Source organism: Bombyx mandarina, chromosome 24, assembly GCF_030267445.1.
Source record: "Bombyx mandarina strain Sakado chromosome 24, ASM3026744v2".
Taxonomy (NCBI): domain Eukaryota; kingdom Metazoa; phylum Arthropoda; class Insecta; order Lepidoptera; family Bombycidae; genus Bombyx; species Bombyx mandarina.
In genome coordinates this window covers 8,541,218-8,613,306 of record NC_143230.1, presented here as the reverse complement: position 1 = coordinate 8,613,306, position 72,089 = coordinate 8,541,218, and the positions used below count along the sequence as shown (strand labels likewise).

General features: G+C 40.5%; 4 protein-coding genes across 4 annotated transcripts; 2 read left to right on the top strand and 2 right to left on the bottom strand.

Annotated features, from left to right (window-relative positions):
- Positions 1-16,310: 16,310 nt before the first annotated feature.
- On the top strand, positions 16,311-32,246 carry Kpc2 (Kip1 ubiquitination-promoting complex subunit 2). The gene is made up of 4 exons (XM_089737965.1): positions 16,311-18,145; positions 28,231-28,358; positions 29,037-29,143; positions 32,062-32,246. The coding sequence occupies exons 1-4, from the start codon at positions 17,025-17,027 to the stop codon at positions 32,206-32,208; spliced, it is 1,503 nt and encodes a 500-aa protein (XP_089594091.1). The 5' UTR covers positions 16,311-17,024; the 3' UTR covers positions 32,209-32,246.
- A 1,149-nt stretch (positions 32,247-33,395) lies between these two features.
- On the bottom strand, positions 33,396-44,637 carry LOC114241687 (uncharacterized). Its single transcript, XM_028172605.2, has 7 exons — positions 44,418-44,637; positions 43,293-43,430; positions 38,083-42,888; positions 37,018-37,193; positions 36,187-36,404; positions 35,183-35,379; positions 33,396-34,135 (listed from the first exon to the last, which is right to left on the bottom strand). Exons 1-7 carry the CDS (start codon positions 44,471-44,473, stop codon positions 34,078-34,080), a joined length of 5,649 nt encoding a protein of 1,882 aa, XP_028028406.2. The 5' UTR covers positions 44,474-44,637; the 3' UTR covers positions 33,396-34,077.
- A 4,652-nt stretch (positions 44,638-49,289) lies between these two features.
- LOC114241595 (uncharacterized) lies at positions 49,290-54,690 on the bottom strand. Its single transcript, XM_028172456.2, has 3 exons — positions 54,323-54,690; positions 52,691-52,905; positions 49,290-49,589 (listed from the first exon to the last, which is right to left on the bottom strand). Exons 1-3 carry the CDS (start codon positions 54,437-54,439, stop codon positions 49,508-49,510), a joined length of 414 nt encoding a protein of 137 aa, XP_028028257.2. The 5' UTR covers positions 54,440-54,690; the 3' UTR covers positions 49,290-49,507.
- A 183-nt stretch (positions 54,691-54,873) lies between these two features.
- LOC114241681 (V-type proton ATPase subunit e 2) lies at positions 54,874-62,349 on the top strand. The gene is made up of 4 exons (XM_028172596.2): positions 54,874-55,014; positions 55,098-55,145; positions 56,472-56,559; positions 61,533-62,349. The coding sequence occupies exons 1-4, from the start codon at positions 54,917-54,919 to the stop codon at positions 61,560-61,562; spliced, it is 264 nt and encodes an 87-aa protein (XP_028028397.1). The 5' UTR covers positions 54,874-54,916; the 3' UTR covers positions 61,563-62,349.
- Positions 62,350-72,089: the final 9,740 nt, after the last annotated feature.

Here is a 72,089-nt window from a genome sequence, read left to right as displayed (position 1 = left end):
AAGAAGCAAGATTAGGTGTAGAGACTGTTAAATCTGGACAACTTGGGCCCTCGTCAGGAAGAGAACGTCGAGTAGGGCGACCATCATTTAATATACACAAATTCACTGAATCAAATATATCTATTAATGTGTTACCATAGCTATTAGAAGATAAGTAACCCCAGGATTCATGGCGACAGTTAAAATCGCCAAGGATCATAAAAGGCTTTGGAAGAATGTAAATGATATCTTTAATTTCATTCAAGATTGCAGAAGAAGGATGAGGTATATAAATAGATACATAACAGATATTTTCGACTAAAGCAGCAATAATAGAAAAATTATTACTGTGAGAAGGAATAGAGAAGAGAGAAAAAGAAAGGGGGTGTTTCACAAGCATGGCTACTCCGCCATGCCCATCCACACGATCTTCCCTGAGACATGAATAACCACGAATCTTAAATAAAGATCCTGGTTTCAACCATGTCTCTTGAAGAGCACAGATATAAGGTTTATATTTATTTAATAAATAAATAAGATCACTTTTTTTAGGAGTGATGCTTTGACAATTCCATTGAAGAACTTTGTCCATTATTTGGTTTATAAATTTGAGTAATTGCAGAAACTAATAAGGCAGCGTTGGACGGTGTAAATTCATTCGATTGACTAAGAGATTTTATAAGAGAGATAATTAAATTAAGTACTGGGGTTTCCAATGGGTTTTCATTGTCTTTGTCAGTTAATGCACATCCATTGGAGGGTTGGGGAATATTAAAATCCCTTAAAATTTCTTGGTGAGCTGATTTGTCATACCCTTTGCTAAGTGTAGGTGGAGGCTTTGGTTTAACAAAAACAGTTTTTTTATATGAAGTACTACTGTTCATAGCTTTAGATGTAGGATGTTGATGCTGGGTTGGAAAAGTATTAGGAGTGATGTTAGGTGATGAGAGCAATGCATCTGCATAAGAAATTTGAGAGACAAATGGATGTAGTTTTGAAGCTTCTGAATAGGAAATACAGCTCTTAGCCATTGATTCCTTTATAGCTCTTTGTCTTTCATATTCTAAGCATTTTTTATCGGTTGCAATATGGGACCCCTTACATAGACAACAAGATATAAAATCTTCTTGAATGGAGCAGTTATCACCACTATGTCCTTGACCACATCTAAAACATCTTGGTTTAGATCTGCATTGAGATTTGACATGCCCAAACCGACAACAATTGTAGCATTGAATAGTAGGATATATATACAAGTCTACAGTAAGAGCAGTGTAGCACATATAAACACGTTTAGGCAAAATTTGACCATCAAAAGTAAATACTACAGACTCAGTACATTTAAGATGGTTTTGTCCATCAATCATCATCTTCCGTTTTATTCTCCTAATTTTTATGATTGGACCGCACCCAATAGGAACAGAAACATTATCTTTTATTTCCTCTTCGGACCACTCAGCTGGAACTCCTCTTACTATTCCTATTCTGCTCACAGAAAATGATGGAATAAAAGCCTTATATTTTTCACATTCTAAATTTTTGTTTTCAACAAAGTCATTTGCATCTTGATGCTTAGAAAAAGAAATAGATAGTCTATTCCGGCCTATCCTTTTTAAACTTCCATTCACAATATTTTTAATAGAATTTCTTTTGAGAAAGCGTCCAAATGTAACTGGATGTAAAGTAATATTATCGTCGGGAGATGAAAATTGTTTTTGAATGTGAACAACATAAGGAGCAGCATCGGATGAGTTATATAACAGCCTTGCAACAGGGGGCTGTGGTTGTGGTGGAGAGTCTGTGTTATTGTTTTGTGTGGTCTCTACTACTATAGAAGAATTATTGCCGGAATCGACTTTGGAAAGTATTTGTTTACTAATTTCTACACATTGGCAATCACTTTCCTTAACATCTTTCTTATCACCACGGTGTTTTCGTCGTCTTTTATTACAGTGCCTGCAGATTCTGGGCAGAGCTGACACTCTTTTACGACCACAAGATATTTGGGAAACTGAACCATCTGTATCCATGGTACTACCATCGTCATTATTTGAAATTGTCACTACATGACCTATATCGGGGGCTGTCCCCCCAGGATCACCCGGGGGGTCCATCATGTCATGAAGGAAAAGAGAAGAAAATAAAGCTTACCAATAGTATGAAATTTACACAGAATAAATCAAATTTAAACTTTAATACTAACTAACTACTAAAATATATACAAACTACAACTTATCTGATCTAAATATTTAAAAAAGAAACAAAAGAAAAAAAGAAAATTAACATGAAAATCAAAATAAAATGGAAAATTAACAAAAAGCACGTCCGACCGATTTGAGGTTTCCCAATCTACCCCGTTAAAAGTTGAAGGCTGTATCTATTTTCCCCCAAGAGATGGCGCTTCTGCTAAGTTTTCTCAATCAAACTAAACTACTCTACGCTAGATGTCACTGACTGACCAAATCTGTTTTACAGTGGAACATAAATATACATAATTTATTTGATTTTATAGTTGTTCGTATGTAAATAATCATTAAAATTATAAATTAATACTATTTATATTTAGAATATGAGGTACTAATAATTCTTAAATATAATTTGAACCGTGTATCTTGTAACGAATGGCATTCCCACATAGATTCGAGTTTTAGAAAGTTTGACAAATAGTCTTTTTTAGTAAAAAATTTAAAGTGCAATAATTTAAACAAATAATTTATAACATGACTTTATTAAATGCAATATTGAAAAAAGTGAGTTCAAGTGAGTCCTTGAACAGAAAGTATCCATCACCGCCGCCTGAAATTGAAATCATTAAAACCATAAAACAGAGGAAACGGAAACATACACATAAAGTAAGACAATGTTTTCTATTAATCACGCAAACGAATCCAGAATTTTAATATCTGCTCATTATCATTTGAAATAAGCGTGAGTGGTATCAGGTGTATTTGATTTAAGAGATATTTCCCTTAACAAGCGACATTTATCTTTGTAATTAAAGGTCCATTTTATTCGGCTGCTAGCTGACCCGGCAGACTCCGTAGTGCCTCAATCGATAAACAAAAGACCTAAACTTTTGTATAAAATAAACTTAAAACAAAAAAAAAGGAAAAACAAAATTGCTATTTTTATTTAATTCCGAGCAATTTCATATTTATCTAACCTTTTAAACCTTCTGTGGACTTCCACAAATACCTAATTCAAGACCAAAATTAGCCAAATCGGTCCAGCCGTTCTCAAGTTTTAGCGAGACTAACGAACAGCAATTCATTTTTATATAATATATAGATTAGTATCAACAATTCGATATTTTTAATTGAGCTTCAAAAGTTTACTCCATTCATATAGATGAAGAAGTTTGTTATGTTGTTTAAATAACTGCCTGTAAAGTTGCAAAAATATCGCTTAAACCAAAAAGTCTTTCGCCCCTCGATATGTTATCTTGTGTACACCCTGCAATATTTATTGTTTGTCTTTTTATATTATTGTATCCTATATTTCCTATATCCTATATTTATTATTGTCCGAACCTCGCATGAGACAGAACTCGTGAAAAGGCAAAGGGGGGAAAGTGAAGGTGAGCGCCACGACCACGAGCCCTCTTGGTCGGCAGGCTATCCGGAGCCCGCCTAGATGGCGCCAGTTAGAATGGGTTATACTACGGAATACTCCGCTGGGTCAGAACCAGCGTGGGTCGAGGATAGCAACTTGCACGTCGTCTTCTTAGGCCCCCTTCGCCGGTTCCCAGACCGACATGTGAGGGGGACCCGAAACACTTAGAGGGCCAGGGCTTGGGTGAGATCCGCCTCCCTGGCCCCCGCTCGACAGCGGCGGGCCTGTGCGTCTCTCACGCACCCCGCCGCCTCCTTCTACGAGATGGTGCACTCGCAGAAGTCGAGCATCGCCTTCCACGACTCGTCGTCGCCGAGCATCGATGCCACAACACTCGGCAACCCTGTACTTATGCTAGCGCCATTCTGGAGTATTATTGAACTGTTATTTAGGACTGAAAGTGGGACACTTTTCCAAGTTTTCCAAGTTTAAATTTGAGTTAACTTTTCACGATCGAAAACGTTTAATAACTCGCACTAGGCACACAGTAGGTAGCTTAGAAACGGAAGCGACCAAATAATTTCATTTGATAAACATTTCCAGTACTCCAGCATCACGGCTGTGGTGGACACGTCGCCTCCTAGATTCAGTTCGGCGCCTATGTATCGTAACTTCGAACAGTGGACGCAAAAAAATCGGCAAATTTACGCGAATAACATCAACCTGTTGTTTAATATAAGGAGACAACATTTTTTACGTGTAAGCGTTTTAATGATATTATCGGAATTTTAAAGGCTGCTCTCAAAATGCTAACGTCGGTGACGTGGTCCAGTTAGGGCTCCCTTAAGGGGGACAGCCGACTTTTTGAAGATCGCGGTGACCCACTGATTGCAAACACCGCGGGACTTGTCTTAGGGAAGACCTACGCCCAGCGGTGGACTTCAGCCAACAAAGTTTCTCGCTAAATCTTCTCATAAGGCAGATATTGGCAGGCCTCCTGAGCCCTGTGAGTTCGCCTAACAGCCTGGCCACGGGACATTCGCGGATACGAATATTCGCGCGGTGCGAACGGCGAAGCGTCTAGCGACTAAAACAAGCGCATAGAAATGTACCTAACAAGCCACGCGCACCGGCGACCGGCGAAGCGACCGGCGGAATGTACCGAGCGAATCGCGCGGGCGACTTACGATGCGGCGGGCGAGCAAAACAAATGCATGAATAAGGACGGCGCAAGCCACGGAGTCGAGCGGTAGTCGCGGCGAATAGTGCAGTGATTAAATGAGTTTAGTTGTTTTCGCCGCGAAAAATGAACGCCGAAATTTTTATATTTTATATTTTTTTTTATATTTTTAAACTCGTCGTGGCCGAACGGATAAGACGTCCGGTGTTGAGCGATGCACCGGTAGTCGAATATCAGGCGGGTACCAATTTTTGTAATGAAATACGTACTCAACAAATTTTAATGTTCACGATTGATTTCCACGGTGAAGGAATAACATCGTGTAATAAAAATGAAACCCTCAAAATTATAATTTGCGTAATTACTGGGGTATGACCTCTTGTGAGTCCGCGCGGGTGGGTACCACCACCCTGCCTGTTTCTGCCGTGAAGTAGTAATGCGTTTCGGTTTGAAGGGTGGGGCAGCCATTGTAACTATACTTGAGACCTTAGAACTTATATCTCAAGGTGGGTGGCGCATTTACGTTGTGGATGTCTATGGGCTTCAGTAACCACTTAACACAAGGTGGACTGTGAGCTCATCCACCCATCTAAGCAATAAAAAAAATATATAGCTGAAATACTAGCTAGACCAGCTATTTGGAAGTCTAGCCACTCAAAGTATTTCTCGTACTTCTTGTGGAATTCTCCATCTATAGGTATACTCCGATTCTTATTCAAATCATGTACTTCACAATCTTTTCCAAATAATAGGTCCTGAACCAAAAAACTATTAATTTGTAAGCAATATCGAGATAATTTCAATATAGACATTTCGCTGTCGGACTTCCTTACTAGTCGCGGCGGCGAACGTGAGTACCCGTGGCCTGCAAACGGTGCTGCGCGAATGGTCGCCTCGCCCACCGCTTCGCTGTTCGCACCGCCGATCCCCGTGGCCAGGCCGTAACACGTCCGGTGAAGCGAACCTAACTTCTCAAGTTTCATAAGCCCACTGGGTTTTTCGCCGGATCTTCTCAGTGGGTCGCGTTTCCGATCCGGTGGTAGATTCTGCGAAGCACGGCTCTAGCTGGGGTTAATGTTAGCAACCTCGTCAGGTTTGAGCCCCGTGAGTTCACCTACTAGCCCGGCGACGCTGATATGGTCTCTCTAAACCATCAGCTGAGGTAACTTCTCTGATAGTATTAAACATCTTGTAACATATTGTAGGTATAATTAATAAGATTTCAAATAATTATAGTAGATAACTCTAAAAATAACACTAATTTCGTTACCATTTCCAGGGTAAAGTTGATTGCAACTGGTTGAAATTACCGGTCAGTCCTAAAAGACACGATGCCCGGTCACATTATTTTAAGGAATTACGTAAAGGGAACTTGCAGCTTTACAAACGTATCGTCAAAGCGGTAAAATATCATTCATTCTTGAAACGGGGACCGGTTGTCCCCCTCAAGGGGGATCGACGATTTGTTGGAGGTCCGTTGAGTAGAGGTAGCGTGGAACCGGTCGTTATGGGCCTTGGGGGGAGCTAACTCCAGTAGACCGTCACTGGTTTGATTATGAACCGAAAGGGGATGGCCCATTTTAGGCCCAAAGCGGACAATAGATTATAGAAAAAATACTTAGTGCATTAATTTTGTCATAAATAAATATGCATTTACTTTCTTGCAAATAAGCGCCACTATAGTTTACAATAAGTAGTTTAAAAAAAGTATCTCTATTGAAAAAACAAGGATTTTTATTTTTGCGGGAAAAATATTGCCAGCTTCAAATCCTTTTACGTATGAAGTAAATATTTTGAGTATATAAATAAAACATATAAAGAAATCATTTTGAGTATTATCATTAATCAAACGATTTTAATGGATTTTATGCACATAAAATAACATCGAAGACATACCCATTGGACTTTAACTTGTAACTATACTTGAGACCTTAGAACTTATATCTCAAGGTGGGTAGCGCATTTACGTTGTAGATGTATGTGGGCTCGAGTAACCACTTAGCAACACCAGGGTGGCTGTGAGCTCGCCCACCCATCTAAGCAATAAAAAAAACTTTACTAGTATTGTTATTTAAATATGAACAACTAAAACAAAAACATAAAAAATAATGTGTATTCGTAAAAAAAAGATTAAGATATAAATCAATTATCGGTTATTTAAAAAAATAATCGATATATGAATTTCTTGTAATTATTTTTCTTTATACTGACAACACTGAATTTAATCTGACTGACTTCGCTTGCTGCTTGTGGTGTTGTGCTTGCGTACAAAATGGATGTGTTTTGATTTTTCTTCGATTTATTTTACTTTTATCAATAACGTTGCATACTACGACTAAAAAACATTGTGTGAATTGTGGTTTTACCCTGACCGAGATTTAAAACCGTGTATATGCTCTCCTTTGCTATTTTTAGATGATACTAATTGTGTATGAAGATGAAGAAAATATAGATATTTAATGAATTAAGTGTGTTTTTATACCCTATTGGATAAAAATACATTAGGAACATCTTAAACATTAAGAAAAGAAAAGTTCTTGAAGTATCTCACAATCCGACACTTATTTATATAGAAAATTAACCTCAAAACGAGTTTTTATTTTTATTATATTTTTTATAATAGTGGCGGCAATTTCAATATATTTTTTAGATATCCAATACATTTAAGAATTTGAATCAGTACATTTTTATAGTAATATTTGATGTCCATCTTGGGCCTAGCACACTATGGAGAGTGGGCAATCCCCTTTAATTATGTTTGCATTTTTTCTCTGAAGTGGTTACTGGAGCCTATACTTAGTCTGGCCATAAATTCTGTCACAATTAAAAATAAACAAAATATTACATTTGAATTTGGAATCTGTCATTTTTATATGATTGCTCATGGAGTTTTCTCATTTTGGCGCCAATACATTAATATTTTGCGATATTAAAATGGAGTGGGGTGATAAAGAGAACCGAATCGCTGTGATTGCATTACACAAAGTAGGTATGGACACAATGGCAATTTTTAAAACTCTCCATACGCTTGGTATTAGTAAAATGTTTGTGTACCGGGCTATTAATAGGTGCAATGAGACCTCCTCTGTTTGTGACAGAAAAAGATCTGGTCGTCCACGTAGTGTTCGTACGAAAAAGGTGGTCGAAGCAGAAAGGATTCGAAGAAATACTGTCTGAAAGCAAAATATCTCGGGAGATGAATAATAATATATTATCTCGGGAGATGAAGATAGCAACTAGAACCATGTCGCGTATTTTAAAAGATGCCTTAGGACTTGCAGCCTATAAGAGACGTACTGGTCATTTCTTAACTGATAATTCAAAAGAGAATAAGGTGGTAAAATCGAAACAACTATAGTCGGATTTTTTATTAGACGAAGTAAACTGACGTTTACTGTGTTGTCAGTTTTTGATGAAATAAAAATAGTGTTGTGACAAAGTGAACGATTGAAAAAACTCCTGAATTAATGAAATTGCCTCGATTGTCTAGTGAATAGTTAGTGTGCCGAACTGCCGATATCGGGCACGGGGTTCGAATTTTAGCCGTGTTTTGTACATACCAACGAGTTTTCGACGAAACATTATGTTCCTATGGTATCTACCTGTACTAAATACCGAGTGTTTTAAACATTAAGAAAAACATTGCGAGGAAGTTTGTAAGACTGTCCTATTTCCAATGCATCATATAGTTGAAACTATAGATGTATAAAATATAACAATTATAGGTACATAGGTAATGAAAATAAAAAAAACTGATTGTAGTTACATACTACTAGTAACATATTATTATATTGGATCACTTTAATACAATTTTATTGTAAAATATAAATAATATTCTTTTATAGTTTGAAATTAATGATTAACTCTTCACACTCATTGTTCATTTATGTGATTGAACGAGAACTGAACGCATCACTATTACTTTAAATATAGCAACATTATTTCACAAAGTGACATTAGCTACTGTCAGCTGGCTTCGTCTAATTAAAAATCCGACTATACTAAAGCGGTACGCAAAGGGAGGTCATAGAAAATTTTTGTTTACGGATGAGAAATTTTTTTCAAATTGAGCAACATTTTAACAGACAAAATGACCGTATTTATGCTCAAAGCTCTAAGGAAGCTTCCCAATTAGTCGACAGAGTGCAACGTGGGCACTATGCGACTTCAGTGATGGTTTGGTGGGATATTAGCTATGAAGGAGTGACTGAGCCATACTTTTGTGAAAAAGGTATCAAAACATCGGCACAAGTGTATCAAGATACCATTCGTGAGAAGGTAGTGAAGCCCCTTAACAACACCATCTTCAATAATCAAGAATGGTCCTTCCAGCAAGACTCGGTGCCAGGTCATAAAGCTCGGTCTACGCAGTCTTGGTTGGAAACGAACGTTTCGGACTTCATCAAAGCTGAAGACTGGCCGTCGTCTAGTCCCGATATTAATCCGCTGGATTATGATTTATGGTCAGTTTTAGAGAGTACGGCTTGCTCTAAACGCCATGATAATTTGGAGTCCCTTAAACAATCCGTACGATTGGCAGTGAAAAATTTTCCCATGGAAAGAGTGCGTGCTTCTATTGATAACTGGCCTCAACCTTTAAAGGATTGTATTGCAGCCAATGGAGACCACTTCGAATAAGCTTTTATACTTTAAATTGTTTTATATTTATGTATTAAACTAACACACTGTAAAAGTAATAAATGTTATTTGCAATAGAATTTTTTTTTCCTTTGTAACAGTATAGTTATTTATGGCCAGACTAAGTATATACCCACCTTGAGATATGAGTTTTTTTATATTTTTTTTATTGCTTAGATGGATGGACGAGCTCACAGGCCACCTGGTGTTAAGTGGTTACTGGAGCCCATAGACATCCACAACGTAAATGCGCCACCCACCTTGAGATATAAGTTCTAAGGTCTCAGTATAGTTACAACGCCTGCCCCGCCCTTCAAACCGAAACGCATTACTGCTTCACGACAGAAATAGTCAGGGTGGTGATACCTACCCGCGCGGACTCGCAAGAGGTCCTCCTACCACCAGCAATTACTCAAATTATAATTTTGCGGGTTTGATTTTTATTACACGATGTTATTTCCTTCCTTCACCGTGGACAGTGGCGGATTTGAAGTCTCGGCCGCCCCAGGCCCCAAGCCATCAGCCGCCCCTTTCTCAGTATCCACCATATAGACTATATAATGAAGTTACTTTATTGCCAACTTTTATCTAAATCGATTAAGAAATTTAGGAAAAAAAAAATTGTTTTATTTCGCAACAATATGGTACTTAGGTTGTTACAACTAGTTATTTGGTCTAACATAGTCCGCCAACTTGACATAACTACTTGGTTATGATAACTTTTACACGAGTGTTATCAATTTTCAACACTTAATTGCAATATTTGATAGATTGCGCCATGCAGTGCAGTCCGCCCGCCATACGTTATAATAAGTTTTTTGACACGATTAGGGCCTCCCCTAAATCTGGTCGCTCTAGGCCCGGGCCTACCGGGCCTTAGGGTAAATCCGCCACTGACCGTGAAGTCAATCGTGAACTTTTGCTGAGTAAGTACGTATTTCATTAGAAAAATTGGTACCCGCCAGCGGGATTCGAACACCGGTGCATCGCTAGATACGAATGCACCAGACGTCTTATCCCTTAGGCCACGACGACTTCAAATTGTTTTCTTAGTTTGTCGCTGGGCTTCCTCAGTTTGTCGCGATCCCGTTTGCAGAATCGGCAAAGCACTGCTCTTGCGTTTCTCTGTTAGCGAAGTCACTCAGGCTGAGCCCCGTGAGCTCCAGTAAAGATGAAGCCAGAATATCCCCCTCAAGACCACTGGCAGATAGATAGAAAATAAGTTAACAGATTAAATAATTAAAAATTTGCTTAGCGACTTCAAAAAAGGAGGAGGTTCTCAATTGGACAGTATGTTTTTTTAAGTTTGTTACCTCATAGCTTTTGACTGGGTGAATCGATTTTGATGATTCTTTTTTTATTAGAAAGCTGACGCTTCCCTGTGTGGGAAATTTAGTCTAGTTCTGATAATGGTATCCACGAGAAAACCATATAAGTCTTAAATTTGCATTAAGTACGTGCGCGGGAAATAAGTAGATGAATAACTCAATATCACGCCAACCGATTTCGATGATTATTGTTTTTAGTGTATATTAATTTGTTTTGGAATATCTTTTTTTTACTGTTTGAAGTCGGTTTTTGGTAAAGCATGTCTATTCAAAATTATTATTTTCTCTATAGAAATCTCGGGTACAGACCACGGCTGAACTTATTGAGGACTGGAAGACTAAGCATCGTGAAATTGAAAAGGATACGACAATGCTGTATCCTTACGGGTCCCTTACTGAGGACCACGCTTATCTTTCTACACAACGAACTGAAGCTACCAAGTAAAGAAGCTATTGTTATTAACGCGACTTGTTTGGTAGGAATCGTCACGTAACGAAAAATCGTCATATGCCCTTTTATTCTCGCTCTCTTTCTCTCCCGCTGTGTCTTTATTGCACACGAGTTGAACGAAGTCGGTTGTATTAATGATAAAACAGGAAAGCCGGTGTGTTTGTACACTGAAGAAAATTACCATAAAAAAAGAAGGGGTAACTAACTAAGCTTAATAGATTTTAAACCGGCGATTTTTTGAATTATTTTCTGTGCGTCTTGGAGTCGGTGAGAATGACGTTCAAATATTTTATTACACACAAACAAACACACAGTTAGCGCGCTATATATATTTCCTAACATTAATCTTGTTTAACTGACAACGTTGCTTAGCAAACTTAGCTACAAGACTTACTTAATTGTACTAGAGGTCCCACAGTTGTCGAAATTCGACTATAATTAATTGGAATTGTAAGTTTGTACACTATTATGATTGTATTTTCAACGCCAAGACTATACTATAGAAAAATATTAATAAAGACAAACATTATTTAACCTATTCTCAATTTGACAACAGACGTCAAGAACAAAAGTTTGACAATAAATAAATAGTATGCATGCGTGTGTGTGTGTGTGTCAAATACATGGTAGTGTGTGTAATGTGTGCTTTAATGATTTAATGTATCTTTTATGCATTATTTTAAAAAAAATTTTGCATTGTGCACTTCTTCTCTATATTCTCTATAAGTGTGGAAAATTTCATAGTCCTCCGTCCGCGCAATATTCGTAAAAAGGGATACAAAGTTTTTGCTTCACGTATTAATGTATAGATTTGATGTTGTGCGGTGTGTCTTCTTCTGTTTTTTAACCTTTAAGACAAAGTTAGGCAATCCAGGCGCCTTAGTAATTTTATTTATTATTTAGTTTCTTTTATTATTATTAATAATTTTCTTTATTACTTATTAAGTAATTAAGCTCTAGTGGCCCATGGACATCAGAAACTGAACACCGCGACTCGTATTGAGACATAATATCGAAGTCTCGAGGCGGTACGAGCTTATGATACGTCCTAATATACCTTTTTTGGTAATAGGTAGACGAGGTTTCGGAATATTAGGTGCGCAAGCTCTAGCTCTTTGTTAATAGATGATTACAGTAATAAGTTCCTATCGACTATGACAAATCTATATCTCTATATATAAAAATGAATTGCTGTTCGTTAGTCTCGCTAAAACTCGAGAACGGCTGGACCGATTTGGCTAATTTTGGTCTTGAATTATTTGTGGAAGTCCAGAGAAGGTTTAAAAGGTAGATAAATATGAAAATGCTCGGAATTAAATAAAAATAACAATTTTTATTTTCCTTTTAAGTGTCCCCCATCAGACGGATTTCTTTTATTGGTTTTAAGTTTATTTTATACAAAAGTTTAGGTCTTTTATTTATCGATTGAGGCACTACGAAGTCTGCCGGGTCAGCTAGTCTATTATAATCATAATTCATAATTCATAATTATGAAATATATTTTAGGGAACGTTTATGGAAGCTTCGATGAGACATCAGATCGAAATTTCAACCGTATTGACCGATAATTCTTCTGGAAAATAGGTTTTTTTTGCTTCAGACACACGCTGTGGGATTCCAACCAATTCGAATACAAAATCGATTTAATACAACATGGACATCTCTTTTCGTCTTTAGCACTAATGTAAACGAGCGAGAGCGCGGGAAAATAGGTCAATCTACCTCATGTCGTCCCTTACTGAATCACATAAAACAGAGTACGCGCGAAAAGGACGCCAAATAGTTCGATATGATTGATGCCAATACCGTCGTCTCTCTCTAGGGTGTACATAACGCTGCGGGTGCGAGAGGGAGCGGTGCTGGGAGTGCTCCCAGTGGTTTTGTTCGTGGAGTGCTGTCCTCAAACTTGCAAACTGTTTATTGATTTACTCCAAGGAGATGGGTTAGGTCATGGATACGTTGGGACGAAATTTTTCACGTGAGAATTTTAATAAAAAAATATATTTAAATATCCAGGAGTAAAAGGCTATTTCGTTTTACGCGACATTTTTACAGAATACTCATTTATAGTTTAATATTTGGAAAAAATATTATGACAAAAAAAAACTTCAAGTTCAATTAAAAACATAAAACTGTCGATGCTAATCTATATATATAAAAGAAAGTCGTGTTAGTTACACTATTTATAACTCAAGAACGACTGAACTGATTTGGCTGAAAATTGGTGAGGAGGTAGCTTAGAACCAGGAGAAGAACATAGGATACTTTTTATCACATTCCCGTGGGACTTGACATAAAATGTGGTAACTATAAAGTAGAATTTTGATTGATGGTTGATGTGTTTGAAACAGTGCTGCCAGATGACCGTGTGAATTTCCCCCCAACTTTTTTCGAAAACCCCCCGAAAATAGGCTTTTTGAAGAAACAAACCCCCAAAACAGTCTTTACTTATTTTAAAGAAAAAATAAAAAACCAAAAGGATTCTTATAGTAGACTATTATTATTCTAGTATAATATAATAGTAATTGCGAACTGTGTTTGTGGATGAATTATTGATACTTAAAAAACCTCCGAAATTTCTAACTAACTTTTTCCCCCCGAATGTCCCCCCAAAGAATCTTTCCCCACGAATTTCCCCCCCAAGGTCGAAAAACCCCACGAATTTGCAGGGAATCCCGCCCATCTGGCAACTGTGGTTTGAAACCAACCGTGTGGCGGAACAAAGTTCACCGGGTCCGCTAGTGCCAAATAAAACGCACCTTTAATTACAAAGATAAATGTTGCGTATTAAACGAATTATCGCTTAGCCTTTCACCCCGCCATTTGTAATATCGTAATGTTGCCAAACGTTCGCACACAAATTGACAGTACATAGTTATTATGCTTTTTATGAGAATTAAAACGACTTCTACGGCTTAATGTCGCATATTTTATTAGCGTTACAAATTATTTCAGATATTTCGATTATAGTAAGTATAGTAATAGTTTTCCCGCACGCCGACGTCTGAGGTATTAATTAGTTCGTCGATATTTGATTAACGCACTAACTATCGTTTATTTATTTATCTATGGAGTTTCTTTTGTAAAATGTACTAGCTCAACAATCTAATAAAATATTCACTCGCCTGTAATTAAATAAGAAAGCAACATTTACGGCCTGGCCACGGGGATCGGCGGTGCGAACAGCGAAGCGGTGGGCGAGGCGACCATTCGCGCAGCACCGTTTGCAGGCCACGGGTACTCACGTTCGCCGCCGCGACTAGTAAGGAAGTCCGACAGCGAAATGTCTATATTGAAATTATCTCGATATTGCTTACAAATTAATAGTTTTTTGGTTCAGGACCTATTATTTGGAAAAGATTGTGAAGTACATGATTTGAATAAGAATCGGAGTATACCTATAGATGGAGAATTCCACAAGAAGTACGAGAAATACTTTGAGTGGCTAGACTTCCAAATAGCTGGTCTAGCTAGTATTTCAGCTATATATTTTTTTTATTGCTTAGATGGGTGGATGAGCTCACAGTCCACCTTGTGTTAAGTGGTTACTGAAGCCCATAGACATCCACAACGTAAATGCGCCACCCACCTTGAGATATAAGTTCTAAGGTCTCAAGTATAGTTACAATGGCTGCCCCACCCTTCAAACCGAAACGCATTACTACTTCACGGCAGAAACAGGCAGGGTGGTGGTACCCACCCGCGCGGACTCACAAGAGGTCATACCCCAGTAATTACGCAAATTATAATTTTGAGGGTTTCATTTTTATTACACGATGTTATTCCTTCACCGTGGAAATCAATCGTGAACATTAAAATTTGTTGAGTACGTATTTCATTACAAAAATTGGTACCCGCCTGATATTCGACTACCGGTGCATCGCTCAACACCGGACGTCTTATCCGTTCGGCCACGACGAGTTTAAAAATATAAAAAAAAATATAAAATATAAAAATTTCGGCGTTCATTTTTCGCGGCGAAAACAACTAAACTCATTTAATCACTGCACTATTCGCCGCGACTACCGCTCGACTCCGTGGCTTGCGCCGTCCTTATTCATGCATTTGTTTTGCTCGCCCGCCGCATCGTAAGTCGCCCGCGCGATTCGCTCGGTACATTCCGCCGGTCGCTTCGCCGGTCGCCGGTGCGCGTGGCTTGTTAGGTACATTTCTATGCGCTTGTTTTAGTCGCTAGACGCTTCGCCGTTCGCACCGCGCGAATATTCGTATCCGCGAATGTCCCGTGGCCAGGCTGTTAAAGCTCTTAATCTATATTTAAATTAATATTTTAGACAGTCTTCTTAAACGATGCAAAGCTGAACTAATCTCCACTTAATGGACTCAAAAACTACTAAAACTTATTTTTATAACTGGAAAGGCAAGGGCGTTGCATCACACAGCTTAATCTTTTATATATGAAAAATGATAATATGAAATGAAATAAAATGAAGTTGATTAATATGAAACATGGCATAAAATGAAATATTATAATCTCAGTAAAATGGTGGTCATTTACTGAGACTTTTTGGAGCATCCCGAGAAGTCACGTCCAACGGCTTTGTTTCATTTTCCCATATTTGTGCACTTTCACAGACACTAAACAGTTAATAAACCACCGTTATTACTCATTTAAACCTGAAGAAACACTAAATATAACAAATCGCACAAATTCACTCCTCGCATTCCCGCCAAAAAGTCCTTTCTTCACTAAATGACAGACAGGTGAGTGAATAATTCCGTTTATGAAAAAACTTTTTAAAAACTAAAAAGTTTTAAGGGTTTTAAACGTTTTAAATAACTACTAGAAGTTTTTCTTTATTTTGGTATAATACATTTTGTATGTCAGAATAAGTTTAGATATAGGATAAGTTAAGATATATGTACGTTATATAGATTAATTATTACATAATTTTGCTGAGCATTGGTAAAGGAGGTTATAATATTTAATTCTAATGCGACTATATTTCTTGACGGATTGTGTGCGACTGTATTATTTGACGAGTTATATTCGACTGAATTCGTAATGGCTTATTACATTGTAATACTACATGCATGATCAGGGTGCTTAGTGCGAGCTTCTTAACTATCTCGATAGAGTAATAGTTAACTCAAATTTGTATGAAGTAGGAACGTTAGCCGCTTGGGGTTTTTTTTTTTTTTGTCCTTGTAGGCAGACGAGCATACGGCCCACCTGATGGTGAGTGGTTACCGTCGCCCATGGACTTCAGCAATGCCAGGGGCAGAGCCAAGCCGCTGCCTACCGCTTAACACTCTCCACAAGCCTCGTTTGAAGAAGGACATGTCATAGCGCTCGGGAAACACCGTGGGAGCTCATTCCATAGCCGGATGGTACGTGGCAAAAAAGCTTTTTCCAGCTCCATACAAATTTGAGTAACTTTTACGCTATCGAGAATGTTAAAAAACTCGCATTAAGCACGGAGATGACTTTTGCGGGCGCACTAATTATAAACAGGCGTAGCAAAATTTGGTGTTTCGTATTTTTCAAAATGACAAATTGTCCCATAATTTCCCCCTTAATTGTGTAGTGATGAGGTTTCCAAAAGTTCTTCTTTACCGAAAGCGTTCGAGGCATCACTATCAATTATTACATATCGTTCAATCTTCTCATCGTATTTTAACACCCAAATATCCTATCGGAAAACGTAAATGTTAACAAAAAATACAAAATTTTCCCCGACAAAGATTATATACGCAAACTCTTTTGGCATTTTGCGAATCGTTATTATCAAACGTCAAACAGGACTTCAAAATCAAAATGTCGCTATACTAATACTCATATTGTGTTCAAAATATATTATTTTCGAGCTTGTGGGTGTTCCTAAGGTTATCCATATGGTAATATCTGATCAAGAGGTCTCAGACTGATCATCACGCGATGCTAGTCCCCGATATCGGTCTGAGTAACGAGATCCTAGTCAAGGTCATCAGTCCCGAAGGGCAGACGTACGTGGCGAACTTCCAAGAGAACACCCTTATAGAAGAGGTGAAGTTGAAAGCCATCGGTCATTTCTATCCCGACGGAGAAACCAGTTTGGGGCGATACAAAATAATTCGCGTACTCGACGCTAAGACCCTACATGAGTTTCTGACGCTTTTCCAAGAAGAAATCACTACACAGGAGGAACTAATGCTTGTTGAGAGGCGGATACCGGACGCGGGAGCGCTGTGGGATCTTGGGGCGGTCAGGGCGCCACAACAGAGCACTATAGCCGCCGTCACAGCCTCATTACCAACCCCACAGAGCACGGTGAGGCAACCTAACCTACAATCATTGTTATCGACAAACGAACTATCCTTCGAGCTACGAAAGATCCTGATATCCCTCATCGAAGCCGGCGCAAGACTGGCGGCGGCCGGCCGTAATTACGAGTCGTCTTTGGCTCAACTCTGCGCGGCTCTGGACCAGCCGAGGAGAGCTCAACAGACCCTGATTCAAGTGATAACTCCAGAAGAAATAGCGGCCCGACTCAGCGAACAACAATCGCGCGAGGAAGAACCCTCGACCTCCGACAAATCGAACGCGAACGATCTATACGAGCGCGCCGGACATTTGCAACGGTTTTTGGAGAAGTTTCGAGAGTGGAGGGTCAAGATCGCCGATCCTCCTACTCCGGAGGCGATGGCCGCGTTGATGGACCTGGGTTTTTCACACGATGACGCAGATAGAGCGTTGAGGAATACGGGCGGTAATGTGGCCGCCGCTGCTTCTTGGCTGGTCGGGGATAGGGGGTCAAGTGTCTTTGAGTTAGTGGACGGTCTGCCCGATGGTCCTATACTGCAGTCTTTACTGAAGCAGCCTCAGATCCAACGAGGTCTGCTCAATACGAGGATGCTGATAGCTTTCATAGCTATGGTCGGTCAAAGCGGAAGTGCGACGCTGTGGCTGAACTCTCCTCACGGGAGTCCGCTGCTGTCTCAAATCTCGAGAACATATCATTCCGAGAAGTACTGCTCGGCCGTGAATCAGTTCTCGAACGAGATGGAGCAGATTAATCCGTCGACTTCTAGAATGTGACGTTTTTTGTTTTTTTTTAAATTGTGATTGCATTGTATCAATAAAAACTTAATAATATTAGTTTTTTGTTCATTTTATTGTTAAGTTGGGTGAACAAGCTCACGGCCCGCCTGGTGTTAAGTGGTAACCCACCTTGAGACATGAACCCTAATCTCTAGTACGACGCCTGCCCCAGCCTTCGAACTGAAACGCATTACTGCTTCACGGCAAAAATAGGCAGGGTGGTGGTACCTACCCGCGTGGACTCACAAGGCACTCTACTATCAGTGAATTATTTGACTAAGTCAATTGTTGGTGACAATGTAACAATAAATTACATAAGATAAAGTGGCACAACTATAGAATGACAAAGCTAGCATAATGCCACGGTCCCCCCGGCAAGCCGAGGACGCCGGATGGGTGACCGCGAACTCGGCCTGACGTAGCTTTCTTAATAAAATTTAGTAAAACTTTTCAATTTCATGTAACTACAATCTATCTTTCATGTATTATCGGTTAAAGATAGAATAGACACAGTCCACTGAGTTTCTCGCCAGAGCCAAATATATGAAATTATTCTTTTTAATGACAAACTAAAACTTTTTATTTATTGTTAAGATGGGTGCTCGAGCTCACGGCCCACCTGGTGTTAAGTGGTTGAGATATGGGTTCTAATGTCTTAGTTTTTAAAGTACCACGGCTGCCCTTCGAACAGATACATATTACTGCCTCACGGCAGAAATAAGCAGGGTGGAGGCAGTTTCTTTAAGACAATTCCCGGTCATCGTTCTCGTCGCACCGTCGCTTGCGACGAAGGGCTCGGCGAGTAAATTAACCCACAGACACAGCCCACTGAGTTTCTCGCCGGATCTTCTCAGTGGGTCACAATTCCGATCCGGTAGTAGATTCAGTGAAGCACTGCTCTTGCTAGGGCTAGTGTTAGCAATTCTCTCAGGTCGAGCCCGTGAGCTCACCAATAGCCCCGCTACCAACGATTAGGTAGGGATATAATATGTGTTACCTCAGAAATGTTTTGTAGATGAATCGATTTTTTGGAGTATTTTTTACGAAAGCTGTTGTCAGGTCCCTAAAACTGCGATACTTTAAGACAAAAAATTTTTGTGTGTGGAAACTATTGACATCTTGTAGCAGATGCCTCTAAACTTATATGTTGTTAAAGTTAAGGCATTTAATTATTGTATAACTAAACAAAGAACATAAGAAATCATACAAGTCTTTATTTGTTATAGATAAATTGATAAAATTTAATCAGTTTGCGGTTTCTGAAAATTTAAAACATCCTTCATTGAAAATAAAATATAGGATAGTTAATATATTAGTGCCATCTACAAGAGGAATGGAAACTAATCGTGTTGGAAAGCCAACAAATTGGTATAAAACCTTTTTATTGTTGTGGTTGTGGTTTCTGACATTATATTTGAATTTTGAATTTTGGAATGTCTTAGTTTGGTCATTCTCTTTTCATCCGTGCTATTGTACGCGATTTATAAAATTGTAAAAATATACAAATTTTATACGTGCAATCCTCGCGAGTTTATTTATCAAGTTCCCTGCCAATCCTAATCATACAGTCCAATACATAAATTGGTCCGTTACGGCCGAAGAAAAAGGAATTCTATAAAGATAGTAAACACGCCGAGGCGAAGCTGGCGAGCAATATTGAAAGAGCGAAAACCTAATAAATAAATAAAATATATCGGCAAGCCAGGAAGCAATGTAAACTGCAGCGAAGAGGAGCAAGCTAAATTAGGGATTATAACGAGAAGACAAGAGGGCGATACCATTCGCATCCGAAGCCGATCGTCTTTTCTTTATCCCGCGTGTGGTTCACATTTACCATTCCAACGTTCCATTCCAACGAAGACATTTTTGGACGACGCGCCGCAGTGTCGCTACCTACCGGCAAGTCGCGAGTAACCTAGAGACTTTATTTTTTACTATGGAGAATGCTGGACAATCTGCAGCGAAGCTATTTACCACCAAAGTAGTCAACGCAGTGACCGCTAAGGAGAAGCGAGGATGTTACTTCTGCACTGTTACCGGCGACGACCAGCTCGACGTGCGCGACGCGACGCCAGCCTCTAGTCAACCCGTCCAGCCAGAGTAAAGGAACGCCACAGATTATCAACACTAAATTTGGTCACATAATCGCGGGTGGTCTGCCACCTCAACATGAGGTAACGAAAATTGTTTCACTTTTATGTACGTGTGAGTCTGACATTGCTACTACCATAACGAAGTCCAGGGATACCGAGAAGGTTCCAGAAACATTCCTAGAAAAGGATACTGAACATTACATAAGTCGAGGGCTGGGTCCGCGAGAACTTTATTCCTGCTCTATGTGGTGGGATGGGCCTGAGTTCCTGCATAAAAGGGAGTATACATTTAGTCAAAACATAGTAAAAGAAAATTACAGATTTCAGCTACCTCACTCCAGGTCACTTCTTAGTGGGAGCTCCGCTCACTAGCTTCCTTGAACCAGATAGAAACGCCAGTTAATAGACTTAGGTTTTGGCGGCTAGTTGAGAGTATGAAACAGTCATTTTGGAAAACTTGGCATAGGCAATACTTAAATATTTTACAAGCGAGACCGAAATGGCGCGATACCTTACGAGATATTAGTGTAGGTAAGATGGTATTATTGAAGAAACCAAATTCACCTCCTCTTTATTGGCCGTTAGCTAGAATTTGCAAGGTTTTCCCAGGTGGGGATGGTAAAGTACGAGCCTTTGACGTTACTAACCCTAATTCTCGCTCACGACGCGGTCGTGCGCGGACGTGCTTTCCGATCCGTGGCCCGCTTGCGAGCTGCGTCTCTGAACTCACAGCTGTGCTCGACAGTGTAGTGACCGTGAATACATCGTGCTTACAATTCGGTAGTGCGGACGTGCCGATCCGTTGGTCGCTTGCGATTTGCGTCTCGGAGTCCATTTTTGTGCGCTAAAGTTTTGTAACCGCGAACCCACCCTTTACCAACTGCCTTTTTCAAGGCAAAACCAATCGCTACGTTCAGGCTTCCTGTGGCACTCACAGGCTAGCGATTTCCTAACCCTTCCCAAAACAACAGTCTTTTTCAAGACTAGACCCCCCGCTCGCGATTCTGCCTGCTGTAGCACTATACAGCCCGAGCGGGTTCCTTTCCTTTTCCCCGCCGATTGCCGTTTTGACGGCATAGGCATTCCCCCCCCTGCTCCTTGCTGTCCTGCAGCACAGGGGGGTTACAAATCCTATCCGGGGCCTCGCCTTTCGGCGAGTTCAACAAAAGTCCCGGGGCCGCCCCCACCGGGCAAGAAGACCGAAAAAAAAAAAAAAAAAAAAAAAAAAAAAAAAAAAAAAAAAAAAAAAAAAGAAAAAGAAAAAAAAAATGGAAGAAGATTGTGCTAGTGACATTGTCGGGTTCCTCCGGGATAGGTACCCGTCAATTAGGGCCGAGTACCTAGAGTTTAGGGCCGCCCGTGGCAATCCCTCCCCCCCCGCGTCCGTCGCCGCGTACTTCAAACGTGCCTCGGAGGCACGCCGCGCGCCCCCCGCCGCCGCGTCAAGTTCGAGCGCACGTTCCGACGTAGCGACTCACGAAGCGCCTAACGCTACCCCCACCCCCGCGCCCGCGTCGACTACGTCATCGCGCGTTTCGTCCGTCGCGACCTCGATCGTTTCGAGTTCAGGCTCCGATACCGAATCGGAGATGGATTTCGAATCCGCGTCAAGCCCTCAGCCTGGAACTTCGGATGGGTTCCAAACCGTAACGCGCGGTAAAAAGCGTACTCGCGCCGTGGAGTCCCGGAGCTCCACGACGAAGCAGACTAAATCCGCGACCGCCTCCCGCCCGCAGGTAGTCGTGACACCGGAGTCGGACTCCGCTCGCCGTGTAACCCCACCGCCGCGTCCTAAACCCGCGCCCGCTCCTAAAGTAGCTGCCCCGCCCCCGCTGATTCTCCAGGAAAAAACTGCGTGGAACCGCGTTTCCCAGGCCCTTCAGGCAAATAAAATTAATTATACCCATGCGCGTAACGTCGCGCATGGGATTTAGATAAAGGTCGCAACGCCGGGTGACCATAGGGCCCTCTCTTCATACCTCCGAAAGGAGAACATAGGTTTTCACACCTATGCTCTTCAGGAGGACCGCGAGCTCCGCGTAGTAATACGCGGAGTCCCAAAAGAGCTAGATATCGAGTACATTAAGGAGGATCTGACCGCTCAGTCCCTCCCGCTAGTTAGTGTGCACCGGATGCACAGTGGGCGGGGCAAACAGCCCTACAACATGATTCTAGTAGCGCTAGAACCCACCCCGGAGGTCAAAAAGAAGATCGCATGTCTCACGACAATTTGCGGCCTATCCGGGATCTCAATTGAAGCCCCCCATAGACGTGGCACTCCCGGGCAGTGCTACAGATGCCAGCTTTACGGCCACTCGGCTCGTAATTGCCACGCGCGCCCCCGCTGCGTAAAGTGCCTCGGCGACCACGCCACACTAGATTGCTCGCGTGTTAGGGAAACCGCGACCGAACCTCCAAGCTGTGTCCTATGCCTTAAGCAAGGGCACCCCGCGAACTACCGTGGATGTCCTAGGGCTCCGCGAAAACGTCCGACCCACCCAGCCCCCCGAACCGTCGGCCCAAAGACTTCGGCGCCTTCAGTGCCGAAACCCGCCTTCGTGCCGGCTGCAGTTCCCACGGTGTCGGCGTGGAAAAAACCGCTGCCGTATACGAAGGCGGGAACGGAAACCGCACCCCCGCCCCCGCTCGTGACACGCCCCGCGCCCCAGCCCCTGCTCGCACCTCGCCCCGCGCCCGCGTTCCGTCCCCCGCAACCCTCTGCCGTCAACGACTTCGCGCTCGTGCGTGACTTCGTCACCGCAGTCAACTTCGACCGTCTGCGATCGTTCGCAGACGCGATACGTAGGTCGGTAACCCCCGAACAGCGGCTCGCGGCCGCTTTCGATCACATGGACGTCTACGAGTCCGTATCGCGTACGTTATAAAATCTTTACCGATAATCAATGGCGCAAAAAGGTAGAGAAAAACCGTATTCCCTTACGTTAGCATTCTATAATGCTAACGGACTCGCGCGGAAACGCGATCAAATTTTTGAATTCCTCCGCGATAATCTTGTAGATATTCTATTAGTGCAGGAAACCTGTCTGAAGCCCTCGCGTCGCGACCCGAAAGTCGCGAACTACGTCATGGTTAGGAATGACAGACTCACCGCCTCCAAAGGCGGGACTGCCATTTACTATAGACGGGCCCTGCACGTTGTCCCTCTCGATACTCCCTCGCTCTTACATATCGAGGCGTCAGTGTGCCGTATCTCGCTGACGGGACACCAGCCGATCGTCATCGCATCCGTTTATCTCCCCCCGGACAAGCCCCTTCTGAGCAGTGACATCGAGTCACTGTTCGGCATGGGAGACTCTGTCATCCTGGCAGGCGATCTAAATTGCCACCACACTAGGTGGAACTGCCATCGTACAAACGTCAACGGTAGGCGTCTCGACGCGTTTATAGACGACCTCACCTTTGAAATAGTCGGTCCCCCAACTCCAACATGTTATCCGTATAACATCGCGCTCCGTCCGAGCACTATAGACCTGGCATTGCTTAGGAACGTAACTCTGCGCTTGCGTTCCATCGAAGCAATGTCAGAGCTCGACTCAGACCACCGACCTGTCGTTATGCAGCTCGGTCGCCCTCACAACCCAGTCACTGTTACGAGGACCATGGTGGATTGGAATAAGCTGGGCACGTGCCTAGCCGACACCGCTCCGCCAATCCTCCCTTGCGGCCCGGATTCGAATCCATCCCCCGAGGACACCGTCGAATCCATAAACATCATTACCGATCACATCTCTTCCGCGATCATTAGATCTTCAAAAGAAGTCGACGTGGAGGACAGCTTCCACCGCATCAGACTCTCCCCCGATCTTAGGAATCTCTTAAGAGTTAGGAACGCGGCAATCCGGGCCTACGATCGTCTTCCCACGCATTCAAACCGGATTCGGATGCGTCGTCTACAACGCGAAGTCCACTCCCGCTTAAGCGACGCGCGTAACGATAATTGGCATAGTTATCTAGAACAACTCGCGCCCTCCCACCAAGCATACTGGCGACTAGCTAGGACTCTCAAATCCGAAACTACCGCTACTATGCCTCCCCTCATACGCCCTTCAGGCCAACCACCGGCATTCGATGACGATGACAAGGCTGAGCTGCTGGCCGATGCACTGCAAGAGCAGTGCACCACCAGCACTCAACACGCGGACCCCGAACACACCGAGTTAGTCGACAGGGAGGTCGAGCGCAGAGCTTCCCTGCCGCCCTCGGACGCGTTACCCCCCATTACCACTGACGAAGTTAGAGACGCGATCCACAACCTCCAACCTAGGAAGGCACCCGGCTCCGACGGCATCCACAACCGCGCGCTAAAATTTTTGCCAGTCCAACTGATAGCAATGTTGGCTACAATTTTAAATGCCGCTATGACGCACTGCATCTTTCCCGCGGTGTGGAAAGAAGCGGACGTTATCGGTATACATAAGCCGGGCAAACCGACAAACGAAACTTCTAGTTACCGTCCGATTAGTCTCCTCTCGACGATAGGAAAAATTTACGAACGGCTCCTTAGGAAACGCCTCTGGGATTTTGTTACCGCGAACAAAATTCTCATTGACGAACAGTTCGGATTCCGCTCTAAACACTCGTGCGTACAACAAGTGCACCGCCTCACGGAGCACATTCTGATAGGACTAAATAGGCGTAAACAAATCCCGACCGGCGCCCTCTTCTTCGACATCGCGAAGGCGTTCGACAAAGTCTGGCACAACGGTTTAATTTATAAACTGTACAACATGGGAGTGCCAGACAGACTCGTGCTCATCATACGAGACTTCTTGTCGAACCGTTCGTTTCGATATCGAGTAGAGGGAACTCGTTCTCGTCCCCGTCAACTGACCGCCGGAGTCCCGCAAGGCTCCGCGCTCTCCCCGTTATTATTTAGTTTGTATATCAATGATATACCCCGGTCTCCGGAGACCCATCTAGCGCTCTTCGCCGATGACACGGCTATCTACTACTCGTGTAGGAAGATGTCGCTGCTTCATCGGCGACTCCAGATCGCAGTAGCCACCATGGGACAGTGGTTCCGGAAGTGGCGAATAGACATCAACCCCACGAAAAGCGCAGCGGTGCTCTTCAAAAGGGGTCGCCCTCCGAACATCACTTCGAGCATCCCACTCCGTAGTAGGCGCGCAAACACCTCCGCCGTTAGTCCCATCACTCTCTTTGGCCAGCCCATTCCGTGGGTCTCGAAGGTCAAATATCTAGGCGTCACCCTCGACAGAGGGATGACATTCCGTCCCCATATAAAAACGGTACGCGACCGCGCCGCGTTTATTCTAGGACGACTCTATCCAATGCTTTGTAGTCGAAGCAAACTGTCCCTCCGCAATAAGTTAACTCTCTACAAAACTTGTATACGCCCCGTCATGACGTATGCAAGCGTAGTGTTCGCTCACGCAGCCCGCACCAACTTGAAATCCCTTCAGGTTATTCAATCACGATTCTGCAGGATAGCCGTCGGAGCGCCTTGGTTCCTTAGGAATGTGGATCTCCACGACGACCTGGAGCTCGACTCTTTTAGTAAGTATCTACAGTCGGCATCGCTGCGCCATTTTGAGAAGGCGGCACGACATGAGAACCCTCTCATCGTAGCCGCTGGAAATTACATACCCGACCCAGTAGACCGAATGGTAAACCGTCGACGTCGCCCAAAGCACGTCATTACGGATCCTCCTGATCCATTAACGGTGCTTTTAGGCACCACAAGCACCGGTCACCGTCCTCGTCGAACCCGTCGCTTGCGACGAAGGGCTCGACGAGTGAACTAACCCATAGACACAGCCCACTGAGTTTCTCGCCGGATCTTCTCAGTGGGTCGCGTTTCCGATCCGGTGGTAGATTCTGCGAAGCACTGCTCTTGCTAGGGTCAGTGTTAGCAACACTCCGGTTGAGCCCCGCGAGCTCACCTACAAACGTTAGGGCGAAGCTGAAATAGCCTCTCAAGGCTATCAGAATAGGTAGGAAAAAAAAAAAAAAAAAAAAATACTAACCCTAGCGGCAAAGCTTATAGAAGGTCACTGTCAGGTGTATGTTTGTTACCTTTTGATAATAATTGTGTTATTAATGTCTAGCTAAAAAGATGTCTAAGTTCTGTTAATTAATTTAATTTAATACATTGTTTTACACAAAAGCTTTTCAATTTAAATGTTGAAGTCAATTTATATAGTGTTACCCTTCTGAAATATGTGTTATTGTTTTAAATATAATTAAATTCTTATTGGAGTTTTTAAAAAAGAACTTGATCTTAAAAAAATGCTTTTAATGTATTTTATATTTTATTTATAAGGTCACAGAACATGCGAATGTAGCTATATATATGTCTAGGTATACAGATTCCTTAATGTATTTTTTGAGCTCACATTTGTATTTTTAATATGATGTACTGATAAAAGGCTATCTTTGCATTTCTCATTTTGTGTCTAAAGTGAATTCTTAAATGTTAAATTTTATCATAGATGATTTAAAAAATTGTCTTTATCCCATAAACAAATGGTGAGTGTAAGTTATTACATTAATGTAGTATTGTATAACTTGAAAATATATCATTTCTGAGGTCGCAGCATGTTGGAAACCCAACAAATTGGTATAAAACCTTTTTATTGTTGTGGTTAAATTAAAATTCAACATTACATTTGAATTTTGAATTTTGGAATGTCTTAGTTTGGTCATTCTCTTTTCATCCGTGCTATTGTACGCGATTTATAACATTTCTAAAATATACAAATTTTATACGTGCAATCCTCGCGAGTTTATTTATCAAGTTCCCTGCCAATCCTAATCATACAGTCCACTACAATCGAAGTGAAGCCATCTAGTGACCGGCGCCAGTAAACATGTTGGTTGAGTGCTTGAGTTGCTTATCTATTACTAGTTTATGTCTATTATCTATGGCTGTTGTTTCCCATGCGTGTCTTGTTTGTTTCATCAAGATATGACCAGTTGTTTTCGAATTATACTTAATAATGCATATTGAAATGACTTTCGACTACATTGATGATATTGTTCTGTTACGTCGGTAAGAGTAACGCCATCTATCGCCTAGCCGAAATCAAAGGTACTCGAAAGGTCGAGAAAGATCGAGAAGTACAACGCCATCTATTGTCAGATAGCGGAAACACAATACTCGACTCGTGGAATAATCTCGATACTTCTAGGGATGTCATATCGACTATAAAAGCGTTGCAGAGATGGTACGTGTCAGCTAGTAATCGGAACTACTCGAAGCGAAACAGCGAACGGATCACCTGAAGCGAAGCGGAAGAAGCGAATTGAGAATTTTAAAGTGTTTGTGAAATAATTTAAGTGTTTTAAGTGATAAATACAGTTTTAAGTTGTACTTTGGTGGAACATTTGTATATATTATTGTATGTATATATTATTATGTATGTATGTATATACTTTTTGTAACTTAATATAAATTTCATTGCACCTACCACTATCCACTCTGCATTACCTTTGGTTGACTGGTAGAGAATGCCTTAGGCATTAAGTCCGCCAATGTAAATTTTACATGAAGTGTAATAAATAGATAAACAAACATTTAATTTTATTTATCCCGAACCCCAGCGCGTAACAGCTCTTTTTGTTTCGTGGAAGTATTTTTACACGCTTTGTATTAGCTTCACTTGTATGTATGTTTGTATGTTTGTAACTGACTCCTTTAGACGCGTATTTGACCCACTTTAAACGCCCAGATTTCATTCAAACTTTGTAGATTTATCGAGCACCGATGACAATACACGAATTTGATAAGATTATTTCGTTGTTATTCTTGTCAAAATGTTTCATTATTATGTAGTTGTGTTATTACCGCTTTGACCGCCGCGTAGGTCACCGATGCCCTACGCGGCGCACTGAAGTAATAATATCGATTTATGTTACTAAGCGCCTGCATTGTCTAACATTCGCTTCGGTTCACCCTCGCAGGCACAGTATGCTTACGTAAATTACAGGAAGGTCCCAGGTCTGTACTGGAGTGGAGGGGACGTGATACACGACAATGGCTTCGGCTGTTACGCCCAAAGGGGAAGACGGACGCCCATCGGAGCCGAGAACTATCACTACTCACATTCTCTTCCCGGTTAGATGCTGCAGTGGAGTTTTTTTTATATGTATATTTAAATATATACTTTTTTATTTTTTACATGGTTGGACGATCTCACAGCCCACCTGGTGTTAAGTGGTTAATGGAGCCCATAGACATTTACAACGTAAATGCGCCACCCAACTTGAGATATAAGTTCTAAGATCTCAGTATAGTTACAACGGCTGCCCCACCCTTCAAACCGAAACGCATTACTGCTTCACGGCAGAAATAGGCAGGGCGGTGTACCTACCCGTGCGGACTCACGAGAGGTCCACCAGTAATTACGCAAATTATAATTTTGCGTATGCGTTGTTTGATTTTTATTACACGATGTTATTCCTTCACCGTGGAAGTCAATCGTGAACATTTGTTGAGTACGTATTTCATTAGAAAAAATTGGTACCTGCCTGCGGGATTCGAACACCGGTGCATCGCTTCAACACGAATGCACCGGACGTCTTATCCTTTAGGCCACCACTGAGATTCATCATCTCATCTCATTTAATTTATTTCATTTCATGCCATGTTTCATATTAATCAACTTCATTCCACTTAATATTATCATTTTTCATATAGTGCAGTTTTCATTAAAATTAAAATAAGACTTGACTAAAGGTCTTAGTTACCAGATCATAAAATTCATTTAAAAAAAGTGTTCTTCTGTTGTTGTAGGTCTTCTGTCGATGCGCGTGACAAAAGACGATGAAATGTGCGGCATATTTAATATAACCTTCAAACCGCTGCCTCAATTCGATCTACGGAACGTTGTCTTTGGAAGAGTGAGTGTTTGTTTTTTTTTATTTCGAAGGGCAACGGTATTTATAACTTAACAGTCACTCTGATCATGCCTTTAGAGTATTTAGTGTTTTTTTTTCCATAACTTAATTCGTGAATAGAACTTTTGGAATTCGCGTTTTCGATGGAGCACACTGCGTTATTTCGCCACGGGTCTGGAGAGAAAAATGTGCTTATTTAAATATTCGCGTTTACCGTGGTATGCAGTCGACGTCGCCCTAAGCACATCATATCGGATCCTCCCGATCCACTAACGGTGTCTTTAGGTACCTCAAACACCGGTCACCGTCCTCGTCGAACCCGTCGCTTGCGACGAAAGGCTCGGCGAGTAAATTAACCCACAGACACAGCTCTCTGAGTTTCTCGCCGGATCTTTTCAGGGGGTTGCGTTTCCGATCCGGTGGTAGATTCTGCGAAGCACTGCTCTTGCTAGGGTTAGTGTTAGCAACGTCCTCAGGTTTGAGCCCCGTGAACTCATCACCTACTCGTCAGGTTACCAGCTTAGGTAGTTAAAAAAAAAAAAAAAACGGGCTCGCTCTACTCTTTACTAAAAAGATAAGTATCTATGTTGAATTAACAAAGTAAACATTGTTTTTAGCTAACAAATACATGGGAGGTTTACCTTATTCTAAGTAATATAATATGTCGGAGGAGAAACGCCGAAGGAATGTTTTTAAAAAGTGTGACGTCACCATTGCTGACGTCACGGTCATTAAGTTCTCGACGATGACTCATGTTTGGGCTTCCAAAACAAAACTTCACCAGAACTTCACAATAACTGCGTATATTTCACGAGAAGCGTGACAACGTTCAGAGAGATCCGTACTGTACTACGGCTCGGACACGAATGAATCAACGCTTTTTTTTTTTTTTTTTTTTTTTTTTTCCTACCTAAGCTGAGAGCCTTGAGAGGCTATATCAGCGTAACCCTAACTTTAGTAGGTGAGCTCACGGGGCTCAAACCTGACGATGTTGCTAACACGAACCCTAGCAAGAGTCGTGCTTCGCAGAATCTACCACCGGATCGGAAACGCGACCCACTGAGAAGATCCGGCGAGAAACTCAGTGGGCTGTGTCTGAGAGTTAATTTACTCGTCGAGCCCTTCGTCGCAAGCGACGGGTTCGACGAGAACGGTGACCGGTGCTTGAAGTACCTAAAAGCACCGTTAGTGGATCGGGAGGATCCGAGATGACGTGTTTTGGGCGACGTCGACTGCTTTCCATTCTGTCCGCAGGATCGGGAATGTAGTTACCGGCGGCCACGATGAGAGGGTTCTCGTGTCGTGCCGCTTTATCGAAGTGGCGCATGGACGCCGACTGAAGATACTTACTGATGGACTCTAAGTCCAGGTCGTCATGGAGGTCGACGTTCCTGACGAACCACGGGGCTCCGACGGCTATCCTGCAAAAACGGGATTGAATAATTTGAAATGTTTTTAGGTGTATGCGGGCCGCGTGAGCGAACACTACACTTGCATAGGTCATGACGGGGCGTATGCAAGTTTTGTAGAGTGTCACCTTATTTCTAAGGGACATTTTACTTCGCCTACATATCATCGGGTAGAGACGTCCTAGAATGAAGGCGGCACGGTCGCGTACCGTCTTAATGTGGGGGCGGAATGTCATCCTACTGTCGAGGGTGACGCCTAAATATTTGACCTTCGGGGCCCACGGTATGGGCTGGTCGAACATCATGATTGGGCGAACGGCGGGGGCGGGGGTGTTGACGCGCCTAGTCGGGAGAGGGATGCTCAGCGTGGTGTTCGGAGGGCGACCCCTTTTGAAGAGCACCGCTGTGCTTTTCGTGGGGTTGATGTCGATGCGCCACTTCCGGAACCACTGTCCCATGGTGGTAGCTGCGGTCTGAAGTCGTCGATGAAGCAACGCCTTCTTCCTACACGAGTAGTAGATGGCGGTGTCATCGGCGAAGAGCGCCAGATGGGTCTCCGGAGACCGGGGTATATCGTTGATATACAAACTGAATAGTAACGGGGAGAGGGCGGAGCCTTGCGGGACTCCGGCTGTGACGTGGCGGGGCCGGGAACGCGTTCCCTCGACTCGATATCGGAACGAACGGTTCGACAAGTAGTCTCGTATGATGAGCACGAGTCTGTCTGGCACTCCCATGTTATACAGTTTGTATATCAAACCGTTGTGCCAGACTTTGTCGAACGCCTTCGCTATATCGAAGAAGAGGGCTCCTGTCGGAATGGGAATCAACGCTAGACAGCACGGCCGTATTTATAGGACTTTACACGTCAGCGTGTTGACAAGTATTAAACACGTGAGCGTGTTTACAAGATTTTAAAGTATTGAAATTACAATAAAAGGGACTGTTTAACATCAATTTCTTATCACAGAGTAATTAGTTGATGATCAGTAGGTAAATAGTCATATTTGCGCCGACATATATTATGTCTAAAAGTCGATGTGTATGAGCTCCCTGCATACTCCGAAACGGCTGGTCATATTTCGATGACATTTTCAGGACATCCTTAGATTGACCTTAGCCCGTGATTGTCTGAAGTAGTAGCGAGCGAAACAGAGCTTAGTATAAGATCAGAGCAAAACGAGCCGGGTTTTGCTTTTGAAAATTGTACCCTAAGATCATTACATCGAGAGGTGAAAGGCTATTTGGTTTAAGAGACATTTACCTTTGTAATTAAAGGTCCGTTTTATTTTGTATTAGCATCAACAATTCGACGATTTTTAATCGAACTTCAGTAATATTTATCACATTCAGTTAGTTAAAAAGAGTTGTTTTGTCATTATATTTTTTCGTATTAAACTTTAAATGGCTCTCATGTAAACTTGCAAAAATGTCGCTTAAACCAAATAGCCTTTAATCCGTTAACATGTATGAAAATTATTTCTGATCATTTTTACATAAAAAAATTTTCAGGTAATTCTGCCGTGCGAGACTTTTGAAGTGATTCGTGGCTTAGGCGCCCCGCTCAGTTCGCGTCCGGTGGTGGAGATATCGGCGGCAAAACACCGCGTCGACAACCGCTGGCTGTACGGAAAGCCTAATAGTAGAATTAAAAACTGATGTACGATTTATTTTCCAATAATAAAGATATGTTTGTCTTCGTGGATTTTTTTTTATCAAAATCGAAATTAGCTTTACAATAAGGTTATTGTATTTTTTTAGGTTATAAAAAGAACAGGTGCAAAAATATTTCGCATCTGTAACGTTAATCTCAAAAACTAAAATACGTATTCTTTTGAAAATAACTCACATGTGCCATATAGGTACACCAATATACCAGCTTTGACGAGTTAGCTATGTCTATGGAAGATAAAGGCCCACTGAGTGTCTCGCCGGATCTTCTCAGTGGGTCGCGATTCCGATCCGGTGGTAGATTCTGCGAAGCACGGCTCTTGCTAGGGTCAGTGTTAGCAACTCTCCGGTTTGAGCCCCGTGAGCTCACCTACACACGTTAGGGTGAAGCTGAAATAGCCTCTCAAGGCTATCAGCATAGGTAAGAGAAAAAAAGACGTCGGAATAATTTAAAATTTGAATACGCATCAAGGAAGGATGAAAGTGCAAAAATGTTATACTCTAACCAGAGTGCTTAGTGCGAGTTTTTTAACGCTCTCGATAGCGTAAAAGTTAACCCAATTTTGTATGCAGTTGGAACAGCGCCCCTAGCGGCAAACGTACGCAAACGATCCCATTCCATACAAATATGAGCTAACTTTTACGCTATCGAGAACGTTAAAAAGCTCGCACTAAGCACACGGAATTACAAAGATAAAAAAACGTAAAAATGTAAATGGGAATAAAACGACTGAATTTTTTATTGCTTAGATGTGTGGACGAGCTCACAGCCCACCTGGTGTTAAGTGGTTACTGGAGCCCATAGAAATCTGCAGCTTAAATGCGCCACCCACCTTGAGATATAAGTTCTAAGGTCTCAGTATAGTTACAACGGCTGCCCCACCCTTCAAACCGAAACGCATTACTGCTTCACGGCAGAAATAGGCAGGGTGGTGATACCTACCCGTGCGGACTCACAACGGGTCTTACCACCAGTAAACAGACTACAAACAGCACACATTACTACTTCACGGCAAAATTAGGTAAGAGTGAATTGAGTGTGTCGTGATCTCTTTCAGCTGGTTCCGCAATGAACAAAACCCCCACTCTCAAGTGTAGTGATCTTTCGGCCATTTAACTTCGTGACTGGCCATAGAGCTCAAATAAGCATGAAGGCATTAAAAATAATACACAAATACAGTTATAATTATTTTAATACCACATAAAAACAATTGTAAACGAAATCTGAAGCATCATTTCAGTCTTTTAATATGTTCTCTGAAAGGGCTATTTTCGGTTTTGAAAATGTCACACGACATACGACTTTTCGATTCTGAATGTCTAAAATTTAATGATTCTTCTTCTTTATTTAAATATGACAAGGGACTTGCGACGCCATTTTTGCCAGTGTCGAGTTTTTTCAAAATCTTTACAGTATTTTAAATATAGTTTTTTAACTTTTAAAATTTATTCACTTCAAATAAAAAAAAATATAGAATATGACGTTCTTAAACTTAAAGCACTACATCATTAGGTTGAATTTTCGTTGTGTAGTTTTTAGTACGAAAAAAAAGTCAAAAATGGAGCCAAACATAAATCGCCAAGTGGTTACCGTCGCTTGAGCCATTGTCAATGCCACGAAGCTCGAACAGACCCTGAACTACAATCAGACGAGCTCACAGTCCGGCGAGTGTTAAGCAGTCACCGGAACTTATAGTCTCAGATTCCGTAGCCATCGTCTTTAAAAAAAAAAAAAAACTAACAACATTCAACTTTCTATATAAAGCTAAAAATGTTTCTCGTTCAGAATCAAAACGATCAAAGGCCATATTTGTTTATTGACTTTTTAATATCACAAACATAATTTTTTTTTAATCTTCATATACCAAGGAGTTCAGAGTCACGGGTCTTGTTCTTAAGATACTTGAATATTCTCCTGTAAGAAAAATAATTACATCAATAATGGCATGTTTAAAACCAAAAGTGGTAGGATCTCTTGTGAGTCCGCACGGGTAGGTACCACCGCCCTGCCTATTTCTACTGTGAAGCAGTAATGCGTTTCGGTTTGAAGGGTGGGGCAGCCGTTGTAACTATACTGAGACCTTAGAACTTATACCTCAAGGTGGGTGGCGCATTTACGTTGTAGATGTCTATGGGCTCCAGTAACCACTTAACATCAGGTTGGCTGTGAGCTCGCCCACCCATCTAAGCAATAAAAAAATAAAAAAGGGTATGTGGAAAAAATAATTTGTTCAGTTTAGTCTCTGCTCATCAGATCGTTCTCATGTCGCTCTAAGTTTTGACAAAATTTTTAGGACAGGCCGTCTGCTTGACCTCGACCCTCCTTAGGAATGCTTTTGTTGACCTTGGATCTAAGGCTTTTGTATCAGCTTTAGTCACACTTTGGTTCTCAAAATCACACAATGAGATTGTTAAGAGAGTTTTACCTATGACCGTGGAAGGCTTTAGAGGAAGAAGTTAGATCTAAGAAAAAATGTATGGATTGCGTGAAAGACGATATGTGTAAGTTTTTTTTATTGCCTTTGTAAGCAGACGAGCATACGGCCTACCTGATGGTAAGTGGTCACCGTCGCTTATGAACGTCAGCAATGCCAGGGGCAGAGCCAAGCCGTTACCTACCATAAGTAAAGCGGAGGGGAGTGAGCGAAGATATTGTTTATGATAGAGGAGTATGGAAGGAGAATTGAAAAATAGACCGCCTTCCACCATTTTTTACAACTTCGTGGGTAGTGTTCTTACGTGTAGCTTCTGTTTGCGCACGTTTAAGAACAACATAGGCTACCGTAGCCATATTAGGGCGCATGAGAGGCGCGGACATTAGCTTTTAAGTTATTGAACTGAAAATTTTGGTCGCCGTTGCCGAAACCGGCTTGGCACCATGATCATGGGAGGAGAAAACATGTAGCACAGACCACAAGTGACTGGACGAAGGGCAGGGGAATGATTGATAAGTATCGCTCACCAGATCGTCCTGGGCACGTGTCCCCAGTCGGGCGTGAGTCTGGCGACGACACGTGTCAGGTCGGGGCACGTGTCGGCCAGCACGGCGCGCACGTGCACGTCGGCGGCGCGCGGCCACGGCACCTCGCGCGCGTCCCCCACCACCAGCTCCATGCGGAGCGACACCTCCCACACCGAGCGGAGGGGCACGTTCGCCACCTGGATAATAAACATTTTAACTCAGATAAATGAACGAGCTCACAGCTCAAGACGAGGATCCTAATAGCTTTCATAGCTTGAAATGTTGTTACCGGTGGTAAGACGTCTTGTGAGTCGGCACGGGTAGGTACCATTACCTGCATTACCAAGCAGTAATGCGTTTCGGTTTGGAGGGCGGAGCAGCCGATGTAACTACACTGAGACCTTAGAACTTATCTCTTACTCTACTTATTATCTCAGGGTGGGTGGCGCATTTACATTGTATACGTCTATGGGCTCCAGTAACCACTTAACAATAGGTGGGCTGTGAGCTCATCCACCCATTTAAGCAATAAAAAAGTGTGTGTGTGCAAGTCACTCACGGTAGAAGTGAAACTTCAAGCCAATCGCGGCACACTTATTTTTTCGTTTCGTTTCATTTCGTTTCATCGAGTTTGAAATCACAACGATTCTAAAGAAATTTCACTTCAAAAAAAACCTCAGCATCTTCGTTCATCAGCAACTTTTACGCTATCGAGAACGCTAAAAAAAAACTCGCGCTGCGACTGCGCTACTCACCTTCAACGTGAGTCGTCCGTCTCTTGATAACAAACTAAATAGAAATAATTGTAAACTGTCTTTTATAGTATGAGGTAGCCGCCCTCTGTGAATTGATATTTTAACTTCACGTTTAATGTGTTCTATATCATTTTCGTTTCATCGAGTTTGAAATCACAACGATACTAAAGAAGTTTCACTTCACGTCAAAAAAGTCAGCATCTTCGTTTAATCAGCAACTTTTACGCTATCGAGTACGTTAAGTCTCACCTTCAACGTGAGTCGTCCGTCGTCGGCGAGCGCGTACGCCAGCCTCGCCCGCGCGTCCTGCATGGCGCGGCCCCACTTGAGCGCGACGCGGGCGACGCCGCAGCAGCGCCGCAACAACGCCGGCACCCCGCCCGCCGCGCCGCACCCGCGGTTCGTGAAGTACCGCATCGTCTCGGCCGCGAACCGGACGCACGTCGCCGCCACCGGATTCCTCTTGTCTGTGGAAGAGAAAACAAAAATCGAATATATAAAAAAAAAAGTTTGAAGTGTAACTTCTAATGCGACTTCACACAAAATTGCTTTTTGACGTGACAACGAGGCCAACGAACAACGAGCGACAAAGAGGCGCAATCGGCCTCCGCGTTCGGCAGCGTTCGACATCTGTCTCTCTCCTACTTGAGTGAGCGATGCATCCGCGTGGACAGCTGCTATACAATAATACATTTACATGTTTTCGTCAAGTATGAAGTTCAGTTGCTAACACGAACCCTAGCAAGAGCCGTGCTTCGAGCCGTGTTTCGAAGAATCTACCACAGGATCGGAAACGCGACCCACTGAGAAGATCCGGCAAGAAACTCAGTGGGCTGTGTCTGTGGGTTAATTCGCTCGTCGAGCCCTTCGTCGCAAGCGACGGGTTCGACTAGGACGGTGACCGGAATAATATGTATGTGTTAGCGATAATTATATTGCAGTGATGCTACGTCAGTCTCGGGATTGTCGGGCTGTCGATAGCACGTTAGGTTGTAATCCCAATATACGTTACGTCACTTAACTGAGCACGTGTCTTATTAATCCTTGCCCGATATAGAGACTCAACACGTTATTACGTACCGTGATGAATCACATCCACGGCGAGTGCTTCAACGGGAGTGTCAGCCCTCACCCTGGTCCGGGTCGAGTTGTGTACGGTGTGACGCAGCTTCACCGTGAGCCTCACCCGGGAGTACAGCAGGAGGAATGTCCACACGTCCGAACCGGACGTTTCCCATATGCACTCCGAAGCGTTGCTGAAATGAATAACAAATTATAAAATAATAAGCATTTATCGCGGGCTTAGAGAGCGGCGACCGAAACAAGAAATTCTGTAACGAAAATAAAACCTAACACTCCGCCTACCATGTAGCTCGCGTTCAACACATTCACACGTTGCGCTTGTGTAGTGTTTGTGAATAAGCGCGCGGCGTGACGTCGCACTGCATGCGCGTCATGAAAAGTCTGCCCATCTCTCTCTCCCGCGCGCTCTAGCATATGAGTGAGAAGGGGACAGTTAAAAGCAAAATAATAATGCTTTTGTTAATGTTTATAAATATAGCGTGGACTTATTTTATTAATATTTTAATATTAATAAAACGCTTTTTTACAATAAAATAATTTTTTCTTACACTATTTTTAATTTAAATTTATTTTCTATTGTTTAGTTGGATTTTCTATAAAAGCGTATTTTGTTAGTTTTTTTAAACTATTCTTTATTTTTCTTTTTTTAGTTGAATTTAAATTTTTTTAAACATTTTTTTTTCAATTATTTTTTTTAATATCGAATTGTCATCGGTCCTTAATAAGTAATACCAAATTTCGAGTTAATCCGACGTTTTGAAGGGGGTCAAAATCATGTTCAAAGATTCCGTTACAAACATATATACGTCTGAAGCTAATAAAAGCGTATTAAAAATTAGAAAAAAAGCGAATATTCTTCGTCGTCAGGTTTGAGCCTCGTGAGCCACTTGTTAAGACTACGCTGAAATGGTCTCTTAAGACCAACAACTTATTTCTATTCTATATTATTTATATATTATTATTTCATACATTTCTCAGAAATTGATAAAGGATTTTTATCAAAAAAAAAGTACCTTGTATAACTTTAACTTAAAAAAAAAAAGATAAATCGAATTTTCTTACCCGATGAAGGGCAGCATTTCAATCTTTGTCACAACGTTGTGACTGGACTCGCATTCCGCTACCAAATTCTTGCTGCTCGCGTCGCTCAAAAGCTCCGGGGACAAGTCGACCCTGAGGCAGCTACTCCTCGAGCTTCCGTCGAATGGCTCGCTGCTTTTACCACCATCATCACTGTTCACCATCGACTTGCAAGTCTTCGCCGAACTGCATACGGAATCTACGGAGAAACATTCCGAAGCATCGCCATTCAACTGTTTCCTTGGAGACGCCTTCTTGGCTTTACTCCTTTCGTGTGTTTTATTCTCAATTGGGGACACTTTTTGCAATTTCGTGGCACGTTTCGGAGTCACGTCCGGACTAGGTCTGCCCTTGTCACGTCCAATCGGACTGTATATACGTTTTTTCGGTTTAACTTTCCCGTCCGCCGTGACGACGGACTCAGTGTGACAAGTCTCTCCGCTGCTCTTATCCACTAAAGTCAGGGAGGAGCTGGCATTGAGCAAATCTTTGTTATCCTTCATAGCTATGACGGTGTTCGCTTCTGTTGTTTTCATTGCTGTCTTTATAGTGTCCGTAGATTGGTTCACCGATGGCCGGCTAGCGTTGGACACTGTTTCCTCGACTATCTTCGCGCAAGCGTCGCCGGAATGTTTCACCGTGTGAATCAATTTCTCAACGTTGTATTGTATGGATACGCGTTCGACTTCAAAATCCTTCTCGTGTAGCGAAATCTGCGCGGAATTCGTTCGTTCCGAGACGCATAAAGATACCTCAGATTTGATAGGATCGTATTTGTGGGCTTTCGTATCAGCAACGGGCATAAGTAGCACATTGTTCAGAGGATTGGCGTGGTCAAACAATAACACCTTTCCTGGAACCGTTTGGTCTTTGGCACGCTGCTTTTGTACAATCATTTCCTTTTCCGAGGGAACCGTCGTAAAACTTTTAATCGGATTCTTTAGTATCCGAGATATCGATTGGTTAGCAACTTCCGATACATCGATTATGGGTTTCGGTGAATTACAAATCGACATGGGCCCCGAATACAGCTCAGCATTAACGTCATTAACGTCAACTTGACTTGTTGTTGTTAGATTGACTTGTATCTGAGCGCTGCAGGTCGATTCCGAAGTTGCTGGGAGCTTATCTTTCGCTGCTATTGGTATCATATCAGCTGCGGGCTTAACTAAATCGTCCATGAGCTCTTTTATATCATCAGAAACGTCGTTCAAGTAGCCCGGTATGACTTTGACTTTAGCGTCTCTAGCTAGAGTCGTTTCGCCTAAAAGACTTTTCTTTAACGGCGACAACTGATCAAATTTCATATTAACTTCACTGAAAGTGTCGTCTTCTTCGAAGTTCAGCGTCTTCACGACCTCCCCGCTGACCCTGGTCGGCTTCTTTTCTGGCGATATTGTCGGCTCGTTTGTCGCATCTCTCGTCTCGTCGTCCAGATATTCGCTGTCGTCATCTATTTCATATCTGGATTGTTGCAGAGCGGCCTGTGCCATTGAGATGTTGCTCAGAAAATTCTCTCGGCTGAGAGCAATCGATTGCCGTTTAGGCAAAAGACTGAGGCGTCTCATTTCGTTTATTTCTATCTTCTCTTTGACCGCTTGTGCTGGTTTCGCTTCGCCCTCATCACACGTGTAATCAGACAATATGCGTATTAAATCGTTTGTATCGTCAGCTGTTCTAACGCTCTTTCGGTTGTCAGTTTTGTTTAAATCGGACGTAGCTTCAGTTAATTTTGTTTCAATATCGTTTTCGTCTTTGACCGGCAATCGTTTGCGTTCCATTGCGGGGCTGTGTTCATCGATCTGCCGCAGTTTCGCTTTAATTAAATCTTCTTCTATTGTTTCTGCCTTCTCGACATCGATGACTTGATTGTCTCTTGTTATGTAGAAGAGGCTACTAGTGGACATGTTTTCGAGTTCATTTTTCGTGGCAAGTTCCAAATTCGAGTCGACCGCTATGACTACTTCTTCCTCTTCATCGAATTTCGGATCGATCTTATGAGTGACGCGCACGGCGTCTGTTGACGATGCGGACATATCCAATAATTCGTGGAGTATCGACTTTTCAGATTTTCTAATCGATGTCCGCTTTAAAACTTTACTCTCCGATTCTAAAGTCGAATTTTTGTGAACAAGATCACAAGCCAGGTCGTCTTTCGGGACAAAAGATTCTTTATCATCAGAATATTTTATGTCAACACTTTGTCCCGCTACTCGATCGCTTCTAGCGTCGCCCTGTTCAATTTTATTCTGTAGCTCGTCACCAGCAGTTACGGCTTGGTAGAGGTTCACATCACGAACGATCGGAAGTATATCATCGAAATTTTCAAAATCTTTAATCGGTTTATCTGAGTCTTTATCCATATTATCTTTGTGCAGCGCGAGCATCATCGCTGGTATTGGCTTCGTAGCTTTAGCTTCATCTTTAGTTGATTCTGCAAGGCTATTAGAAAATTTCCTTATAGGCGCTTTTTCGTCTTGTTCTATTAGAATTTCACGTTTATCATCATTTTCAAATTCGTCATATGGCTCAAGCGGATTTTCACAATCGGCTAGTGCATCATTTTCCTTCATTCCTTCGCTATCAATTGCATTAAGTGCAACTCCTGTTTTCGAAATATTTTCAGTACAATTTTTGGAAGGTATATCTTGTATCAATATAATGTTATTCGGTATCGCTTGGGTAACTGATAAGTTTCGAGAGTCATCGTCGAAAACTATTGTCTTTCTCTTTGCGTGCACTATAGTTCCACGAGCCGCCTGAGTTATTGACATGTTAAACGAATCGTCAATAGTCTTTGCATCTTCGTAATCCAAACTTCTGTCATTATTTTCAACATCTTTACGTAGACAACCAACAGGAGAAGTATTTTCGTTAGGTTTTGAGCGATTTCGGTTCAATATTTCACTAACAATTGTACTGGGTACAACTTCTGTTATTGAAATATCTTCAGTGGATGCTGCTTTGTCGGGTTTTTCTTGTGTAATAATCAAGTTATTCGATATGGCTTGGGTCACGGACAAATTCCACGAATCATCAAACACTACCGTCCTCCTGTCCGGGTTAAATATTTTCCCTCGAGTCGCTTTCGTTATGGACATACTAAATGAATCATTGGTCACGATTTCGCCTCCATCTTCCGGCAATATCGTTTTACGTTTTCCCAAATCTTCATCTTGTTTCATTACGGTTTTACGCTTTTCACTGTTACCAAAATCATTACACGCACTTCCGAAATCATTTTCTTCAGAAACAATAAAACTTTTGTTCTTTCCGTCCTCATCAATGGTACTAGACACAATTCTATTTTTTGAAATATCTTCAGTGCATAGTTTGGCAGGTTTTTTTTCAATCACAATCGCATTGTTTCTTATAGCTTCAGTGGCTACTGAATTCTCAGTCCTGGCATCGCACATTGCTGTCTCCTCTGCAGTGAGTATTATGCCTGGTGCTGCTCTGGTTATTGACATATTAAAAGAGTCAGATGTAGGTCCTTCGAATATTATTGTTTTACGTTTTTCTGATATTGTTCGCTCTATAAGCGCAGTGGGTAATGCTTGGGTTACTGACATGTTCCCAATATCAGCATCAAAGTGGATAGTCTTCCTTTTTTCTTGATTGTTGTCCAAAGTCACAAGACTGGGCAGTTTTTGGGCGCTGGGCTCGTCACAATAAATAACTTCATCGTCAAAACGTCGTAAGATTGATTCCTTATCAATTTCATGAGCATATATTATGTTATCAGGTATGGCTTCAGTTACAGACATGTTCCCTGATTCATCATTACATAAAATAGATCTTTTTTCTATTTCACTGCTTTTTATAGCAAATGTGTCTTTGTCTTTAGTTCTGTTTAGATTAGAGATGATCTGTATGTCATCCGTGAAGTTAGGAAGAGCATCATTAACATTCAATAGTATTGATTTTCTTTGAGGCATTCCCTCCGTCGGCATGTTAGGTGGTTGAGTTTGTCTGTAGTCACACTCAGCTCTGTCTGATTGTAAAGTAAGCCTTTTTCCGTCAAATACTAAAACACCTTCACTTTCCTCGTTAACAGCTAAATTGGTTGATGCCTGTAGAGATTGTGGCACTACATAAGGATTTACAACTATATTCTCTTTGTCAACTAGCCAATCGTTATCTACTGTGATTTTCCTTTCACTTTCTATAGCTTTTTGAACTTTTGGCTTCTGCAAATTATCTCTAGTCGTCTCATTGGATTGAACTTTACCTACTGCACGTGTCGTATTTAAATCAATTTCAATATATTCCGAAACAGATCTGCTGTCAAATGGACCCTGACAGAGGGCATTCGACTGTACCCTCGCCAAATCTTTCTCGATTTCACTCAAATCATCATCCTCCCTCAACGGTTGGACCATAGAAAAATTAACGTCAATCCGACCGGACATTATTCCCATTGTGGGGACGCTAACCTCATCTTTGAACAGTTTGCTGTTGTGATCTGTGAAAGCGCTCAATTCGAAATTACTGACAGGAACTTTTAAATTTCTGTCGTCACTCGTACATTCCAGTGACGCAATTTGCTGCGTGAAGTTCCCGTTCAGTGACTGATCAACGAAGATTCCTGATGGATTATTTATGGCCCCCGTAAAGCCCACAGCTTCAACTTCCTCAAACTGCTGATCAAATATACGTTTGCCAATATGTCCGATAGACTGTCTAGGTGGATTCAATTCAAATTCGTTTCCAGATGATTCCAATGATTTGTTTTGTTGCTCATAAAAGTTCTCCCAGGTTGTGGTGGCTTCGTTCCTTACAAACTCACTGTAATCAAATATAATTTATTACTACATTTTTTTTAATAATTAATTTTGATCTTGCTTGACTGGATCACTTGTTACGGTTTGACCAGTAGAGAAATAGGCAGAACAATTTTAATGAATAGGCAGGAGAACATCTTTTGTGTAGGCATCATGTCTACAGATATGATCCTGCGTCTACTGCACATTAGGCAGACTGTGAGCTTATTCATACTTACTTAATGTTAATTGGTAGAAAGAATTTTCCATATCATTTTAATATGTCTATTTTTTTTAATCCCAAATTTTTCTACAGGAATTTCAAACACTATTGAGTTTACCTTGCAAACATTATCGGCATTGTATAGAATTCTATCAATGACCTAAAAATTAACACTACAGCAATAAAGCATTTTCTACAGTACTTACGCAACTCCGGTGCGACGCGAGAAACTGACACGTCTACTTTTAGTTGTATCAGTGGGAGTGGCTACGTTGAACTCGAGCTCAGAGAATGGAGTGCGAGGTGGACGCTGGCTCTTCAGGATGGAAGAACGTCGTTTCCTCCTGTAATTAAACAGGATTGATAGAGAATAATAATTTGTCAAAACAAACATTACTGGTGGTAGGACGTCTTTTGAATCGGCACGGGTAGGTACCACCACCCTGCTTATTTCTGCTGTGAAGCAGTAATGCATTTCGGTTTGAAGGGTGGGGCAGCCGTTATAACTGTACTGAGACCTTAGAACTTATATCTCAAAGTGGGTGGCGCATTTACATTGTAGATGTCTATGGGCTCCAGTAACTTAACACCAGGTGGGCTGTGAGCTCGTCCACCTATGTAAGCATAAAAAAAAGGAAAGAAATAGCATTTAAGAGTTTTACATTTAATGACAGGATCAAACAATGCACAAAATTGGCTGTTTTAACAGAGATAGAAATTTTTTGGGGATGTCAGGTGGCTGTTTTCCAATTCAAAAATCACAATCAGCTTAAATCTCTATTACTAGTGCATAATATAAGCATGTGGTTATATCAAAATTAGCTCTAAAGAACAATCTTCTTATTCCTGTATTATGGTGTAATTTTTAATTAGACTCTTGGGATATCATTGATTAAAACCATAATTTTTAATTAGACTCTTGGGATATCATTGATTAAAACCAATATAATTTATGTTCTTATTGTATCAAGTAGAAACACTACCTAGTCCGGCGTATAATTTGATAGAACGGAGACAGCCTCACAATGGTCACTCGTGAACAATAGCAACAATGCTTTATAAACATACAACACGATAACGCGACCTCACAAACCTAACTTGAGACATGAGGCCACAATCTCAATTGTATTGTAACTCACAGCACTCATCGCGGCAGAAATGGTCAAGATGACTGCAGAATTAACTAAATCTTGTAATTAAAAGAAAGGAAGTAAGCACGTCTCAGAAATTTTGATGATATAAAATTGTTTCTTTTTCTATTTATATTTAAATTGAAAAAATATTTTATTTAATTTATTATTTTATTAATTTATTATTAATATTTTACTTACGTTGCAGCCTCGTCGGAGGCACGACATTTCTGAGTCTCATCCATACTTAAAACCATAAATAAATTCAGAATAAAAAATTAAAAATCACTACTGCATTTAAATCATTTTTAAATGTTTCATTAAAATATCATGATGCACTGCACGGCACTGATTTACTGCACGACAAACAATATTTTGTTTCAAAATGTGAAACGGTCAAATACCTACACAACAAATTCAAATTATTTTTGTTTTTTTTTTATTTGAATCGTCCATCGTCTAAAGAAGCATAGTGCATACTGCCAAATAATTTGTGGCAAAAGGTTAAAAGCCTGTGTCAATTTTACGGAAAATGAAATGGAGATAATAATATAGATTCAAATAGAGATTGAATCAAATAAAAGCAATTAAACTGGATTACATTAGACACCACCCGTTGGATGTTCCATGAGATGAATTACGAAGCAAAAAAACAACAAAAAAATGTAAGTAGTTCGATGGACCTTTGGAAAGAACCCCAAAAGCCAGGTCCAATTAATTGTTTAATTTTCCAACACTATCATACTCATCGATAAAAGTGCCATTAAGCTAACATGAGAAGAAACATTGAATCTGTTAAATTAAACTAACAGAGGTCAACTGCTGTGCGCATATCACGAAAAGAATTCTAGATAGACTACAATAGAATAATAGTTTTGAATTCTAGTACAAGTCTCTCATGTAAAAAAAAGTCTTAGGTTGTGATCCTAAATTAATCATCCGATTGAAATGAAATTTAGCTCAGCTCTAGGGTGTCTGTCATAGTAGGTTCCATCAAGGTACAATAGGTAAGACGCGCATAGTATCGGAAATCAATGTTTTCACACAATCAGCGATAGTGTTGAGCGTGACTTGGTTTCACTAGTTTTATCATGTTTCCAGAAACTGCGCGCATTTACAACTGTACTCAATAGATGGCGTTGTTAGCTTTCTGAATGAATAGCACTATGATTTTATCACCTCCTTTGATATAAAATATATTTCCAAGCGTTTGTCCGTGTGAATAAACTCGCGGGTGCACCTGGTTCACGTAAAAAACAAATGAATTATCAAACTATTAACGATACTGCAGACATCGCCAAGAAGTGCAATAATTACCAAACTCTATTTTCACGTGTCTATGACTGTTTTGTCGATTCACAAGTTATAATACTTTTGCTCTTACATTGAAGCTCAATTTTGTTAAAGTTATTTCGTAATACACAAAATATTTAAAAAAAAGGTTCACATAAAACCAACACAGCGCCATCTATCGTCCGATAGTGCTGGTACATTTCCTAATAGCTAAAATGCCTTAATTTAAATTTCCATTAAGTAAATGGTAATATATGGCCAATAACAATTGTATAGGGGTTCCTGTCCGTCTAGACTACTTCAAAATGCTTATGTCCTCCATGTCATTGTAAATCCAGTATTAAATCAAATTCTTTAACCAGAGACATTAAAATACATACAAATTCGACACTGACAAAAACTTCATCGCAAGAGGTCGATTGCCGTACTTCTCAAATATATTAAGTGTATAATCTATGGCCGTACTAAAAAAAAGAACAATTGATATGACCGGAAGCCATGTATTGTAGTGTCGTATACCAAAGTGTTACGTTTACGGAACGCAACCTTTCCCCTAGAACTATGGAAGCTAAGGAAGACCGTCTTGTCTATGGGACAAGTCGAAAAAATGACCACCTGTAAACAGTAAGTTAATGTTGATGTTGGCAGACTCACTGAAATAGCGCTAGTGTAGCAAGTGGAAATGATATGACTATAGTAGTTTTAAACAGAGTGAAGTGTTTTGGATTGACGTGAAGTGTAATAGTTTATGGTGCTGTTTTTGAAATCCTTCCACTTGCCACTGTGGCGCCACCTTAATTAGCTCCATTTCATCGGACACTTTTTAATACACTGATCTAGTCCTCCTTACTTATACCCTTCATACATAAAACTAAAGACTTGACTCTTTTTTTAAGGCACAAGGATACGTTTTCAACGCCCATTTTTTTTTATTGCTTAGATGGGTGGACGAGCTTACATCACCCACCTGGTGTTAAGTGGTTACTGGACCCCATAGACATCTACAAGGTAAATGCGCCACCCACCACCAGATATAAGTTCTAAGGTCTCAAGCATGGTTACAACGCCTGCCTCACCCTTCAAACAGAAACGCATTACTGCTTCACGGCAGAAATATACAAGGTGGTAGTACCGTACCTCTCTACCCGCGCGGACTCACAAGATATCCTACCACCAGTAGTTACGCAAATTATAATTTTGCGGGTTTGATTTTGATACACGATGTTATTCCGCCACCGCGGAAGTCATTCATGAACATTTGTTGAGTACGTATTTCATTAGAAAAATTGGTACCCGCCTGAGATTCGAACACCCGTTGGGTGATACACCGGAGGTCTTATCCTTTAGGCCACGACGACTACCTACATTTGACTTGAAATAGCTGTAACTTACAGAATGCAGACAATACAAAGCGCGGTGACAGCCAGCAGTGCTGTGTATATCCAGCAAATGTAAATCCAGACGAGTACAGCATTATATTCCTCCACGCCCACGGGCCCAGACATTACATGGGTTACACTAAAATTTTCACTCCACTACATGTCCAATAATTAAATTTGAAAAAAAAAAAACGTTACATTACACTCAACAATTTTGATGGCATGATAAAATATTTTGACATTTGCTGTCAAAACAAGATAATTTTTTGATAGAAGATTTAATTGTCTGTGACTGAAAGATTTCTGGCTTATGAAGTTGTAACGGGCCTTCTTGGCAGGAACGCAAGCATCGTAGTTGTGTGAATTATTTTATTCTATTAATTATTGTTAATAATTGTTGCTTATTGACCATTTAGCATCTATGAAACTAAACACACCTGTGGGAAAATGAAACAAAACCACAGGACTTGACTTCTCGGATTCTTTCAAAAAGTCCACTGAAGTCATAAGATTAGTCGTAGTTAACCACCACAGCTTTTGTCTATAATCTTATCCCATCTTATCTCGTTAAACTGAATTATCGTCAGAATTGATTACAGTCTCAAAATAAATCTACTTCATCTCTAGCTATTTAAGGTACCAAAATCACGCTTTTGCAAGACCTGATGATGGGATTCTGGAGAAATCTACAAAAATCTATGATTGTCAAAGCCTATCTTAAAGTGATTTGGGTGTTTCAATGTTATAATAAATAACGTATTTATTTGGATAAGGATTGATATCATCTATATATTAATACGTGAAGCAAAAACTTTGTATCCCTTTTTACGAAAATTGCGCGGACGGAGGAGTATGAAATTTCCCACACTTACAGAGAATATAGAGAAGAAGTGCACAATGCTAATATTTTTTTAAAATAATGCATAAAAGATACATTAAATCAATAAAGAAAACATTACACACACTACATACCATGTATTTGACGCACACACGCATGCATACTATTTATTGTCAAACTTTTGTTCTTGGCGTCTGTTGTTAAATTGAGAATAGATTAAACATTGTTTGTCTTTGTTAATATTTTTATAGTGCAGTCTTGGCGAAATTTGTGATTATAGAAGTATAAAATACAATCATAATAGTGTACAAACTTACAATTCCAATTAATTATAGTCGAATTTCGACTACTGCGGGACTTTATAAAAACACCTTCACAAACAATGCTTTATTTTAGAACAAATTTCCGCAGCGCACGCAGTGGAAGCTCTCAAACGGGAAAAATACTCCCGATTTTGAAACATTCTATATTGGTGCGCCGCTTGCATTTGTCTTAGCGTGATGTTAAATAGCCTTCCTCGATAAATGAACTATCTGACACTGCAAGAACTTTTCAAATCGGACCATTCGTTCCGGAGATTAGCGCGTTCAAACAAACAAACTCTTCAGCTTTATAATATTAGAATAGATTAAGTAGTATTAACAATCCGATGTTTTTTACTGGTGGTAGGACCTCTTGTGAGTCCGCACGGGTAGGTACCATCACCCTGTCTATTTCTACCGTGAAGCAGTAATGCGTTTCGGTTTGAAGGGTGGGGCAGCCGTTGTAACTATACTGAGACCTTAGAGCTTAAATCTCAAGGTGTGTGGCGCATTTCCGTTGTAGATGTCTATGGGTTCCAGTAACCACTTAACACCAGGTGGGCTGTGAGCTCGTCCACACATCTAGGCAATAAAGAAATAATAAAAAAATGTTTTTAATTGAACTTCAATTAAACTTACCCACACAAATTGCTGTAGTAGTAAGTAGTAGTATAGTAAGCTGAAGTGGCAATGGGCTGGTCACATATGTCGCAGAACCGATAACCGTTGGGGTAGACGTGTTCTAGAGTGGAGACCGCGAACCGGCAAACATAGTGTAGGACGCCCTCCTTCTAGATGGAGCGACGACCTGCGCAAGGCAGCTGGCAGTAACTGGATGCGTAGAACCGAAGATCGGGTTCAGTGGTGAGCTTTGGGGGAGGCCTATGTCCAGCAGTGGACAGCTGCAGGCTGATGATGATAATGATGACTCAAATTGCTTAAGATTTTTTTTGTTATAATATTTTATACAATTTTAAACTTTAAATGCCTCTCCTGTTAGGTTTTAAAAATGTCGCCTAAACCATATAGCCTTTTACCCCGTGACATATAGCTAATAATCAGCTTGTCCTACTATTGAAAGACATAGATATATGACTTAATATTAGATGTATTTTATCTAATTCAGAATTAATTTCGTTAATAAAATAAGAGATTAAGGTTAATATTATTTCATTTATTACTACGGTGGATTTTAAAAAACTAAAAACGTAATTTCCATTCGTACGTACGTTTATTTTTGCGTAAAAAATCATGTTGTAGGTTTATAATTTTTTTGTTTCCGTTGCCTATAGTTTCTTTTTTGTTGTTGCCAGCTTTCCTCTAACTTCAATTCCGTCACCGCGAGCGCATTTCCAAGTTACGTCGGCTTTAATGATCTCATAACATTTATCCTTTTATCGACGTTAACTTCTATTATTTACATTAGCTTCAAACGAATTTGAATGCGTACAGAAAAAAAAACACATTTCGATATTGATTTTATTCGTAATCCATGTGACGGCAACTCGTACAGAGAGAAATTCCACTATCAAGGGAAACTGTTACAGAACGGCAACACTTTCTGCAAAAAAAAGAGACCAGAATAATATAATATAAAATGTACCTATAAAAAGGTACCTAAAATATGTCGTATGACGGCAACTTTGAAATTGTATGGTTTTTTTGTTTATTGCTTAAATTGGTGGACGAGCTCACAACCCAACTGGTGTTAAGTGGTTACTGGAGCCCATAGATATCTACAATGTAAATGCCACCTTGAGATATAAGTTCTAAGGGTCTCAGTATAGTTACATCGGCTGCCCCACCCTTCAAACCGAAACGCATTACTGATTCACGGCAGAAACAGGCAGGGTGGTGGTACCTACCTGCGCGGACTCACAAGAGGTCCTACCACCAGTAATTACGAAAATATAATTTTGCAGGTTTTATTTTTATTACACGACGTTATTCCTTCATCGTGGAAGTCGATTATGAATATTTGTCAAGTACGTATTTCGTTAGAATAATTATTAGTACCCGCCTGGGATTCAAACACTGGTGCATCGCTCAACACGAATGAACCGGACGTCTTATCTCTTAGGCCACGATGGCATCATGGTCTGTTCGACTATATTGTGGTAATAAGGCCGCTTATTAGTAATACGTTCGTTAACGTACGTCAATTAACAGCCGGAGTCCCGCAAGGCTCCGCCCTCTCCTAGGTACTATTCTGTTTGTATATCAACGATATACCCCGGTCTCCGGAGACCCATCAAGCGCTCTTCGCCGATGACACGGCTATTTACTACTCGTGTAGGAAGTAGTCGTCATTGCATCGGCGACTCCAGACCGCACCGTTGAGACAGTGGTTCCGGAAGTGGTGCATCGAAATCAACCCCACGAAAAGCACAGCGGTGCTCTTCAAAAGGGGTCGCCCTCCGAATACCACATTGAGCATCCCACTCCCGAATAGGCGCGTACACACCTTCCACTATTCGCCCCATCACTATATTCGACCAACTTATAGCATAGGCCACGAATGTCAAATACTCACACATCACATTAAGTCGGTACGATACGGGGCTGCGTTCTTACTAGGACGCCTCTATCCGATGATTTGAAATAAGGTGACACTCTACAAAACTTGCATACCGGACGTATGCAAGTGTAATGTTCGTTCACGCGGCCCGCACTAACTTGAAACCCCTCCAAATCATACAGTCCCGTTTTTGTAGGATAGCCGCCGGAGCCCCGTGGTGCGTCAGAAACGTGAACCTCCACGACGACATAGACTTAGAGTCCATCAGTAAGTATCTACAATCGGCATCAGTGCGCCATTTCGAAAAAGCGGCACAACACGAGAACTCTCTCACCGTGGCCGCCCATTACTACAGTCCCGATCCTGCGGACCGAATGGTAAACAGTCGCCGCGCCCAAAGCACGTTATTTCGGATTCTCCCGATACAGAAACGGTGCTTTTAGGTACCTCAAGCACCGGTCATCGTTCTCGTCGAACCTGTCACTCGCAACGAGTAAATTAACACAGCCCATTGAGTTTCTCGCCGGATTTTCTCAGTGGGTCGCGTTTCTGATCCACTGGTAGATTCTGCGAAGCACTGCTCCTGTTAGGGTTAGTGTTAGCAACAACGTCAGGCTCCAGGTCCAGCCCCGTGAGCTCACCTACTCGCCCGGTGACGCTGATATAGTCTCTCAAGACCATCAGCTTAGGTAGGGAAAAAAAACATGGTTAAACACAAATAGGTTTGGTTGTCTTCCAGCGTAACGAACGTATTAAAAATATATAGCCAACGCGTCGGGAGACTTCAAGAGTATAAATCTTTATATGTATTACATAGGCGGCACTGAAAATTTCGGGAATTAACGAAGTGACACAACATTACTATTTAAAAATGTATTTATTGCTTTTCGAAGTATTCTCCGCGAAATTTGACACATTTTTTCATACGATGGAACCAATCATTGAAGCAACCATTCCATTCGGAAGTTGGGGTCTCTAAAATGGCCGTTTTGTAGGCGTCCACAGCTTCTTCAGGTGATGAAAATCTCTGTCCACGCAATTTATTCTTTATTTTAGGGAAAGTATAGAAATCATTAGGGCTTAGGTCGGGGCTGTACGGCGGATGGTCTAATAATTCTATGTTTTCTTGCTCTAAAAACTCTTTTGTTCTGTGCGCGGTGTGAGAACTCGCATTGTCGTGATGGAGGATGATGCGGCGGTTGCAGTTCTCTTTACGGAGTTCAGAAACGACCTGTGGCAAACAAATGCTAGCATACCAATCTGCATTAACCGTTCTTTGTCCCTCAAAAGGAATAGTCGTAACATGGCCGGTTTTGGAGACAAACGTGGCCACCATTTTTTTTGCAACACTCCGTGAACGAACAATTTTTGTTGGCTTTAACTAATTTTCGAACACCCCAACTCGTGACTCTTTTTTTGTTTCGGGTTCGTACGCGTATATCCAGGATTCGTCACCTGATACAATGTTGTATACAGCATTTGAGGATCCTGCGTGGAATCTTTTGAGAGTTCTGACGCACCAAGTAACGCGAGCCGCTTTTTGCTCTTCACAGAGCGAATGCGGTATCCATCGAGAAAACAAATTTTTTACACCTAATTGATCATGCAAGATTATTTGCATTTGACTCATGCCAATGTCTAAAGTTGCCTGAATTTCGCGGTATGTCACATATCGATCTTCCTCAATCAGCTTACGCACAGCATCAACGTTTTCTTGGGTGACTGCAGTTTTTGGACGACCTTGACGGGGATCATCACTGAGCTTGACACGTCCACGTTGAAACTCAGCACACCAGCGATATATTGTGGTTTTGGATGGGGCTTCATCACCAAATGCAGAAATCATCCGGTCAACACACTGTTTTTGTGTTAAACCACTTCGAAAGTCATAATAAATCATCGCTCTTGAATTTTCTCGAGTCAATTCCATTTTCTCAACGACTAAACAAGTTTGACAAAACCTCGTGACAAGACCGAGAATCTTTTTTTAAATAAATAAATGGTATTCGATTTTTAAAAGCAAGGAGTTTTCAATTAAAAAGATTTTAATATGACAGGAACAGTGGAAATATGACGGGAACAGTGGAATTCCCGATACTTTTAGTGCAGCCCACGTATATTAAAATTTCGGTCTCAATACGAACCTTTTTTTTGTCCGTCTCCGTGTAGCCTTGCGTTGTTTCCTTTTATTATCTTTTCGTTTTGATATTTTCTTTTCTTTCCTATGATTACTTTCGCGTTTTTCGATATGTATTTTACGTTCCTTTTCTAATTGTCTTTTCTTTCTAGCTCTATAAACTTCGCATGAATCTTTGGGAACTACCTTCCAAAATGCTTTAGACGACGTACGTTGGGATCTCTAAAATATTATTTAATTAACAGCTGAAATTGATAAAACCGTAACAGGTCTGGATGTCTAAGCATTAATGATGAATCGAATTTACGGCTTCTGTTTGCTTAGTGCGAAATTTTTAACGGTCTCGATAGCGTAAACGTTAACTCAAATTTGTATGGAGTTGGAATGTTTGCTTACGTTTGCCGCTAGGGGTGCTGTTCCAACTGTATTTAAATTCGAGTTAACTTTTACCCTATCGAGAACGTTAAAAAACTCGCACTAAGAACACAGTGCATGCAATAATCAACATACCAAAATAAAATAAAACTATCAAAATTTTTGATCAAGGGTCCAAGCCATGCAGTCGACTCTAGTCTGTTGCTTAATATGCCCTTTGCCTTTATATTTCTTATGGAGGGTAGAGGTAAGCAGAATCAACTGTGTGAATCAACGGTACTTTATATTATGAAAAGTGTCCGTGGAAATGTATTAAATTAGGATGGCGTCACATTAGCATTAGGGTAAATTTAAAGGAAGCGGCAAATATAAAGTAGGTTTGACAGATACTTTTTCATAAAATAAAATGTTAATAAATCAATAATCGTACCAATCACAGTTTGCGAAATAAAATCACTTTAGGTGCAAGTTTTCTTGTAATCATTCTTTAAGGTTATATTTACTGCATTATTTTGAACAATGTAAGTTGTTGAAATTTTCAATAATTAACTACTTTACTCGAAATGAGATTCAGCTTTTTAACTCGGCATACTTCAATTCAATTTTGGATTAAGAATTAACCGCAGTAAGACCAAGGTGATGGTTGTCGATCGCGCTATGAATAACTCGCCGTACGTGACTTAAATAGCGGGTTGCGACGTGGTCCAGTCCTACATACACCTTGGGGCGTTAATCTCAAATAATGGCGGATGCATGGACGAAATCAGAAGGTGCATGGTTGTCACGAGGCCGGCGATGGACGGGCTGAGGAAAGTCTGAAGAAATAGAAACATAACCAAAACCACAAAGATCAGGCTCGTTAGAACACTAATATTCTCTATATTTCTATACGCTGCTGAGACGTGGACCGTGCGAGACGTGGAAAGGAAGAAAATAGACGCTCTGGAAATGTGGTGCTGGAGAAGAATGCTTGGAGTTTCATGGACCGACTTTCGTACAAATGTCTCGATACTTCAGGAACTCGGCATCAAGCAGCGTACAGTCTCGAATGGTGAATTTCTTCGGACACCTATCGCGACGAGGTGGCCGGTCCATAGAACGCCTCGTTGTACAGGGAAGCGTTGATGGTACAAGACCGCGCGGGAGGCCACCAATCCGGTGGACCGACCAAATTAAAACTGCAGTGGGAGGTCCCCTAAATGAGTGCAGTAGAATGGCCTCGAGCTGTGTTTTTAATTTAATATTCCTTGAATTTGGTACTCACATGAAGACGTACAGCTTCATTTAGATCGTCAAAGTTTAACGCCCTCTGTATATGAATACTACCTTGTGACCGTATTTTTCTATATTTGGTTGTAAATTCATGTTTCAAAGGTAGCATTTATTACTGTCATATAGTTCAATCTTACAACGATGTAATTTTAATGTAAATACCTTTTTTTATGGTGTAATTGTTTTGATTTAAAATGTCTAATGTCAAAAAAAGATTTTCAATCAATCAAATTATTGGAATTTTTACTATTTCCACTCGATAAGAGATGTCGCTAGTAAACATATTTTTTGCAAACATAAATTTACACTGTGTAGAACATTAGTTATATACAAGCTATCTATCTAATTATATTAATGAAACTAAATGTTATTTAAGCGGTATGTAATTGTGTCTTGATAAAATTTTAGGCAAAATTTTAATTTTTTTTAAATACGCAGCTACGTAGAACGAAAAAATATCTATGACAGTCATATGACTCTCGATGACAGCACTACCAACATTACCAACGGAATCCACCATCTTGGGGCAGCTGATATTTGTTTGAGATAATCGAAATTAGAAGAAATATCTAAATAACATCTCAAAATGGGCTACTCCCTTATCCCGATCTTCGTTTTCTCCATCCTTTGGGGTGTGGTTGGTATTATTTGCCCCATCTTCGCACCTAAAGGACCAAACAGAGGGTAAGAAGGAACTCACGATTGCAACAAAAATATTTTAAGAATTTCGGTGTTCTAACTAAAGTTTTCATTAAAAATCGTTTCAGGATTATTCAAGTGGTGTTAATATTAACAGCAGCGACTTGTTGGTTGTTGTAAGTACGATTTAAATTCTTTTTAAATTGCTAATTAAACTTTCGTTACTCATGGCAAGATATCCAATGCATCAAATCATCATGGCTCATCATCCTCATAAACAGACTTCCTCTGCCGGACAGATCTCAATAATAAATTTTCAGGTAACATAATTTAGTTCAAAAATGATTTAATGCATAGTTCTCTAATGATAAACTCTCGGCCTCCTGGTGCTCATAGCTTTCCGGGATCCATAGAAGTATAACATGAATGCCGACCCCCAATTTCAGACATCGCCATTTTTGTGCGGTACTACATACTTGGGTCTATCACTGATTAATGATTATTTAGTCTGAATTAGCAGTTGAATAGTGTTCTGTATATTTTAACCCTTGTCACAAGTGTCAACACTGCACTACTAAATTTTTCGAACGCGATTTTTTAACGTAATTAAACTACAACGAAGGTCTCTGTCTTGAGCTGTGGGACACATGTTTAAATGCGTACAGAAACCGTCCTAGCCATTAGATCAGTACACAGATACACTAACTGTTAGTACATAACACAGGCAGTAAGTAGGCTCTTACCTAGGATAAATGTATAAATTTTGACGGTTTAATATTCTTATCATGGTGTTATTTGTGTTATTAATTACAGAAAGTAACTTGTGAAAATGCCATGAGTAGTTTAGTAATTTTTTTTACATTTGCATGTAAAATTTGATAATAAATGGTATGCTTGATATGAGTACAACTTATTGTTGAAATTATGACAATTTAACTAATTTCTCTAATCTGTAGACTAGTAATAGTGTAATCTGTAAATATTCAGTTTTAATGGGCAGAGATAAATTACATGCAGATCAAACTAACAAACTTTACTGCTCTCGAGTCTAATTACCCTGACTACAAAACCATGAGTCCAAATTTGATACCTGATGAGAAACTTGTGGGTCTAGGTGTTCTTTACTCATATGCTACATTCTACCAATCAATATCAGATTAATTAAATTGAAATTTCTCATTTAAATTGTGCATAAATTATTTTTAATGTATAAAATATAATAACTTGTATAATTTGGATAAATAAAGAATAGTTTTGCTATCATCATCCTATATAGCACTGTTTTAAATAATTTGAAGTTGTATAAGATTTCTTCTTCAATTTAACCTCTTTGAATCACATATTTGTTCATAACTACAATAACAAATTTTTCATAGAAAGATTTTTGAAAGAAGAAAAAAAGTTTACATTCCGTAATTGAAACACTAACTTGGATCACTGACAAACTCGACCAAGACTTTTAATTTGAAAAATGTTTAAAACAAACTCTGTTTGCTTTCCAGTTGGCTGTGTGCTTACATGGCACAGATGAACCCTCTCATCGGGCCCAGACTCAGCAATGAAACCCTAATCTGGATTTCACGCACTTGGGTAAGACGTCCATAAGATTTTTTAACAAAACAAATGACATCATAACTTAAATGTGTAAGTAATCTAAACGAGGCTTGTAGAGAGTTCTTAACAATAGGCAGGCATTCTTAACGGCTTGGCTCTGCGCCTGTCATTGCTGACGTCCATGGGCGACGGTAACTGCTCACCATCAGGTTGGCTGTATGCTCTTCTGCCTGTAAAGGCAATAAAATAATAATAATAGGACCGTTTAAACCTTGGGGACTACCTGACTATTTTGGGCAAGATTCTAACATGTTGACTGCCATGAGGGTTAGCGGTGACTGGCTTTCAACTTGGCTAAAGCACTGTGCCGGCCATTCGTTGATTGGCGACGTAGCAAATAATTTTAGTACATAATTATAGTACATATTAATACATACTGATATTTTTTTCAAAATTACCATTATTAATTTTATAGTTTAAACAAAGTAACTCAGTATGGAACTATTATGTTTTATTATTTAATAATGAACTTAAGCACATATTGTGTTGGGTAACAAATCAGTTCATTTTATTTCTGTGTACGGAAGCTCCAATCTGGGCGTGCCGTGCTCTAGGCGTGGTCTCGCCGCCTGGCGGACCCCGACTACGGGCGACGACCCGTCGAGGCGATCCGCCCGGTCCTCTCGGACTGGGTGAATCGCGACCGAGGACGTCTCACCTTCCGAGCGACGCAGGTGCTCACGGGACACGTTTGTTTCGGTCGCTACCTGCACCTCGTCGCCCGGAGGGAGCCGACGCCGAAGTGCCACCACTGCAGTGGCTGCAACGAGGACACGGCGAAGCACACGCTCGCGTACTGCCCCGCCGTTGCAAAGATAGGACCGGACTTGTCGCTTCCGACCGTCGCGGCTACGATGCTCGGCAGCGACGAGTCCTGGCAGGCGATGCTCGACTTCTGCGAGTCCACCATCTCGCAGAAGGAGGCGGCGGAACGGGAGAGGGAGAGGGAGAGCTCTTCTTCCGTCTCGGCGCCGTGCCGCCGCCGCCGAACCGGGGGTCGGAGGAGGGCGTTTGTCCAGCTCCAGCCCCTATGCGGAGGCAGTCTCCTCCCGGTGATGGTCACGGGACGACCTAGAGGTGTTGAGGCTGCGCCGCACGCTACCGTTACTCTAGCGCGCTGGCACCAGGAGGATTGCAAACACTGACCCTAGCAGTACTTCGCTGAATCTACCACCGGATCAGAATCGCGACCCACTGAGAATATCCGGCGACAAACTCAGCTGGTAATCGGAGTCCTTAAGGAACATACACACATTGACTTTTATGCAATACAAAACTAATAGGCGTTAGACGTCAAAACAAATCACGTGCCACGTTTGACCTTGGATATTTCGCGATGACGCACTAATAGAAAACGTAATAGCTACGTAGTAATCTAGAATATCACTCTATATAGCTAGGATCTAGGTTGGAGCGAGCTATAGAAAGGCCCTGGATTTCCCTCACATCTTGAGGGGGACGAAGCCAGTTATTCTTCAGCCGTTATGATGTTAGCAGCAGACGAATTGGCTTATTGTTTCTTAAGAGTTGAGTTTGTGGAAGAACCATGCGCTGCTCCGATCAGATTACGACGGCTTTGGGACACCAGCATCAATGTCGCTCTTCAAGGGCGGAGGACAGGGAGAAATGGAGAAAGATAGACTTAACAAAAGTGCTCCGTAAAGGTCACGACCCTCAGCACTGAGGAACATGACGCACGGTGATAAGAGTTGGAAAAGAGTACAAATCTCATTGAAAATTTTTTTCCTTTCGCATTTGATAATACTAGTGGTCCCGCAGTAGTCGAAATTCGACTATAATCAATTGAAATTATAAGTTTGAACATTATTCTGGTTCTATTGTCAAAGACTATTTATTATATTTCTATAGAGACAGATTTCGCCAAGAAAGATAAACAATATTAACAACAACAAAAGTTTGACAATAAACAAAGAGTGTGTGTGTGTCGTGAGTGTGTGGGTGTGGGTGTGTGTGTGTGTGTGTGTGTATGTGTGTCAAATACATGGTAGTGTGTATAATGTATTCTTTATCGATTTAATATATTTTTATGCATAATTTTAAAAGATATTAACATTCTGCACTCCTTCTCTATATTCTCTATAAGTGTGAGAAATTTCGTAATCCTCCGTCCGCACGATTTTCGTAAAAAAGTGTTTTTTTTTTTTTTGGTCAGGAGGAAATCGCCGGACTTCCGCCCTCCACTGGGGACGGCGGGCGGAGCATGTCGGAGTCGAACCGACTAAAACCTCTTGTCGCTCAACAACCAACGTCCAAACCTCACATGAGACAGAACTCATGAAAAGGCAAAGGGGGGAAAGTGAAGTGTTTAGTGCGGAGCACATCTCTCCCATCACCCTCCCCCTCGGGACGCCGGACTGGCGGTCGTCGGCGCCACGACCACCAGCCCTCTCGGTCGGCAGGCTATCCGGAGCCCGCCTAGATGGCGCCGGTTAGAGTGAGCTATCCTACGGAATACCCCGCTGGGTCAGAACCAGCGTGGGTCGAGGATAGCCGGCCTTCCATCACCCGGATGCTCTTGCGTAAAACGCGTGCAGAGCAGCTTGCACGACGTCTTCTTAGGTCCCCCTCGCCGGTCCCCAGACCGACATATGAGGGGGACCCGAAACACTTAGAGGGCCAGGGCTTGGGCGATATCCGCCTCCCTGGCCCCCGCTCGACGGCGGCGGGCTTGCGCGTCTCTAACGCGCCCTGCCGCCTCCTTCTGCGAGATGGTGCACTCGCAGAAGTCGAGCATCGCCTTCCACGACTCGTCGTCGCCGAGCATCGATGCCACAACACTCGGCAACGACAAGTCGTTTCCTATTTTTGCGACGAGGACACGGCGCCACCCCTCCCATGCGGGGCAGGCGACGAGCGTATGCTCTGCCGTGTCCAAGTCGCAATCACAATGGTGGCACTCTGCCGTCGGCTCGGCTCTGATCCGGTGCAGGAACTCACCGAAGCAACCATGCCCAGTGAGAACCTGCGTGAGCCGGAAAGTGAGGCGTCCTCTGTCACGATTCACCCAATCCACAAGGACTGGGCGAATCGCCTCGACGGTCCTACGACCAGCCGAAGGATCGGCCAGCCGCCTGGACCATGATTCCAGCACGGACCGCCGAGATTGGGCCCTCCGCGCTCTGACAACACTGGGGCTGGGACGCGCCACGCCCCGGGCACGAAGGTCAGCCCGCCACTGATAGTCAGCGGCGAGCGCCTCCGCTTCCAGAACCCAAGGCGGCGTCCCAGCCAGTACACACGCCGCCTCGAGTAAAAAAGTGTACAAGGTTTTTGCTTTACATATTAATATATAGATATTATCTCTTAACACAATTTCGCGAATCAATAGCGCGCGTGTATTAGTATAGGATGAACAATTTATTTATGGTATTTACGTGACGTAGAAGTAAGTGGCCATATCTCAGTGTATTAAATGAGTCGACTATTATCAAAGCCGGCAATGTGACTTTGGACAATTATTGGTAAATCAGAAAAACGAATTATTGACTTTGTATTCTCTTGGCAGTCACAAAACTCTTCTGAACGACATCTTAGATAAATAACAGGTTAAGTTAATACTTTATTTAATGCAGGTTTTGAACCGTATTCTTTGAAGGAGACGATTGATATTCAAATCAATCTGTATTGCCATATCAATAACATTTTTTTGTCCAAATGCACAGATTGCCACCTTTGATAATAGACGACTCAAATAGTGTCCACTGAAAGGGAAATAATTAAGCTGGTGTCTTAATAACCAGTGGTAAGATTTAAAAAAATAATGCCATTAACTACCACACTTTACGTCAATTCAGCTCACTTCGCTCTGTTTAAAACTGCTATATTCATATCGTTTCCACTTCCTACACTAGCGCTCTTTCGGTGAGTCTTCCAACGATAACTCGCTGTTTACAGGTGAACACTTTTTCAACTTGTCTCCTATACAAGATGGTGATCCTTAGTTAACCTCCATACTTCAATGCTAAGTCAAAATTGAACTTGACTGCGGTAAATTTGAGCAAAAACAAAAATCTATACTAATATATATATATAAATCTACAGAGGTTTTTACGGATGTTCCGTTATAACTACTGTACCGTGCATCCGATTGACTTGAAACTTGGTATCCATGTAGAAAATTCATGCACTTAATGGATAGGCTAATATTTATATGAGTGTTGAACTCCCTACACCAGTTACGGGGGCTTTAATGATGAGAATCTTTGTGGGGGTGAGAAATAATAATGTTAATTTAAAATGCCCAGCGAAGCGGACGGGTACAGCTAGTACGTCTATAAAAATAAGAAATGAGTATTTTAAAAAAATCGTTTTCGCAAGATAATGAACGCAAAAAAAATCTTGAACCGACTTCTTGTTATTATTAAAGAGATTTTATGACCTGGTAACTAAGACCTTTAAGTCATGTCTTATTTTAATTTATGTTTTTATTTTTATGAAAAATGATAATATGGAGTAAAATGAAATGAAACGAAGACAATTAATTTGTGACATTAATCAACTGGGATGAAATTAAATGAGATGCGATGAGATGATATGGGATGAAATATAATCTCAATGGTGGTCTGTTACTGAGATTTTTTCAGTGGACTTTTTGGAGGATCCCGAGAAGTTACGTCCAGTGGTTTTGTTTCATTTTTCCACATTTGTGCACTTTCACAGATATTAAACAGTTAATAAACCACCGTTATCACACTTTTAAACCCGAAGACACACTAAATTGACAAAATAAAACAAAATAAACAACTTTACTCCTCGCGTTCCCGCCAAGAAGTCACCGACTTCTTGTTGTGGGTATCATTGCCAGCTTACAAATAACTGGGAGATTTTTAGAAATTAGGGCAATAAGTATGAATACAATTTTCCGTAAATTTAGACTAAGAAGAGAGTTTTTTTTTACTTCAATTAATTTGATTTTCATTTTGTTACAGGGAAACAAAATAAACAACACGCAAGCTTAATCGTCTGACTTTAAAAGTCCCTGCAGAGGTTTAGTTGGGTGGTTTAAGAATGTTACAATGATTGTTAAAAGTTACTAATAAATGCAAATGCTTTTTAAATTTAAACCCTAAAACATAATGTAATATATTATTATGCCGTATTTTAGTTTACCTCTATAGTTCTAAGATGAATAAAGTTGAATACTCTATGATGCACCGTTAATCTGTATTTGTGGCCAACTTTTATAATCTGTGCCGTGGAACTGTCATATCAAATTTTGACTGCAGTATTAATTTCTTTTCTCTTCTTAGATTCACTTATCGAGCATCCTTGAATTTGTTTGCGATTGAAAGAAAAAAAAAAACAATATACAATTAAAAACTTTGTCGAATCATTCGATACTTAATCATTCCAATGAATGTTTAAATACTGAGTCTTAAAAATAAAATAAAACTGTATTGTAGATATTGTATGTGTTGAATAAATTATTTCGATTATGGGTAGTTTTTATTGTTTAAAAAATCCGTGCATTTCTCAACTTTGGCCTCGTTGGGGTGACTTGAAATATGCATCAGGTTTGTTCCATGATTTTCATCAAATTTGAAGTTGTAATGGACAGACAATGCATATAAATCAAAAATGTTTACGGGCGTCGAGCACTAGATGGCTGCGCTTCGATTAGTTTCTCATTGCTCCTGTAGATGGCAGCAACATATTACCTATCCTATATTTTATTTTTAATGAAGGATTTTGTAAGTTTTCAGGAACCACAAATTGATAAAATTAAATCAATTTGTATATAACAAAGACTTGTATGATTTATTAATTTTCTGTGTTTAGTTATACAACAATTGAATGCGTTAATTTTAACAACGTATAAGTTTAGGGGCATCTGCTACAAGATGTCGCTAGTTTCCATACAAAAAAATATTCGTGGATGGAAGGATGAGCAACACATGGCCCGCAAAAGAATTTCTGAATTTATTTTATCGACTTTCTCTCATCAATATATTATTATAAAATTAATTATAACAAAATGTTAGTAAAGAAAGTAAGTGATGTCTCTGTTCGGAAGTTCGTATATTTGCGAACAATTACATATTTTCAACCATAAAATTAATCAAAAATGACCACTGATCTGTCTCTAATAAAGAATAAAAAAATAATAAAAAAACTGAGTAATGGATGAAAAAGCTTCGTATAGTGCGTTTAAAATAAGAATGTGCACGTCAATGACCTTGATCTGTCAAAGTTCGATAAAAAACAGACAGCCACAAATAAAAATTCTCTTTTTTTATAGTGATATTTTTGCGTAATTTTGAAGAATATTGATACGTTTGTTTTAATGAATCATACACACCTATATAATTTCATTGACATATAGAGTACTGGTCGAGTTAAATTAAACATGAATTTATATTTTAAAAAAAATCCCATCTATTTAAAAATGAAGGCTGCAACACCGTCGGACCCTATAATCTATGGATGGGCGAAGATGGTGATGATTACCCAAGCAGTGGGATCAGTGGAATCGACAAACTAAGTTTCGGATTATAAATTAATATAAAAAAGTTCCTAAGTTTTTTTACTGACTTAACCAATTTTTTTCGAATTGACAGCTATGACGTCACAATATGGCCCAGATCCATGATCATTCTTATTTGAAACTCGTACGCGTAGAGAGCGTTAAAAAACTCATTAAGCTCACTGATAATGACGTGCTTTTTTTATTGCTTAGATGGGTGGACGAGCTCACAGCCCACCTGATGCTAAGTAGTTACTGGAGCCCGTAGACATCTACAACGTAAATGCGCCACCCACCTTGAGATATAAGTTCTAAGGTCTCAAGTATAGTTACAACGGCTGCCCCACCCTTCAAACCAAAACGCATTACTGCTTCACGGCAGAAACAGGCAGAGTGGTGGTACCTACCCGCGCGGACTCACAAGAGTGGTGGTACCTACCACCATAACCTAACTCATACATCAGCCCGCTGAGTTTCTCGGTGGATCTTCTCAGCGGGTCGCGATTCCGATCCAGTAGTAGATTCATTCGCCAAGCAGTTGCTCTTGAATTGTTAGCTCTCCAATGGAGGCGCTCGAGTGTCTGTTCGCAAACTCCACCCTTCCTGGCTCAGCCTTTGCTCGCCCACCTGTCCTAGTGAAACTGGAAAGGCCCCTGGCCTGGCCCTGAGCCACCAGTAAGCCTTCCTCCATAAAAAAGTTCTTAAATTTTTAACGCAATTTCAAGGGGGGAAAAGCATTGAAATTCCGGTGTAATTATCGAGGTTTATATTCTAAAATGTGAGTAGGTACAGCTTTGTTTTAGATTAACTTGGACATACGGAATAAATACCGGTAAAGATTTTAATTTTAATACATTTATAAATAACCTCATCGCTGAAACGGTGAAAAGATTTCTATTATTATTTTTGTTCTGGTCACGTGAAAATTTTCAGGCGTCAACCAAATTAAACTGGCTACTGGTATCGTAAAAATTAACGCGAACACAACAGACAGTTCAGACAAGAAGCTTAAATCTCATTTGTACACATTTAAAAAAAATATCTTTTTGTTTCCTACCTATGCTGATAGCCTTGAGAGGCTATCTCAGCTTCGCCCTAACGTTTGTAGGTGAGCTCACGGGGCTCAAACCGGAGTGGTACTAACACTGGCCCTAGCAAGAGCAGTGCTTCGCAGAATCTACCACTGGATCGGAAACGCGACCCACTGAGAAGATCCAGCGAGAAACTTAGTGGGCTGTGTCTGTAGGTTAATTCGCTCGTCGAGCCCTTCGTCGCAAGCGAAGGATTCGACGAGGACGTTGACCGGTGCTTGTGGTACCTAAAAGCACCGTTAGTGGATCGAGAGGATCCGTAATAACGTGTTTTGGGCGACGTCGACTGTTTACCATTCGGTCTACAGGATCGGGTAAATTGTCATGATTAATACATCAAAACATTGGCTCCAGAAAAATAAATAATAGTTAAAAAAAACTAAAAGACACGCTTTATATAAAATTCAACTAAAACGTGGTAACAAAAAAAACATGTGTGCAATTCACACGTGGTAGAAGTGAAACTTTCCAAAATTAAAATACAATTATCCTAAACGTCTTAAGTATATGTAAAATTTTGTCATTAGTAAATAATTGTAAGGTAGCGCCCTCTGTGAATTGATATTTTAATTTCACGTATAATCCTAAATTAAAATTCACTACAAGAGCTTTCATACACACGTTAGTATTAAAAAATCTCACAGATGCGCTGTATTAAATAGTATGTATATTTCTGTCTCATTCTTTGCTGGCTTCATCCTACACATTTTTGTAGTTGTGTCTCTTACCTGTCGTTTTTTCCGTTGCATCCGGTTTGAAATCACAACGATTCTAAAGAAGTTTTCACTTCAAAAAGCATGGGGTGCTTTTTAAGATATTATTAAAATAATAATTCTTCTACTTATATCTGTCAGAAAAATATTTATAACTAATAATACCATGCATCCCACGCTTTTTACAATAAAATGTATATTTTTTACACTATTTTCAATTTAAATTTATTTTCTATTTTTTAGTTGAATTTTATATAAACGTGTTTTTTGGTTTTTTTTTTAATATTTTAATTTTTTTATTTTTTAGTTAATTTTTTTTTTGCAAAATAAATAATGTAATAATCTTATCAAGTTCGTGTATTGTCATCGGTCCTCGATAAATCTACAAAGTTTGAATGAAATCTGACCGTTTAAAGTGGGTCAAAATCGCGTCTAAAGGAGTCAGTTACAAACATACAAACATACAAGTGAAGCTAATATAAAGCGTGTAAAAAGAAGTTACATTACAAAAGAACGTTAGCTACCCTCAGAATCAAAGTTATTCTTATTGTATGTACAGAAAATGGCCGCAACGCAAATAGTACGAAGGCCTTCGACCTGCGGCAGCACTAGGCGGATGTCAAGTACAGCGTGCTACGCGTAACGTTTCAGAGTTGCTAGACTATTGAAATTAGCAGATAGCTGTCGATAATAGATTTAAAAAAAAAACACGTGTGGCACTCGGGGACTATCGCGGTAAAGCTATTGCATAGCATTTTTTATCAACTTATGCAATTATAATTAGACAATAATAATTTAATATTAAAACAATAATAACATAAGACCACGCTATATTTATAAACATTAACAAAAGCAAAACATTAACAGTCCCCTTCACACTCATAAACTAGACCGCGCGAGAGAGAGATGGGCAGACTTTTCATGATGCGCATGCAGTGCGACGTCACGCCGCGCGCTTTTTCACAGCACTACACAAGCGCAACGTGTGAATGTTTTGAATGCGAGCTGCACGGTAGGTGGAGTGTTAAGTTTTATTTTCGTTACGGAATTTCTTGATTCGGTCGCCGCGCTAAAACCTAAAAAATCCTAAGCCCTGTAAAAAATACGAGAGACTTATGTATATTTTTTGTTAGTTCTAATATTAATAAATTTCCCTTATTGTACCTACGTATATTTGTCGTTTGCACGTGTAATCGAGGTAAGGCGTACATTAATGAGGCATTTAGCGGCTTTGTGAATTAATACACACACTCAGTTAGTGTGACAAACTAAATAAATAGATAAAATTTCAAGACAGTCCATGATTGTAGAAATGAAATCATGTGAAATAAATGAATCACTAAAAAGAAGTATAAGCCTACTTACAGAAGCTTACTTACGTATTACGGGTGATTTAGCTTGTGAAAGAGAATACTTTTGAATGCGTCACATCTACCACTTGTGAATTTCGTCTTTTTAAATTGCATGAATAAATGATTAATACCAACAAACTAAACAGTTACTAAACAGTCTCCGGAGCTCATTGATATAACTTAATTCGCTCAAAATTACAAAATCAACCAGCCTATCGCAACGCTTAGTTAGCTCGTTGCTGAAACTATTATAGTCGGATTTTTAATTAGACGAAGCCAGCTGACAGTAGCTAATGTCACTTTGTGAAATAATGTTGCTATATTTAAAGTAATAGTGATGCGTTCGGTTCTCGTTCAATCACATGAATGAACAATGAGTGTGAAGAGTTAATCATTAAATTCAAACTATAAAAGGATATTATTTATATTTTACAATAAAATTGTATTAAAGTGCTCCAATATACGTTACTAGTAGTATGTAACTACAATCAGTTTTTTTTTATTTTCATAACCTACCTATAATTGTTATATTTTATACATCTATAGTTTCAACTATATGATGTATTGGAAATAGGACAGTCTAACAAGCTTCCCCGCAATGTTTTTCTTAATGTTTAAAACACTCGGTATTCAGTTCAGGTAGATACTATAGGAACATAATATTTCGTCGAAAACTCGTTGGTATGTACAAAACACGCCTAAAATTCGAATCCCGTACCCGATATCGGCAATTCGGCACACCAACTATTCACTAGACAATCGAGGCAATTTCATTAATTCAGGAGTTTTTTCAATCGTTCACTTTGTCACAACACTATTTTTATTTCATCAAAAACTGACAACACAGTAAACGTCAGTTGACTTCGTCTAATAAAAAATCCGACTATAGGATATTTTATTTTATGCTAATATCGCTATCACCATGTCAGAGTTAAGTGTTAGTTTATCGAATAAGGTCAAACAAACATAATATTGTCGAAATGAGAAAGAGAGAGGAAGCACATCGCTTCCCGGCGAGAGAGCGGCTTAGTCCTCTGCAGAGTTTAAAAAAGACTATAATCCACTGCGAATATAAAGTTTACTTAAACCAACATTAAATTAAACATTAAAGAAAAAACGCACCTTAACTTTAATCCTTAATCATTTGTTGTTTTATAACTGACTTGTTGTTACTTGATATTGTATTGACATTTCTTCTTTTCTTTTTGATATGACATGGCATTTATTACACATTCTTAATAATATTTCAACAATTATGTTTTACTTGTTAAATTTGAATTTCAAAGTATGTTTTCATTAGGTATTCTTTTTTTTATTATTATTATTGTATTCCATCTTCGAGCCGATGAATTTCCAATGTTATATACGCCATTATTGTCACATGCATCAGGTAATAAATTAAATAGTTTAAATTATTTTCAATGTTAAATGTTTGTGATGTGGCAGTACTTTTTTAAATAAATAAACAACATTCAAACTAATTGCTTGATAGATTTTCTACAATTAATTTTGACTGTAAAAAAATCGTTTTAAGCACAACAATTCCATGAAACATCCGTTAAATCTGCAATGTGTATTTTTAAATTTAATTCCTGACAACCCGACGTTACGTAAAGCGAACAGAGTGAAAATATCTTACCGTAGTCGACTGGCGCGTGGCCAAACAACGCGAAATGGTGCAAGGTCAGCGCCGACTGCAGGTCAAGTCTTGAAAAAAATGTTTATGTAACTAATGTGGCTAGGTTAGATGACGAAGGAGGACGGCTACAAACAGCGGTGAAACTACAAGGTGGCAGGGCTGGCGAAATTTTCGGACCAACGGGGACCATAGATTATACACATAATGTGACGGGTACCGCGAGCTCAAATATTTGAAAAGTACATACATAAAATTAATCGGTTATTTATATTATATGTAACCAAAGATAATATGCATATTTTTATTTTATTTTAGTATTTATATGTGTAATAATATATTGTTGAATATTTCATTTTATTAGATCTTTAAAAAAAAATCCATGAAAATTATCGAAATTAAAAAAAAAATAATGTTTTGTTTGAATTATAGTCTTTAGATAGGTATTCAAACAATATTTCGATTTTCGCGAATCTCAAGACAGAATAATGTGACATATAAAATTACTTTTACGGCTTAATCTCTCGTCTTTTTATTGTTAAGAAATGATTTTCTGGATCCTTGAATACTAAATCGACAGCGACATTTTTGTATCTTTACAGGAGCTATTTCAAATTTAAAATTACAAAAAAAATATCATAACAAAAAAAAAACTTTTACAGCTATTTCAATGGAGTAAACTTAATTGAAGTTCAATTAAAAACACTAAACTGTTGATGCTGATACCAAATAAAACGCACATTTAATTACAAAGATAAATGTCGCATTAATCAAATGTCGCTTTCAGCCTTTCATGTCTAATAGCTTAATAATAATATATAATTCTAATAGTCCTCGTTGCGACAATGAAAAGTTTAAACGTGGTAATGGTAGTGGTTATCACTTCAGGTGGCGGTGCGCTTATCGCATGGCCACCGTTGTTAACCTCATGATGACTTTCTTGGGAAATTAGTGCGGTGGTTTGCCCTTGCCTTCTACATCGCAGTAGCTTCCGGTGACCCGTTAACTGATATGTAGCATTCGACACAACAGAGGGTTTTTATTTTTTATTGCCTAGTTATGTGGATGAGCTCACAGCCCACCTGGTGTTAAGTGGTTACTGGAACCCATAGACATCTACAACGTAAATGCGCCACACACCCTGAGATATAAGTTCTAAGGTCTCAGTAAAGTTACGAGCCACTGCCCAGCCACTGGGACATCCCCCAGCCAGTTTTTACGGCACCCACGGTAAGATGAATATGCTATTCTACTATCCGACATCCTAAGGATCCATTAACGGTGCTTTTAGGTACCTCAAACACCGGTCATCGTCCTTGCCAAACACGTCGCTTGCGACGAAGGGCTCGACGAGCGAATTAACCCACAGACACAGCCACTGAGTTTCTCGCCGGATCTTCTCAGTGGGTCGCGTTTCCGATCCGTTGGTAGATTCTAGTTCTTTTTCCTACCCATGCTGATAGCCTTGAGAGGCTATTTCAGCTTCTCCTCGACGTGTAGGTAAGCTCTTGGGGCTCAAATCGGAGGTGTTGCTAACAATGGCCCTAGCAAGAGCAGTGCTTCGCAGAATTTACCACCGGATCGGAAACGCGACCCACTGAGAAGATCCGGCGAGAAACTCAGTGGATTCAAATACATACAATTTAAAACGTTTTTTACATTACGTGTTACAGTGACAGTTTCAAAAGTCTTTTTAAACAATAAACTTTAAATCAATGAATACCAATCATAAATAAAATAACTTAATTTGAAACCCGCCTATTTTTGCCGTAAAGCAGTAATGTGTTTCGGTTTGAACGCCGGGGCAGCCGTTGTAACTATACAGAGACCTTAGAACTTATATCTCAAGGTGGGTGGCGCATTTACGTTGTAGATATCTATGGGCTCCAGTAACCACTTAACACCGGGTGGGCTGTGAGCTCGTTCACCCATCGCAGCTATAAAAAAAAAGTTTAATAAAACTTATTAGGTACGATTCGTTTGTCTTAAAAAAAGAACTTCAACACAAACTAAAAAATGGCTCTAAAAATCGAATTTTATCGAAATCTTTCATTCATTTAAAATCATTTTTTTAGAAGACATTTAATATTTAAATTTTAAGAGAGCTGTATTAAAAAAAATACGCACAGCCTTAAGGAAATGAAGAGATACTATTTCATTGCTAAAAAAAGATTGCCGCTTGCACTTGTATTATCTATGCTTGCACCGAACGGGATTTCTTACCTGAGTTTCTACAGGTAAAAATTTCGTCTAAAACTTATATCATTTAATAAAAAGAGGTCCTCTCCAGAGGTTGCTCGGACAATAAAAAAAAAAATACACCAATAGGTTTCTTTACCTGGAGACGATTCGCTGTCCCTGTCCCTAAATATGCTACAATACGAAACGCATTGTGGTGTTGTTTGTTACCTGGAACAAAACTCATGTTCGGAACTTAAGTTTTTTTTTCCTTCATATTTTAGTAGCCTCAAGTGGTTCTTCTAGATTCGCCAAATTAGTAAGTGAGCTCACGGGGCTCAAGCCTGACTTCGTTGCTAACACAAACCCTAGCAAGAGCAGGGCTCCGCAGAATCTACCACCGGATCGGAAACGCGACCCACTGAGAAGATCCAGCGAGGAACTCAGTGGGCTGTGTCTGTGGGTTAATTTATCTATGGGATATAGTCTGATATAGGTACCAGATAGGTAGCACAGATACACTTAATATTTAAGACAGATTACTCACGGACATTTGAAGTCGTCGTTGCCTAAAAGATAAGAAGTCCGGTGCATTCGTGTTGAGCGATGCACCGGTGTTCGAATCTCAGGCGGGTACCAATTTTTCTAATGAAATACGTACTCAACAAATGTTCACGATTGGCTTCCACGGTGAAGGAATTACATCGTGTAATAAAAATCAAACCCGCAAAAATTATAATTTGCGTAATCACTGGTGGTAGGACCTCTTGTGAGTCCGCACGGTTAGGTACCACCACCCTGCCTATTTCTGCCGTGAAGCAGTAATGCGTCTCGGTTTGGACAAGGGTGAGACAGCCGTTGTAACTATACTTGAGACCTTAGAACTTATATCTCAATGTGGGTGGCGCATTTACGTTGTAGATGTCTATGGGCTCCAGTAACCACTTAACACCAGGTGGGCTGTGAGCTCTTCTACCCATCTAAGCAGTAAAAAAAAAAGACTGGTTACCTATAAATTTTAAACGGATATAACGTCACAGATTGTGCAATAAGATTTTGAACAGAATAATGTGGATACACCAACTACTTCATATTTCCTACTATAATTTAAGGAGCAAAGGTATTTAAAAAAAATGTCTCCAAAAATGTGTTTTACATCAAGATATCATTTTTTGCATATATCTATACTTCTATACTAATATTATAAAGAGGAAAGATTTGTTTGTTTCGAATAGGCTCCGAAACTACTGGACCGATTTGAAAAATTCTTTTTCCATTAGAAGCCGACATTGTCCCTGATGAACATAGGCTACTTTTTAAATTTTTTTTTTTTTTTTGTTTCATGTGTGTTTTAATGTTTCCGAAGCGAAGCGAGGGCGGGTCGCTAGTTCGTTTATAAATTTGGTCTTTGTTTTCAGGATGTCGACAATTAGAAGTATCTGTGTGTCACATTTTTTGAAGTCGTCGTGGCCTAAAGGATAAGACATTCGGTGCATTCGTATCTAGCGATGCACCGGTGTTCGAATCCCGCAGGCGGGTACCAATTTTTCTAATGAAATACGTACTCAACAAATGACCACGATTGACTTTCACAGTGAAGGAATAACATCGTGTAATAAAAATCAAACCCGCAAAATTATAATTTGCGTAATTACTGGTGGTAGGACCTCTTGTGAGTCCGCACGGGTAGGTACCACCACCCTGCCTATTTCTGCCGTGAAGCAGTAATGCGTTTCGGTTCGAAGGGTGGGGTAGCCGTTGTAACTATACTGAGACCTTAGAACTTATATCTCAAGGTGGGTGGCGCATTTACGTTGTAGATGTCTATGGGCTCCAGTAACAACTTAACAACAGGTGGGCTGTGAGCTCGTCCATCCATCTAAGCAATAGAAAGAAAAAAAAAATTACGTCACGTCGAGCTCCCAGTATGGGAGTATACAGTAAAGGGAAGATCTTCCACCAAGCTGGTGAGATTGCTCGGTAGATTGACCTTCCGAATGCTGTTGTTCGGATATTGTATATATGCAAGCTTATCTTGAAAATGTCTACTGT

Excerpts from the sequence above, each read along its gene's own strand:
- LOC114241595 (XM_028172456.2), bottom strand. The coding sequence starts at position 54,439 with ATGCTACCTTTGAAACATGAATTTACAACCAAATATAGAAAAATACGG. Across the intron at positions 52,906-54,322 it reads ATGAAGCTGTACGTCTTCAT|AGATCCCAACGTACGTCGTC; the intron begins GTGAGTACCAAA and ends ATAATATTTTAG. Across the intron at positions 49,590-52,690 it reads CGGAGACGGACAAAAAAAAG|AAAGTGTTGCCGTTCTGTAA; the intron begins GTTCGTATTGAG and ends TTTTTTTTGCAG.
- Kpc2 (XM_089737965.1), top strand. The coding sequence starts at position 17,025 with ATGCTAGTCCCCGATATCGGTCTGAGTAACGAGATCCTAGTCAAGGTC. Across the intron at positions 18,146-28,230 it reads GAGATGGAGCAGATTAATCC|GAAGGTCCCAGGTCTGTACT; the intron begins GTCGACTTCTAG and ends CGTAAATTACAG. Across the intron at positions 28,359-29,036 it reads CTACTCACATTCTCTTCCCG|GTCTTCTGTCGATGCGCGTG; the intron begins GTTAGATGCTGC and ends CTGTTGTTGTAG.
- LOC114241687 (XM_028172605.2), bottom strand. The coding sequence starts at position 44,473 with ATGGTTTTAAGTATGGATGAGACTCAGAAATGTCGTGCCTCCGACGAG. Across the intron at positions 42,889-43,292 it reads TCGCGTCGCACCGGAGTTGC|TGAGTTTGTAAGGAACGAAG; the intron begins GTAAGTACTGTA and ends ATTTGATTACAG. Across the intron at positions 36,405-37,017 it reads CGTGGATGTGATTCATCACG|ACAAGAGGAATCCGGTGGCG; the intron begins GTACGTAATAAC and ends TCTCTTCCACAG.
- LOC114241681 (XM_028172596.2), top strand. The coding sequence starts at position 54,917 with ATGGGCTACTCCCTTATCCCGATCTTCGTTTTCTCCATCCTTTGGGGT. Across the intron at positions 55,015-55,097 it reads CCTAAAGGACCAAACAGAGG|GATTATTCAAGTGGTGTTAA; the intron begins GTAAGAAGGAAC and ends AAATCGTTTCAG. Across the intron at positions 56,560-61,532 it reads TCTGGATTTCACGCACTTGG|GGAAACAAAATAAACAACAC; the intron begins GTAAGACGTCCA and ends ATTTTGTTACAG.